Source organism: Alosa alosa, chromosome 20, assembly GCF_017589495.1.
Source record: "Alosa alosa isolate M-15738 ecotype Scorff River chromosome 20, AALO_Geno_1.1, whole genome shotgun sequence".
Classification (NCBI taxonomy): domain Eukaryota; kingdom Metazoa; phylum Chordata; class Actinopteri; order Clupeiformes; family Clupeidae; genus Alosa; species Alosa alosa.
The window spans coordinates 23,719,287-23,791,022 of record NC_063208.1 but is presented as its reverse complement, the minus strand read 5'-3'; the positions used below and the strand labels follow the sequence as shown (position 1 = coordinate 23,791,022).

The 71,736-nt window shown below is 41.2% G+C and overlaps 4 protein-coding genes across 7 annotated transcripts; 2 read left to right on the top strand and 2 right to left on the bottom strand.

Moving 5' to 3' along the window:
- Window positions 1-23,244: 23,244 nt before the first annotated feature.
- si:ch211-195b13.1 (STKc_SGK domain-containing protein) lies at window positions 23,245-36,642 on the top strand. Of its 2 annotated transcripts, none has more exons than XM_048230071.1 (13): window positions 23,245-23,461; window positions 30,759-30,834; window positions 31,925-32,000; window positions 32,114-32,157; window positions 32,271-32,328; window positions 32,439-32,522; window positions 32,763-32,894; window positions 33,027-33,139; window positions 33,293-33,416; window positions 33,526-33,621; window positions 33,779-33,934; window positions 34,060-34,149; window positions 34,466-36,642. In XM_048230071.1, the coding sequence occupies exons 1-13, from the start codon at window positions 23,428-23,430 to the stop codon at window positions 34,628-34,630; spliced, it is 1,248 nt and encodes a 415-aa protein (XP_048086028.1). In that variant the 5' UTR covers window positions 23,245-23,427; the 3' UTR covers window positions 34,631-36,642. The 2 variants fall into 2 exon arrangements, with proteins under 2 accessions (XP_048086028.1, XP_048086027.1); XM_048230070.1 differs by lacking the exon at window positions 23,245-23,461 and adding an exon at window positions 30,080-30,302.
- A 1,406-nt stretch (window positions 36,643-38,048) lies between these two features.
- On the top strand, window positions 38,049-57,284 carry eya3 (EYA transcriptional coactivator and phosphatase 3). Of its 3 annotated transcripts, none has more exons than XM_048229751.1 (19): window positions 38,049-38,144; window positions 43,341-43,467; window positions 43,567-43,613; window positions 44,110-44,222; window positions 44,680-44,763; window positions 44,882-44,951; window positions 45,333-45,439; window positions 46,375-46,512; window positions 46,823-46,914; window positions 47,386-47,569; window positions 47,839-47,960; window positions 48,310-48,393; window positions 48,853-48,942; window positions 49,040-49,098; window positions 50,588-50,748; window positions 51,630-51,744; window positions 53,454-53,575; window positions 54,382-54,482; window positions 55,460-57,284. In XM_048229751.1, the coding sequence occupies exons 2-19, from the start codon at window positions 43,435-43,437 to the stop codon at window positions 55,538-55,540; spliced, it is 1,803 nt and encodes a 600-aa protein (XP_048085708.1). In that variant the 5' UTR covers window positions 38,049-38,144; window positions 43,341-43,434; the 3' UTR covers window positions 55,541-57,284. The 3 variants fall into 3 exon arrangements, with proteins under 3 accessions (XP_048085708.1, XP_048085707.1, XP_048085709.1); XM_048229750.1 differs by having other exon boundaries at window positions 47,827-47,960; XM_048229752.1 differs by lacking the exon at window positions 46,375-46,512 and having other exon boundaries at window positions 47,827-47,960.
- A 1,861-nt stretch (window positions 57,285-59,145) lies between these two features.
- Window positions 59,146-64,358, bottom strand: LOC125285407 (XK-related protein 8-like). Its single transcript, XM_048229836.1, has 3 exons — window positions 63,799-64,358; window positions 63,091-63,287; window positions 59,146-60,308 (listed from the first exon to the last, which is right to left on the bottom strand). Exons 1-3 carry the CDS (start codon window positions 64,122-64,124, stop codon window positions 59,458-59,460), a joined length of 1,374 nt encoding a protein of 457 aa, XP_048085793.1. The 5' UTR covers window positions 64,125-64,358; the 3' UTR covers window positions 59,146-59,457.
- Window positions 64,359-64,756: 398 nt separating this feature from the next.
- Window positions 64,757-67,898, bottom strand: xkr8.3 (XK related 8, tandem duplicate 3). Its single transcript, XM_048229702.1, has 3 exons — window positions 67,296-67,898; window positions 66,667-66,854; window positions 64,757-66,225 (listed from the first exon to the last, which is right to left on the bottom strand). Exons 1-3 carry the CDS (start codon window positions 67,625-67,627, stop codon window positions 65,480-65,482), a joined length of 1,266 nt encoding a protein of 421 aa, XP_048085659.1. The 5' UTR covers window positions 67,628-67,898; the 3' UTR covers window positions 64,757-65,479.
- Window positions 67,899-71,736: the final 3,838 nt, after the last annotated feature.

Below are 71,736 nucleotides of genomic sequence, written 5' to 3'. Positions count from 1 at the left end.
CTCATCATTACCGATAAGTGCTCGCCTATATATTTGATCGCTTAACCGGGCAACCTACAAAAGCAACAATCACATAGCAGTGAAATTTGCTGACAGACACAACTCTGGTGGGTCCTCATCACCAAGGGCTGAGACTCAATACAGGTTGGAGGTCGCACCATCTGACCACGTGGTGCAGGGACAACAACCTCCCGCTGAACGCCAGCAAGACCAAAAGAGATTGTTGTTGACTTCGGAGAGGTCACACCCAACACCTGCCACTGACCATCGACGGTGCTGTGGTGGGAGAGAGCGAAAGCAGCACCCAAATTCCTGGGGGTGCACATCAGCCGAAGACCTCTCCTGGACCACCAACACTGCATCACTGGCTAAGAGAGCTCAGCGTCCGCCTGTACTTCCCTCTCGGAAACTCAGGCGAGCAAGTGCTCCACCAGCCATCATGACCACATTCTACCGAGGCACCATTGAGCATCCTCTCCAGCTGTATCGCTGTGTGGGGGCGGAAGCTGCACTGAATACAACAGGAAAGCCCTGCAAAGCATAGTGAACACAGCTGGAAGGATCGTGGTGGTGCTTCCCCTCCCTGAAGGACATTTACACCACCCACCTCACCAAAAAGCGACCAAAATTGTGAGAGTGATGCAAGTCACCCCCGCTCACAATCTGTTTGATCTACTGCCCTCTGGGAAGAGGTACAGAAGCTCGCGCCTCAAGCACTACCAGACTCACCAACAGCTTCATACACCAAGCTGTAAGGGATGCTGAACTCTCCTCCTCCTCCCCCCCTCCACCCTCAGCTACATAACATCCTGGACATTGGACCCACAATAGGCCGCCTGCACTACTCCACTTGCACACTTGAACACTTGCACACTTGTACACTTTACAACTTGGTGTTGTTGTCCTGAAAACACAACACTTCTGCTGCTCTTACATAACTTTGGGTAACCACTATGCCACTTTCTTCATTACTCAGGGTCAAACAGAACTACCCAAGCCTCTTATTGGCCTGGACTTTGCACTAGTTTTTTATTGACTGTCTATGCACAATTTCAACAAAATTTTGCTGCTCTTATTTTTTCATTATTATATGTGCCCTCTTATTTACTTATTTACTTACTTTTTGTTTACTTGAATGTTATGTTTGTCTGTGGACTTAAATTGGTAAAATATGTCTTGTCTTCACCGTGGGATAGTGAGAGAACGTAATTTCATCTCTTTGTATGTCTGGAACATGTGAAGAAATTGACAATAAAGCTGACTTTGACTTTGACTTTGACTTTGATCAGTAGTTTGTGCAAACCATTCTGACTCAAAGCAAAACCCAGGCTATTTTTCTCCCCCTTGTCTCCAAAGCCAGGAATTGATAGAGTGCCCAAGTTTATGTAAGAGCGAGGGTTGCAATCTCACAGGCGTCAGCTCTTTGCTGGATTGAGGGTGTGGGTTGGGATTAGAGGAGCATTAAATAAGAAAGGACAAATTAAGGCGGGCTCACTAATCAAGAGTTGTGAGAGGAGAGAAAAAAAACGAGAAAAGAAGTAAAAGAGAACGAAGGGATGAAGATGAGGAAGATGTATTGATGATGATCATGATGAGTTTCAAATCCAATTCTGGCTGATGTACGCACACATGCATGCGTGTCTGAGCTTTGCATCGGCTCGTTGTTATTCCCGGCACATCTGCCTGCGATGACGACACCACCTCAGTCGAGCCCTGGGCATATGCTGCGTGTGATAGGGATGATGTCATGATCGTGTGAGCTGCAGGGCGATGGTCGTGCTGTAAAGTAATCCCATGCATCTCACATGGCTGCCTAATGGAGAACGCAGCATCAACACAGTCCGCCCTGCACAAAAGACTTTGCCTCCTCCTCTAATGGAACAGATTAATTGGAGGCCTTGGTGTGCTTACGTAAGATGCTTGTTGTCATTTTTTCTTATTTTGGCATAAACAACAACACCTCCACCCCACCCACACCACACCACCACAGACAAGCTCCCATTTTTTGCCTATTCTCCAGCACACATACCTCCCCACACACATCCCCCACCCACCTCATCTCATCCTCCAGAATCTGGCACCCAGTCTTTCAAAGTGTTACACAAGCACTGGACTGGGGAATGAGCAGCGGTGTGGTGTGATGTGATATTGGGTAACGCCAGATTAAATGTCCCAGCAGCTCCAGTAGTGGAGCAGATATTGGCAATAATCTTTCAAAAGCGGATACAAGCATCACCAAAATTAGTATGTTTATTATTCTGAGGACATTCGTTTAAAACCTTCAAAATGGCAGTTGGAGTTTTTGCTGTGTCAACCATCACTGAGACCAGCTGAGAGGCCGCTTCCCTCCCCCTCCCTCAGCTGTTCCTATTGGTTTAAATATCTTATGATGTTTTTAATGATTTTTTTGGAGACGAAGAGAAACACCGCTGAAATATTAATCGGTCCGGAGAGAGCTCCAGGCTGGAGAAGCACTCCACCATTTACTCTGAAAATGGTCCTCTATTCCCAAACAGGGGAAGAAGGCTGTTTCTGTGTGGAAAAGGGTGGCATTTAAACTCATGATGAGTAATGACAGGGTTTGTCATTTAGGACAGGATGCTGAGGGTGAAGACATATACTCCCAGAACAAACAAGCATCAAGCATCACACTTTCTGGGAACTGTCAGGAAACATTTCCATCGGTCCTCCTCAGGGGGAATGCTATAAACACACACACACACACACACACACACACACACACAGATGAACGTACACACACACACACACACACACACACACACACACACACACACACAATAGGCGTGTGCAAAATTCCAGAATTAAATTGAAACTGGCTCTTAAATTCCAATTCAATTCTTGAATTTCACTTGCATTTCAATTGATGTAGCAAACAGGAAGCAGAATTGCAATTCGAACCCTGACACACACACACACAGATGTTCACATACACACACAAGCCACAACTGCCACCAGTACTTAGAGTGGTCCTATTTGTGGTCAACAAAGGGCCCATTCTTTGAAGCTGTGTAGGACAGCTTGTGTGTACCACACACAGAGTGCAGAGAGAGTGGGGGGTGTAAAGTGTGTGTGCCAAACATCCTCCACCTCAGGGGAAAGACCAATGGGCTAACGGCAGTAAATGTCAAGAGTGAAGAAGCAGAGGAGTGCCTGACACTGGAAAGCAACCATGTCGAACACTGCCCAGAAACACAGACAAAAACACAAGAACATAATTGGTGTGAAAAAAGTGTGTGTGTGTGTGTGTGTGTGTGTGTGTGTGTGTGTTTCATTGTTGTCTCTGTCTTCTCTTATCAGCAGCATTTCTCTATTGAGCATGTTTTTGCAGTAACCTACAGGATGTTTTTTAGCTGAACTGAATTGAATATAGAGAGTCCGAGAGAATGAGAAATAGAAAGAAAAGGAAGAAGGGAGAAGGAAAAAAGAGAAGAGATAGAAAGAACCTCTGAAACGGTGATACCCCTGGAATGAGATGTGCTATGCAGAAATACGCCTCTGTTCCAGCACACACTTTTCCCCTAGTAAATAATGCAGAGTGCTCAGAAACTACATCCACATGAACTGTCTCAACCCAGTGGCGCTCATCCTCTCTCCTTTTGTTTCATTCTTTACTCATGTCTTTCTTTCTTTCTTTCTTTCTTTCTTTCTCTCTTCCTCTTTCTACATGTCTCTACCTCCCTCTCCTTTTCAAACAATCTTTCGTCATTTCTCTCTCCCTCTTTCTATGGCTCTACCCCTCTCTCGACCCAGTCTCTATCCCTCATTCACCCCCTCTCTCTCTATCTCACCACTCTGTTCTTCTCTTGTTCTCTCTCTCCTGGCACAGGTATCTTTGTAGCAGTATGTCATAGATGATTAAAGTTGCATGTGAGGGCCTATGTTACCCACTGGTTACATTACAGAGTTATTTACCGTAACTTAGCTGAACTCATCATGAGTCCCTTGCCCTGGGGGTAGTCCTATATTTAGAGGCCTACACTAAACAAAGTTTAGTGTAGGCCTCTAAATATACGCTATGAATGATTTATCAAATTCACTGGAAGCAGTGACTGTATTGCCGCGCTGTGCAATCGGGAGACTGGAATGATTACAACATGTATTTTAAAAATACACTTCTACCTCACTAACAGTGACAGCATGCACTTGCCTGATGTCTTATTTGTTCTTATGGGGTCCAAAGGAAAGAGGAATAGCCATCACGGTGGAGCTGATGTTAGACTAACTTCAGTGGGTAACAGCGAGATAGGGTCCGACCTGTATCAATGACAGCGGCCCAGTATAGACTGTTTCAACCTGTTCCTAGAAAGTTGAAACATTTAAAACCAACACAGACCAACCAACGATACTTTGAAATGAAAATGAATCAGACTTTAGTTTGATGCCCTACAAATTGTTCATTAAATCTTGTTTTTAACATTTTTGTTTGTCCCCAAGTTAAAGGAAAATTGCGGTATTTAGCACTTTGAGTCCCTTTTCTGGTTTGTTTTGGATGAACTAGAGTGATGGACACTGAAATTTTGACGATTGGTCCTGTCTCAACTTTTCTGACTCGTTTTGAATCGCCTTTGACTACTCAGAGTGGCTGCCAACAGGCATGCTCAAACATGTCTTAAAACAACCCTTAACATTCGTTTTCAAAACTGTGCAACTCACCGAGTGGTTAGTGGTCAATTCAAATATATCGGCGCAATGTATGATTTCCAGCTGTCTTATTTGCTATTGTGGAACTATTTTTTCAGACACCTCACAACCGCGTATAAACTTCTGCTTAATATTTGAACCTGAAGCATAGATGGTGGCGCAGTAATATCAACCTGCAATGAGTCTTTCAACAGAACTCAATGGGATTTTACAAAATGCCAAATAAAACACGACAGAAACTGTATTTTGCTACACTACTTGTTTTGGAACATCAACGAACACCACTAACCACTCGGTGAGTTGCAGTTTTGAAAACGAACGTTAAGGGTTGTTTTAGGACATGTTTGAGTATGCCTGTTGCCAGCCACTCTGAGTAGTCAAAGGCGATTCAAAACGAGTCAGAAAAGTCGAGACAGGACCACTCATCAAAATTTCGGTGTCCACCACTGGAGTTCATCCAAAACAAACCAGAAAAGGGACTCAAAGTGCTAAATACCGGAATTTCCCTTTAACATTAGCTCAATGTTGTTTTCTGTGCCACCGGAAATGTCTTAGGAACGCACCTGTTTGTTTATTACATTACATTACATTTAGCAGACACTTCTTGACCAAAGTGACATATGTCAGCTATATTATATATATCAGCTATGCAGTTGAAAGGGTCTATACTGCTTCAGGAAAGGGCTGACTTAGACCAGATTGGGTTGGTTTCAGGCGGCTTCTCCGCTTCTCTGGGGTCCGTCGGAAGTTGTTGTGGAAGTGGGTGTGGGAAGAGTCAGCAGCGGATCCCCTAAACAGGACACGGCCGGAGCACCTGCTGAGGTCACAAGACTCTTTTTCCACTGCAGCCTTGTTTCTCTCCTCCCTCCCTCCCTCCCTCTCTTCCCCTTCTCTCTCTCTCTCTGTCTCTCTCTCTCTCTTTCCCTTGCTCCAGATCCTCTCCATATGGAAAGTTATGTAAGGCAGAGAGAGAGAGAGGCAAGCCATCATCACACACACAGGCTTAAAATACTGCCTGTTTTTTCCATTGAAAGTCAATCGTCAGACATTGATACACAGGAATTTACACATATGCAGAAATACAAACACATACATCACAAACAAACACATACTGCACACACACACACACACACACACACACACACACACACACACACACACACAGATGAACACACTTGAATTTCCCCTAGGGATCAATAAAGTATCTATCTATCTACTGTATCTATCACACACACATAAACTATCTCTCTCTTTCTCTCTCTCTCTCTCTCTCTCTCTCTCATACACACACACACACAGACACACACACACACACATACTCTGAATATCCAGACCCAGATACCAGACTCAGTAATACATTTAACTGCCAATGTTTCCATATGACCCATGACCTAGTGAGACATGATGATGGTGATAATGACGATTGATGATGATGACCAATGACTGATGATGGCCGATAACTGTGTGTTCACTGTGTGTTCACTAATTCATGGATGGGATAAATGCAGAGATCAAATTCCTTGTATACACAATACTTGGCCGAGAAACCTGATTTACATTTACATGATGATGATGATAACAGATTTACAGATACTAACAGTGTACATTACATTTCTTTCACTAAGTTTTCAGCAAATTGAAATTCTCCTGTCAGTACTCTAATGTCTCAAAAGGTTTGTAGCACAGCACTAAACTGTACCAGAGCCATATAGAAATATAAACTAAATGTTGTGTGCAGAAACAACTAGATATAACAACTGATTTAGGATCTTTTTGGTTTGGCCAGCTTCAAGCCTGATCACTTCCACAGAGTGCTTCTGTCTGGTGCAGGGTAGTGGCAGCAGTCGCTGCAGTAGACAGCAGGGGGTTTTCAAAGAGACTGGGGACCTTTGATGAGAGGATGTTCTCTCCTGATGGCAGCTTAGATTAAGAATTAGTGTCAGCGTCGGTCGGAGGCGAGAACACCACTGCATCTCAGAGAGGAGACGTAATGAGGCCTGGCCTGTCTTATCAGACAGAAGAGGGATCAAAAGTGATGCTGCACAGGGGGGAAGGATCACAAATACATACACCCAGCCCCACACACACACACACACACACACACACACACACACTCAGTCACTCACTCACACACTCACATGCACACTCTCTCTCTCACAAACACACACACACACACCAACCCTCCCCACGAGGAGCTTTTATTTCAAACAGAGGAGAAAAGGACATAGGGTGCTCTGCCCATCAAAGCCTCTCCACCCCTCCCCAACCTTCCCTTCTGCTTTCTCCTCCCTTGTGTCTAACTCTCTCCCCATCTCCCTGCCCACCCTCACCCTCTCTTCCTCTTAAATGAGACTCTTACGTAAGGAGTCTTTTTTCTCCCTACAAGTCAGATTCAGAAGTGAGATATCAGCCACCTCAAATGCACTTGGCCTGCAGATGCTCATAGACTTTCTCTTCTCTCAGTGGGAACTTTGACTTTTTTTTATTTATTGCAGCTATATTTCTCACCTTTTGGCACTTGCCTTGCCGACGACAGCATTTCTCCAAATAGCTTCCCATTATATTGCGAAAAAGGGTATAATTCTCTTATTTTATATCCACTAACGTGCCTGAGAGCAGGTCCACCCATGTGCCATACATCAGCGTTGGAGAGGATAGCAATTACCACATGCAGGTTGGCAAACTTCAGGCACAAAACAAATGTAATTCAGTACCCTGGGACTTTTGATTGTGATGAGAGAGGTAGATTTCATTTGGTGCAGACAGGTGACCTCTCGACTTTTTTCCGTCCCTCGTACAAATATACCTAAAATACTGTATGTCCATTTGAGAATGATTTTATAATGTAAATTGTGTTACATTAAAGAAACATTCTCAAATGGACATTTTCTCAAATGGACTTTTTCACATATGAAACATTTGTGTGAGAAAACATACCTGTATATTATACATTAATACATACATATTCATTTTCTTATATTTGTCTATGTTCTGCACAAAAACACTGTACATCATATAAAACAGTATATGAATATATAACAGCGATCTCTGTTACACTATTCAGTGTGTTATATTGGCACACGCTGGGTCATTGGCCCTCTCTCCTGATGACATTTGCGTAAATCCATATTTAACATTAATTACAGCACACATCCCAAGCTGACAGGAGGCACCTAAACAGAGTTACATAACCCAGTCCACTCTGAGAGCAGTCATTCACATCAAACTACAAGTGTCTGGACGAGGAGCCAGGACTGCGGTTTCAGAAACTGCTTGCACTCACAGCAACAAGCAATAGTGTTGCCACTTAACATACAACATACTGTACATAAACTCTCTAATATGTTCAGACTTGGCATATTTTTCACAGATGCTGGCGTCCGTTTTGCATTATAATCCTATATAGACCGTGTTTTCAAAAAAGTCCTCGGCTTCTTTTAAAATGTGATTGCGGTCACCCTTTTCTGCAGCTTAGACCTATTTTTAAAGTCGAGAAATGTTCAACTTCTAGTGAAAAAAATAATCATTTTAAAAGTCAAAAAAGCGGTCTGTACAACTTTTCTTGTCAGAAAAAGAAGCCAAGTCTGAGTGTACCCTAATGGGACTAATGTGACCACTAATGTCAACACCACAAGAGCATCATGGGAAATGGTGGTGAAGATGTGCATGCACCACATGGCCTTTAGAAGACAAGAAGAGGTGGAAGGAAGAGAGCGCAGCTGGAAGGCTGAGAGGACATGGTGTTCTCTTTGGACTTCAGGGGTTGACTCATGATGATGACAAATGACGGCTCCTCACTGAGACCAAAACACCAAAGTCAGTGTTCCAGTGCCACGGGACCTTTGACGAGTCATTCAGCTCTCTCGTAAATCACTGGACAGTTCTGGACTTTGATGCCATTAGCAAGATGAGGGATCACTTGAAACCCCTTCCTCGAAGTCTAGTTGGCAAAGACTGTTAGTTGGCAACCTTCATAACCCACAACCTTTTGCCTCATGACCTTATGACTTTTCTCACCTTTAGGGTGAGAAACACCATCCTGCATTATGACCATGATCATGCAAAAAAGCATGGAAGACAGCTGTGCTGGTCATGAGGATTGAGTTCCAGAATTGTGGCTATCATGCTCCTTAAAGGCATCTGGGAAATGAAGTTTACACCTTGCATAGCCTTGGTCGCACAAGCAACGGTTACTGCAACAGAACCCCACGGAACCACCTCGGCACCCTATCATGAGCTGGTGGCTCTGACCCTCATGTCTACTCACAGCCCCCAAGTAATTCCATACTGAAGCCTAAGAGGGAGAGAGAGAGAGAGAGAGAGAGAGAGAGAGAGAGAGAGAGAGGGAGAGAGAGAGGTACAGTACAGTGGGGAGTGGGCAGTGGCTAGGCTGGGTGGTGTGTGTGGTGTTGTGTAACCAACCTGTACCTCCCCCATAGCCAGCAGCCATTATGCCCTCTGGTCATTATGGCGTCATGGCAGTGGGATGATCTAGTATGGTGGAAGTGGTGGTGACATCGAAGAATGACATAGCCTGAATTATACTTCACCCCCCTAAGCCCCCCACCTCCAAACGCGCCCTTCGCTTTCTGTTGATTACCGAAACCATCGGGCAATCTGCTTTATTTCACCAAGCTATAATGACATGCTCCAAAAAGACATGGGGCCTATGAGCAGTTGTAGTGATGTAATTTTTAATGCCAGGGTATTAGATAGGCCTACATTAATTGAGTCTGCATCTGTGTCCGGATTTATCTAACTACAAAGAGCCCTGTGACACACAGTACTCTGCGCTTGCTGGAGGGGGCAAGGAGGGGCTATTTATAATGCAATATTTTTCCATGGGGGCGCTGACTGTCCTTCAGGTTGACCAGACTCGCCACGCCAGCCTGCAGGCCTGCAGAGCAGTCACCCTGTAGCTCAGCGACCTCGTTTACAGTAGGGTCATCCCTATGTTTCCAGGGTCTTATGTTCCCAAGGCCCTACGCTCCTAGGGTCCTATGTTCCCCAGTTAACATGATAGATAATAGGAACATGAAAAATGGTGTTCCTAGAGTCTATGTTCCCAAGGTCCTATGGACCCTGGGAATATAGGGCCCTGGGAACATAGAACCCTAAGAACATAGGGCCTTGGGAACATAGGACTCTGGGAACATAGGGCCCTGAGGAACACAGGGACCTAGGAACATATACCCTTGGAACATAGGGCCCTAGGAACATAGGACCTTGGGAACACATACCCTTGGAACATAGGGCCCTAGGAACATGGGACCTTGGGAACATAGGTATGCTCCCGTTTACACCCAGCTATAAAGCGGCTCAAGATTTCAAAGCAAGATGCGCTGACTAGGGGGAATGGGACAAAGCTACAGGCCACAGGCAAACACAACTCAAAAACCCTACAGGCCACAGGCAAACATGACTCAAGGGTAAAAAGGGCTTGCTCATTTGTTAAGCACTTGGAATTACCAGATGTGGAATCTTGCCTTGCCTCACCCACCACACACACATCCACCCACCCACACAAACACACACACACACACACACACACACACACACACACACACACACACACACACACACACACACACACACACACATGCCACACACACATGAGTCACCTGAGGAATAGTTAGTTCACCTTATCCACTGCTTCAGATGAACCATAGTTATGAAACAAGAGCTCTACTGTGAAAGCTTCTGCATAAAGCCTGCTCCCTAAGTAGATCATAAAGGCTCTTTAAGGTGAATGTTAAATCTGAATCAGCTGACCAAGTGACCAGGGGTCGGGGCAGTCTCTGTGGTGTGTGTATAAACTGTGGGGCTATCAGGAGTTGTCATAGATGCTAAGGCTAACAACACAGAGCACTGAGGGAATTAATGGGAGCTAAGGGGTGGCTTATAGGTTTCTGGGTCTGGACTTTCAAGGTGTGTATGTGTGTGTGTGTGTTTGTGTGTATGTGTGTGTTTGTATACCTGTCTGACTTTCTCACTCTCCCTGTTTGTCTGTAACCCCTAAATCGTCTGAATCGGAATAAAAATAACACATATAAACACCTTGATCGGAATAAAACTTTCAATTATATTTTTTTATATTCAGAATGAATACAAGGGTGAGGGGTGGTTTATTCTGCTCTTATTCCAAAACAGCCATGTACGGTCAATCGGGTTGCCTGCTGGAACTGTAACAGCTATTCCGATCAAAGATTCTAGAGTGCTTGTAAACCCATGATTGGAATAGAACATACCCCATGCAAACAGATAACACAACATTTGAATTCGGAATAGTTTAATCAGAAATACAAAAAAACTGTCCATGTAAAAGGGGGTTTGTGTGTGTGTGTGTGTGTGTATTCAAAGCAGCCTTTCCCAAAGCTGGCCAAGAAGGCACATGATGCAAGTCAGGTGTCATGTGGAAGCTGCCGTGGAATCACTGCCTGTGATATTCAGCATGGGCTTCACATGCTTTTCTCGTGTACATACAGTAGACCCATAATCCTATTATCTTACATGCATTGGAATGCATGCGTGATATGCACAGATAACATTCCATCTATGAACACAGCATCTCCAAAAGAGAGCTCACATCTCACAAATCAGTAATTCTACTCACACACTTTGGAAGTTTGGAGAGGCAATAAAGCACTCTATTTTGCAGGCAGTGAAGAGTGTGTAATTGACTAATAAGTACATGTGCCATGGGGTGCTTGCTCATCGCACCAGCATTGCATAACCATCTACCTACCCGAGCAGAGCATCACTCAGTCTCTTAACATGCAAAAAATGGCCTCCAGCTGGGACTAAAACACGTCTTCAAATCCCCACTGCGTTAAGATTATGACCTTGGACTTTATAAATAGACACACACAATGGATAAGAGCAATGGCATGGACACGTTATGTGGAGGTGGGTTAAACTATAGCACGGATGCTTGACCCATTTTTTTTTCTAGGAAGGATCCTCCAATTCACCAGACCTCGCTCACCTGAAGTTTTAGACACTTATAAGTAATAGCAGGACATGTCCATCAAGACTCTCAAAATTCAAAATAATACAAAACATCATATAGTACTTAAATAGAATAGAGATAACACAAGATTTTTGGGTAACACTTTATTTTAATGTGTCGTTGTTACAGTGTACTTACCTAATTAGGTACAGTGGTACAACCTGTGTAACAACATGTACTATCAGGTACTATCATTGTACTTGCATTATGTATTTGTGGGTACCTACATATAGTTGTTACATTGTAATACTGAGTGCTTTTACAAAACTTTGCCAATTTGCCTAAATTTTCATCAGAGGCTTGACCTGAGACCTGCTGGATGGGGTAAATCTGGTCATGATAGATTTGATATACAAAGACAATAAGGCCTTGACTGGAGCTAAGAATGGTTTGTCTATCAAATCTATCATGACCAGATTTACCCCATCCAGCAGGTTGACAAGATAGATGGGTAGATTTTTGACTCTACTTGATCCTAGTTATACAACAATACAACTACAATATGACACTCTTATCATGATTAAGATATGACATCCTGTTGTCTACTTTTCTTGTCTCTCTTATGCTAGTGTTTAAATAGGCACTACACTTTTGGATGGCTTGAACATGATCCTGTACTTAACCAATGTTAACCATCTTTGCTAGTGGCATCTATTGCATTTGTTGCAAAGACCTTAAAATCTCTGCTGCATGGAGATTATGAGTCTGCACTATAATTATACACACGTGTACTATATTAATAAAACATTATATCAGTGGAGGTGACTTTAGTGGCCTAGATACATGGCCAGCTTTTCGTTCTTACTCAGTTAATGACATGAAAATGACAAGATAGATTGACCACTACTCTGCAAAAAACTCTAAAAGATGGATTTTACTGACCCAAGAATATCACATGATCTTTTAGACAATATTATGTAATAATATTTAACACCAATTGAATATGTAATATAATGTAATTCATAATGTATTAAAAGATAACAGATAAGACACTAATTACATTCACCATTTTTATATTATCATTACTTCCTTTGGCCTATACACTTTGTTCTTGTAATGTTCTTTGTGTTCAAGATATCTCAAAAAGTCTTACAGTTCAAGTCTTGACACGGTCTTAAGGGGCCATATCAACTCATCCTATGACCACTCATTTGATGTATAGTGCCACCTAGTTACAAATGAAAAAGCAAAAATGAGGTGTTGTAATCGCAGGTATCTCAGCCTGACACGGTCAAAACTGCACAAAATGGAAGGTGTAGGATCATTATGACACCCTCTGAATGCATGCAAGTTTTGTGGAATTCCGTTCATGGGGGGCCACATAATAAATTAATTTATGTGTACATTTAGTGACTGTATGTGCACACACACACACACACACACACACACACACACACACACACACACACACACACACACACACACCACATTACCCCCACACATGTATTGTCAGCTGTCTCATCTCACCTGAGCAGTGGACAGGGACAAAGGAGGTCACCAAAGTGCCCAGTCACCAGGAAGACATCAGCCAATAGGTGCACAGGTTGGAAAGGAGTCAGCCAATCGGCCGGGACTGATCTCTGTGAGAGGTCGGTGCCATAAGCCGTGTGGTTAGCAGGCCTTGATTTAACAGTGCTCACTAATCTCTGTCTAAAGATGGCCCTTCCAGAGCTATCTATAGCATGTCCTAGACAGGGAACAGTCAACCCCATCTCTGGCCATGACCCACCTGAGACTTCTGCTACTCTGTCTCTTAGACAACTTTATTCCCACGCTGCTGAGACAGAAGATTAGGCTGACTACCTGCTCTTTTCTTCTACAATGGACTTCATTACAGAGCAGAAACTTAAAACAACTCTTTAGAAAGCAGCACTTTGTTATTTTTTTTATGGGCAACTAATTTTGGTCTTATTGTCAAATCAATTGTCAACACACCTGTTGTATTCATGTATGTCTGTGTACCTCTGTGGTCTGTACATCCTGTGGAAATATAATAAAAGTCTTCACATTAGGCCATTACCAACTATACATAGAAACCTATCACAGTTTACATTCTCTTGCACAGAGACATCCTAAATTCTATTTATTTCGATGTGTGTGTATGTTTCTATCTATCTATCTAGAAAAGGTCTGGAAAAGGTTCATTGACTTATGACTTATGACCAGCATGATCGTAACTAGCATTGAAATTAAACTTAAATTGGTGCATTTAAACTCTTACCAAATTGTTGAAGAAGTGCAGCAATCTTGTAAACAAAGGTTTTAAATGCAGGTATCTTGAAAAGACAAAGAGGTCCAGGGTGCTCAGGAAGTTCCAATCAAAAATTTGAAGGTGCTCTTTGGGTTCGGGAATCCAGTAGTAAAAAGAAAAAAGGGGGTCCAAGGCACTCTTCTTCAAAAATATAAAAAGCCTTTATTTAACTGGCTAATTCATCATAGAACGTTTAAAAACATAGGGAGAAGCAACCCACGCTACGCGTCACAAGCAGCCATTTTTCTATTTTAAATGCAGGTGTTTGCTCAATTCCTAAGAAATACACGTCCATGCCATATTAGCGTGTGTGCCCGGGTTTTAGGGATATTGGAAATGGGCTTTACTGTAATGTCCTCATGGTCAGATGGACATGCAGAGCAAATTCCATATTTACCAAAGGTCTGTATGGGTATTGCTGTGACATAGAGGCTTTCCTAGAGAAATTACTATCTTCACATTTACATTTAGCAACACCTAGCCATTTTCATTGTATGTGACCTGGGGTACAGAGAAGACATTTATTTTATTGTGTGCAATGAATGAGAATATCTTGACTTTAGTCATTTAGTTAGTTAGTTAGCACCTTGTTCAACCAGTTATGGTGAAAGAACTGAAACTTGAGAGGGGTCACTTGGAAACCAGGTTTCATTCAGTGTGTTCTGGACACAGGCACAGTGAATGACCACTGTTTAAAAAGGCAACAAAAGGCATCTGATTTAACCACTCCCCATACAAAGTGGCTGGCAGAACAATATATTCTAGAGCAAGTTCTTCTCGGCTGATTTGAAAGGTTCTTGGCTATGAAACTAGGATTTTTTTTAAACTAAATGATGACAAAACAGAGGTACTTTTGGTTGGACCAAAACTAAAGCGAGATATTGTTCTTAGTAATCTGGGGAACTTGGCACAACAGGTCAAACCAAAAGTAACAAGCCTCGGTGTCATCTTAGATGCAGAGTTAAGTTTTAAGCCCCATATCAGGAAAGTTACTCAGACAGCCTATTTCCACTTGAGAAACATTGCCAAAGTGCGGCCCTTTTTAGCTCAACAAGATGCAGAAAAACAAATTCACGCCTTTATCACTAGCAGGTTAGACTACTGCAATGCACTTTTCACTGGTCTTCCCAAAAAACATCTAAAGAAATTAGCACTCATAGAGAACTCTGCGGCTAGACTTTTAACTAAGACTAAGAAGAGAGAACACATCACCCCTGTATTGGCTGAACTGCACTGGCTCCCTATTTCCTATAGAATTGATTTTAAGGTTATGTTAATTACTTACAAAGCTCTGAATGGCATAGCACCTTCATATATCTCTGAGCTTTTAATATCTTATCAACCACAAAGGAAACTTAGATCATCCAATTCTAATCTTTTAATCATACCCAAAGTGCTCCACAAACAAAGTGGAGAAGCTGCTTTTATCCATTATGCCCCCAAACTATGGAACACCCTGCCTCTGTACATCAAGCATGTACATATTTTTAAAAAAGATCTGAAAACATACCTGTACAGGAAAGCTTTTAGTTAACTCATCTTATCCTGTAGACTACTTTTTCAGATTATTCTACATCTGCTGCTATTGAGGGGCGCAGCCAGCCAGAAGCAGATGGGCTCCCCCTATTAAGTCAGGTTCTGCTCAAGGTTTCTTCCTGGAATATGGGAGTTTTTCCTTGCCACAGTTGCCATATGGCGTGCTTGTGGGGGATAAGAGGGTTAAGGCTGCCAGTCTTACGACGACATGTCATTTTCTATATTTTTGATATGTTGCCGAGTGGATCATAAACGGCCCCTAGCAATGAAGAAAAGTGATTGATAATGACTGACTATTATTGTGTTACATGCTTCAAATGTAAAGCACTTTGAGCTGCATTCTGTGTATGAAAGGTGCTATACAAATAAAGCTTATTATTATTAGGAAATCAACTTTGACCATATCTGTTTTAAGAAAAACAATGGCTGTGTGGGCAGGCTTTTTTTTTCGTCCAGGAACCATGACTTAAAAATGCCCACCTAAAAGAAAACAAATTCCACAATTCTTTTGAATTGTTGAAAAGGACTGTTGTTTAAAGTAGTCAACTTCCTATTCCTGTAAGATGTGTGACTTGCTTGACTTCACTTCTCCAGGTTGTAAAATAATACAAAGGGTGTTTGTTTCGGTCACGGAGTCATCATTCCTCAGTGTTGACGTTAGGATAAAGCACACCTTTGCATACACTAAGGACTGTCTCAGGAAATTTTATCATTTTCACAATGGTTTGCACAACAATTTAATAAAGTAGCAGCATGCATAGTCTGAATACTTTGCTATGCTGAGTCAGTGTTTGGCAAACTCAACACAACAATGTGCTCTCTGCCATTTCCCCCCTCTAACTGGCACAGTCGTTGTAGAGCTGATTTAGTATCGGTGTTTTGACATTTTGCCAAAGCCAACATAAATGTTTGATCTACTTCTTGTCCATACTAAGCTCAAAGCTTAAAATATTGTGCCAGTGACTCTTGACCCTGCTATTTCTGTATAGGTTCTTTTGTCGCCATGTAACATGTTTTTACAGTTTTACTGTTTACACACGTTTTCAAAACTGTCTATTTTTCAAAACTCCACACACAAAACCAACAATTGCTCACACAAAATGCAAAATGCCTCAAAATCTCCAGCAAAATGACACAACATTCAAAATGTCATAAACACATCTTTAAAATCAAACAGTCGCCCCACATTACAAACACTTTTGTCATATGACATTTTGGATACATTATGTACACACTGTTGCTCAAAACCTAACGCTCTTCTGTCTCATAGGCTTTATGTATTTCCATACAAGAGTGAAAGTTATGGTATCTACAGAGAGAAGTTGAAATACACAGTAAAAATGCAAGCAGTGTTGAAACCAAAAATAGAGATTTTTCCCAAATAATTTGCTGTTGCGAATACAGTATTTTACAGCCAACAAGAACAAAGCAAAATACAGTACAATGACCACCAGATGTACATGGAGTTCTGAAAAAGCTGATTTTTCCTACAGTAAGACGGAAATGACTGACTATCAAATTACTTTGCTTTTTCCAAAGAAAAGAGTGTGTGTGTGTGTGTGTGTGTGTGTGTGTGTGTGTGTGTCACGGCCCACAGACTCAGGCCAGGGAGGTAGAGTTCAAACAAGATAAGTTTTATTTAAAAGAAAAACCAGGAAATGGGTTGTGACATTTTGGATACATCATGTAAACACTGTTGCTCAAATTTCAACCGTAAATCCTCTAGGAGCAGATTGAGAGGGTCCATACATAGAGTGTACAGTATGTCTACTCATAGGCCTATACTAAGGCAATGATTGGATGGTGTTCAGTAAAGTGAGTGTTTACACATGTGAAGAGAGAGAGTGAAGCACTGGTGAATAAGTGTGGCATTTTGATGGGTTGTGTTTGAAAAATGAAATCAAGTTACTTCCTGTTCGATTTTTGTGTGTTAAGTAGAAAGTTGTGTGTGGTGTGGTGCAAAATATTTTTTAGTCAATTGAAAACGGAGTTAAACACTGAGAATTAGTGTATGGTTTTGCAGATTTGGTGTGGGGTTATGATGTTTGGAAGACATGTTTAGAAAATTGTGTGACAAGCAAAGATTTAGTGTGTAAGCATTTGAAAAAAACTGTAACAGAAGAAGTCCCAAAACACAGAAGATCGACTTAAAGGAACCGTATGTAAGAAATGGTTTAGAAAATTTCAACTAGAAAATGTAATTTCGAGGAAATTACCAGTGGATGAAAATATAAACATACTGTATATTAACATAAAATGCAAAACAAACTTTTATTTGATAACAGTTGGCAGAAGTCATAGTTGATAACAACTGACAGTTGAAATGGCTGAACAGTTACATAGTTGAGTAGTTTAAATAGTTAAATTATTTATTAGTGAATTATTGTAGTGAGGACATTTATTTTGAAACAGTTGTGGGCAGAGGAAATAGTTGAACAGGATCTGTAGAGCCAGATTGTATGTTTAAAGCCTGAGACAGAGTATATAGTTTAAAAGTTAAATGTAGATAGTATAATGGATGTTGATAGACAGAAAGTTGAATGGATGTTGATAGGCAGATTGTTTAATGGATGTTGATGGGATAGTTTAATGGGTAGATGAGTGAATGGTTTGAAGAAGATGAATGGATAGAAAGTTGGATGGAATGTGCCTTATATCCTTGTAGAATGGAGATACACAAAGAGAGTTGGCCTAATTGAGCAGAAAACAGTTGATACAGGTGCAATCAGTTTAACTAGCTTTTTGATGGGACCTAGTTGAGCAGCTGGAAGTTGATACAGGTGCAAATCAAGTTAATTAGCCCATTATGATGTCATAGTCCCCATACAAAGTCTATGGGGAAAAATAAGCTTGTTTTTTATTAATATCTCAAAAAGTATAAAGTTTACAAAAGTGAAAAATACATTCCTCAAGTCTCCTTTTCAAGACCTACGTTACAAAGTTTGAACGAATGTTTCTACGTTAAACGGTTGAAGCTGAATTAGACGCAGAAATTTGGTGGGAAGAATAAGAAGAAGAAGAAGAAGAAGAAGACTTCGGATAACAGAACATAATTAATCATAAAATGGCCCTGATATGTCACTAGACATTAAGAAATCATGTTCATTTCAAATACTTAAATCATTGACAACAGTAATCTGGCCAGGATATTGTAATTTAAAAAGTGAAGTTGCAGCCCTCAACTGATGTTGATGTTGTGTTTTGGCCTGATGTGCCACCCTCTACCTATCTACTAATCACAAAGTCAGTAGTGTTTCGCCATCTGGGTTGGCAGCCTCGAGTCAGGAGGGAGGGGGAGGGGAGGGGATACACTGCTCTAAAGTAATTTGAAAGTGATTGCAGTACCAGTTTTGGCCACAATCTTACATATGGTTCCTTTAACTAGATCCAAATCCAGAGGTGACTCGAGCGGTCAGACCAGGAGGACGCTGGAACAGGCAAAGGGAATCCAGGAGGCGTAGTCCTTGTGAGTCAGGCTGGTGGATCGCACCTTGGTGTCATCTCTGACGAGGCCAGACAAAGACTGAGGGGAGACTGGGGTTTAAGTAGGGAGTGAGGCTGATTGGGAACAGGTGCAGGTCATTAGTAAACTGGGGAGTGTGAACGAGTGAGGGGAGCTTCAGGAGAGTGAGCAGTGGGTGTGGCTGGAACAGAACCTGGTGTGGGTGTTGTGTATGTATTCATAGGTCTATAGAAAAATGTATTGAGCTAATGGTAACTTGGGGAGACACAAAAATATAGTACAAAAAAAAGTTTTACTGTACATAAAGTCGACTTTTTGTAGAACATTCCTTTCAAAGTATTTGCATTGGTTCTGAACATTTCAACCGAAAATCCTCTTGGGCCAGATTGAAAGGGTCCATACCTACATATATACTATATCTATTCATACTGTAGGCCTATACTAAGGCAATGATTGGATGGTGTTCCATAAAGTAATGAGTGTTTACACATGTGAAGAGAGAGAGTGAAGCAATGGTGATTTAGTATGCCATGGCATTTTGATGGGTTGTGTTTGAAAAACGAAATCAAGTTACTTCCTGTTAGATTTTTGTGTGTTAAGTAGAAAATTGTGTGTGGTGTTTTGCAAAATGTGTTTTAGTAAATTGAAAACTGAGTCAAACATTGAGAATTAGTGTATGGTTTTGCAGATTTGGTGTGAGGTTATGATGTTTGGAAGACATGTTTAGAAAATTGTGTGACAAGCAAAGATTTAGTGTGTAAGCAGTTGAAAAAAACTGTAGTAGCCAAGGTTCATTTTGGCAAAAACCAACACAAACTGCTCTCAAACCTGGCAGTGAATACATAAACCAACCTCTAAGTTTACTGTGATAGCTTTGGATAAATATACCTGAAATAGAAAAAAAGCATCATGATAAAGGAAGGTTCCCTTTATAGGAACTAAAGGGCCATGGGCCTATCTCTGTTAAACAGAAGGCCACAATGGCTGGGAAACTGTTGCCATGCTTAATTCCCACGAGTCTAAAGACCTTTCATCCATCACATGGCTGCTGCGAGAGAGAAAGAGAGACTAAACGTGACTCTGTGACAGGTTTACACCAGGAGGAATGTCAGAGAGAGAGAGAGAGAAATAGAGAGAGAGAGTTAGAGTGAGAGAGCGAGAGAGAGAGAGAAAGAGAGAGAGAGAGAGAATGAGGAGGCCCCTACTGTAATGTGCTCGAGGAAGTGCTCCAAAATGCATGGAGTGACCTTTACTGGCAAATTCACTGACGGTTCCCCTTTCCTGGCCACTGTAGATACTGGTCCATAGAGAGCCCAGTCAAGTCATCTGGTTGCTTTGACTGAGTTCAATTATGTGAATGTGAAGTGTCAAGTTCATGTGTAATAAACTTGACATGACACATTGAAATATCTTAACTCAGTCAAAGCAACCCGATGACCTGACTGAGTTATGTCGAGTATGCTAATCTTTTTTGTACTTTGAAAACCAGGCTGAGGTGTCCATGATTATAGAAAGGCGCTTATATTATTGTACACTTTCATGAGATCCAACCAGGTTCACGGTTTAGATTATTGGCTGCAAATATTTGCAATAACACGTTCCAAGTTCGTTAGACCGCCAGGCTTTCAGTTGAATGGCTGAGTTGCACTAGTTCCTGATTGAGTGAGATGAGAAGGCTGATCAGAGGAGACAGAAAGGATTATCAGAAGCCTTTTTTCCTGCTCAACATGATGTCTGAACATCCTTATTAGAATAGATACAGAGATGGGGAATACCAAGAGAAGTACAAGGAAATCCAAGGTGTGTGTGTGTGTGTGTGTGTGTGTGTGTGTGTGTGTGTGTGTGTGTGTGTGTGTGTGTGTGTGTGTGTGTGTGTTGTGGATTGAGATCTGAACAGTCAGCACTGATTCAAAGCAGAACTGTGCACAATTACATCAGTCCCAGCCAATGGTCATTCAGAGTTCATGGTAGAATACTTCTGCAAGGCACTGATCACTGCTACTGTTTTTATGGGACTGGTTTAAAAATGATAGCACAGCGAGAGTATAAGCCCATTACAGTCCTAGCTGGCATCACAGTGAGTGTCGTTTATGTAATGCCAGTGCAGTTCCAATGAAATAGCCACAGAGACTATAAAGCCTGACCGGTCTAATGGCCTTCCCTAGAGGTGTTTAATAACGTGGATTTAATAGACTGCCGAGGTAATTACATTTTTTTCACAACGAGTCATTAACCCATCCTTATTCATTTTATTTCTTTATTTATTTGGAATTGTCATCACTTCCTGCCTGCATGGGGAGAGGCAGATAGCGAATGAGCACGGACTCTATTACTGCCAAGGCCATTAAAATAAAACAGCTTCATGGCCATGTGTCTGTTCACACAGCTACAGGAGAGCAATGACCACAGGGTTGGCCTTCACACCGTGAATGGGGAATCGATACAGCCATCATCGTCGTGGGTTTCTGTGCCATAGGATAGAGAGTCCAACACAGGACTGTCATATCTCTGACAAACTCAAGAACCCGTTTCTCTCAAACTCGAGTTTTTACTCAGTATAGCTAACAGAACTCAGCTCTGCCCTGTGTTACTTTATGTGACTTTAACTGACCTCTATTAGACCTGCTTTCACAAGAGAACAAACTCATTCAAATTTATTTGAATATGTGATGTGTGCTACTTTACTGCTCTACTGTGACAGTAGGTCAACAAACTCCATTCAAATGCCTTCCAGACATCATATCAGAGTCTTCAGTCAGAAATGTAAATCAAGAGATAGAAGAAGAGTACAGTCTTTGTGTACATCTAAAAAAACATTTCCCTGATCTTGCAGCAAAGAACATGGGAGTGTTTTTTTTCACTGGGAATTCGATAGAGCCATCGTCATGGCTTTCTGTGCAACGATGGAGAACCCCGCCCCGTGCAAGTGTGGTAATGTTACACCCTCAGAAAATATAGCTACAATGTGTCTCACGTGTTCTACATAAACTATCTCTCACGAAGTTACACTATCTCTTGGACACTTACTGTACTGTACCTCCCAAAGTGACCTACAACCTTTTTAAAATGTTTAAAATTGAATAAGACGTGTGTGCTGCTCTACCGCACCATAGCATTCAAATGCTTCTCAGACCCAGATCTGTTTCTACAACCATGTAGGAAGATCAGTCTTTAGATCAGAGATCAGATCTGTCTGTCGAAACTAAAGCTGACGGTACTCAAGGAGATGTTTTGAGCCACAATTGCGGGGAGACATTGCACATTCATTGGTATGGTAAACAGTTTTGTTCCATGAGATCTTTAATCATCAACGTGCAAACTGTCATGATCATCCAAAAAGAATACATAGAACCAGTTATGTGGTTGCCCAACAACAATGCTCAAAAAGTTGCCCCATGTATCATCACCTTTAGACATAATTAACTACATTTAGACAGCAAGTGGGCAGCCGTGGCCCACTGGTTAGCACTCTGGACTTGTAACCGGAGGGTTGCCGGTTCGAGCCCCGACCAGTGGGCTGCGGCTGAAATGCCCTTGAGCAAGGCACCTAACCCCTCACTGCTCCCCGAGTGCTGCTGTTGAAGCAGGCAGCTCACTGTGCCGGGATTAGTGTGTGTTTCACCTCACTGTGTGCTGTTTGTGTTTCACTAATTCACCGATTGGGTTAAATGCAGAGACCAAATTTCTCTCATGGGATCAAAAAAGTATATACTTATACATTAAATAGAGGTATGAAGAAATATGCCTGAATGAAAATCTACCTGGGAAATTAAAAGGAAACACAACTGAAAGGACCTGCATGTGACCTGCATATTCTACTGAAACTAGTCCTACAATGCAAACCAGTGTGGCAGGATACTTTGGTCTGAGGTGTAGTGTCTGTTTCATGAGCCTCCCCTCTCCTTCCAGTGAAGGAACAGTATGTGCCCTGTCACTGTTTTTCATCACGCATTTGTCTTGTGAGGTTATACCTTTCAAAAAAACAAAATGGAAATGAAGGAAATCATTAAAACGTGAGCGTGCTAAGTCACACCCTCCCCTCTGTGATTTCGGTATCCCGGTGACCAGGTCCAGAAGCCATACTCAGGAGAGCTCCCGTAACTCGACACCTGCCTCATTTGTGTCGATGCAGGGTGATTGGAAAACAGGTGAGGTGGAGGAGGAGAGGGGGTTGGGTGTGTGTGATGGTGGTGGTGGTGGTGGAGGGGGTGGTAATGGGCGGAGGCAGGGGTTTCAGGTGCGTCACAATTCCTGGGTATCCACTTTCACCTAGGCTATCGTTCCAGACTGTGGAGAGAGAGAGAGAGAGAGAGAGAGAGGGAAGTGTAATAGAGGAAATGATTTGCCAGTCTTTTAAGCTGCCAGGGATGCTCCTGCCGGGGAATTAGATCCGAAGACGCAGGCGAAAACATGGCCCACTGCTGAGAAACTACAACACAAGCAGCCTTCTCTGTGTCAGACTGACACCCCTGCAGACATAAGGGAATCTTTTAATCCAACAGATAAATGGCCATGAAGACCAGCAAGAAGTCTTTCATAGGTGAGAGCTTCAAATTCATTTGGTGGAAAAGTATGATATTCAACTGGGATCGGTGAAAATAAGTATCATATATTCACCTGGATATTTTGAGAGTATTTATGTCTGCTTTATTTATTTATTTATTTATTTATTTATTTATTTACTTATTTATTGGTCAGGCAGCAGGCTGGATTTTTGCTATCTCATTGTGCTTCTGCACTTCTCTCTTGGTAACACTTTCCTCTTCCTCTACCACTTTCTTAGTCTTCTTAATCTCTCTCTCTTTCTGTCTTCTCTTTCTCTCTATCTTTCTTTATTTTCTTTCTGCTCAGATGTTTCCCCTTTCTTGACCTCTCCCTGACTCTCTCTCTGTCTCTGCCTTGTCATGGCTTGATTCATCCCAGTGATTCAAAACTTAGCCGGTATCATCTGCAGCAGCAGATAAGATTAGGGAGGAAGACATCCAGTGTCCCACCTATCCATCACCATTAGACATTATCTAGCAGAGACAGGGTTATCCAACATGCAATGCTTTGTATCTTTCTCTGCACCTCTGAGTACTGATGAATTTGTTTTGACCATACTGGAACAGATGAATAACCTCTGAGCTGGCCATCACTTGTTGTGTACTCACACTGACTACTGGTGAAATTGAGGAGAACAAATGACAGGCCTGTTACAGAGAAACATTTTCTGCCTGACGAATTGATGGGCTTTTTGCTTGATTCTCCAGATGCACTGATGCACACTGAGCTCTCTTAGAGTCTGAGTCTTAGAGTCTGGTGCAGAAACAAGGAGTATGAACATCCATTCAAACAGGCACCCGCTACTAATAAAGGGTTTCATTTTCTGCTGAAATGTTCGGGGCATAGCATTACTATTGTGTACTAAAATATCACAGATAATTATTAATTGTAAGATTATGATAGACACTTACATTGCTTACAAAGTCCTCTCTCTGCATTGACATTTGTATTGTAACAAACTGAATGACCAAATCGCTGTGGCTGTGGTCACATTTTGTAGAGAAACTAGAACACATGTGGAATGGGTCCAAGGGGTGTAAACACTGTGGTGTTGTCAACTGCATTTAGCGTTCAACCGTGAGGTGGCTATGTTAAAAAAATGTTGTATCTTAAACATTCGGTAGGATGCAACAAAATTATTATTTTTTTGTATGTGAAGTGCTTACTATACAAGCTACATTTTCTCTTCATAAGTTGCTATTTCTGTAGTGCGGATTTTGACTGCATCATTGAATGTGGGGAAGCGTGAGCTTGCAACAGCTTGGCTGTCTGATTGCCTGAGACTGCGAGTCCGCACATCCAGGCCTCCCACGAGTCTCCCAGGTGCAGCCATCAAAGGCCGGCAGAGAGGCGATAGAAACGACTGCAGGTGTAGGATTAGAGGGAGGGAGTGAAGGAGAGAGGAAGAGCAAAGATGAAGAGAGGAAGAGCAAATGGAATGAGAGAGAGGGAGAGAGAGAGGGAGAGAGAGAGGGAGAGAGAGAGGACCAGTCATACAGTAAAGACAAAGGATCACCAGAGCACACAGAGGTTTAGATTGCTTATTTTTACATAAAAATCACAGACCACAGATAACAGAAGCACACAGAAGTTTAGGTTGATTTTTTTCCGTAAAAAATAACCAACCTAAACATCTATGTGCTTCTGTGATCCTTTCTTTTTTATTGCTCAAAAAGTGTCATTGACCCATTCCCCATACATCATCACCTTCAGTAAGAGAACAATAAAAGTCAGATTGCAAAGGATGGAGAGAACAAGATAATGATCATTCAGAAGCATCAACGAAAAACAGAGAAAATGGTCACTGTGTAATTGACACATACTACTATTCAAGTGCCTCTGTAGTCCTCGTAGTGAAAAGCACGGCTGTGAAAAATCAATGCGGTTTGTGTGAATGTGTGGGCGAGAGCTGAGGGAGCAGAGGAACGTCTGTGACTCAAGCCCAGTGGAGCCCCAATCCATCTCGCCAGATCTGCCTGCAGCAGCGAGGTGTGAGTTCCCCCACACTGGTGCCAAAGCCCCCCAGCAGGAAAGGAGACAAAGCTGAGGCAGAGAGGTGTGTGGGGAGAGCCAGTGACTCACTGCTACTGCCCACCCCTCTACTCACACACACACACGCACACACCCAAACCCAATCTGTCCACCAAAAGCAAACTGGAACCTGACCTGGCGACACATTGCCCATATGCAAAACCCACACACAGTCACCCATGGTCGAACTTGCTTCTCTCTCTCTCTACTCTACTGTGATGGCTTGCTGTCTCCACAGCTACACTCCATATATTGTTACTATAGTAACAAGAAAAAGGCACACATATATCATATAAAATATAAGATATATTTAACAAATATTGTGGCTTTTTGTGACTCTGTTACGGATTCTTTTTGGACTCTTTTTGGGATTCTGTTACGAAACGGAAGAAGTGTGTAGTCCGCACCACCTGTTCCGTTGGCATCTAATGGGCAATCGTTTTTATGGCAAGTGCTCTCTCTACACTACACATGCTATAAATACCCATTAACACTGTTATGTGTCTCCACTGGCATCAGCAGCAGGCAGACAGAGAGCTGAGCGAGGATCTGTCATAATGTGTGGCACACGGGGGTGCTGTAACTGTTGGTAGTAGCACAGCCTTGCCTATTACGAGGCCTGTGTCTGTAGGAAGGGAAGCAAGGGCTTTGCATTTTGTACTTGTAGAAAATGAAAAAGTGCTGTTTCATTTAAGTTGGACGTGTCAACTCTGGGGCTGTTTCTGTGTGAGTATGTTTTCACTGATGTTGGTGGGTGGTTATTGTCATTGTCATGTGGGTGACATTGCCATTGCAAAAGCAGTGGGTGAGCTGAGGCCGTGTTGTCTTTGAATCATTTGTTATACGCTGAAGACAAGTGAAAACCACCCTCTAAGCACACACACACACACACACACACAAATACAAACACAAACACACACACACACACCACTGTAGTGGAGTTTCCGTTCACCCCTAAATCACGAGTGGTATGCAAATTCAAAGTGAAACAAAAAAAGCTGCACTATGGAAAGTCCCGTGGTCTTTTTTGAAAAGCTTCCTTGTCTTAAGTGTCTATGGGGCTGTGTTTTTAAATACTGTTTCTAAATACTGAGTATCTGCAATTCCTACTGATGAAATAGTTGAGAAAAGTATTTTTCTTTTCTTTTTTTTGTACGGTGGCCTTCATTTTGTTGCTCTTAAAAAGTTTAATTTAAAAATACATTTACAAATTGAAAAAAGGTTAAATTAATCTATATTAGTTGTACAGCAAACGTCAGTCCCTAGATTTAGACCACATCAGTGGGTCTAACCCAAACCCTAGAGCCAGATCTGATTCTGACCGTTTCCAGGATGGCGTTGGTTCCTGGGGTGAGGATAAGTATCAGTGACTGACTGCTTGGCTTGCCATTTGTCCTGACCTTGACTGACAGATCTTGGCAGAAGCAATTCATTCACACAAAGGCCTGGCAGGATCTCAGCTGTCTGTTACTCTTTTTCTTACTCTCAATTGTCACAGAGTTCCTCGTCATGATGAATAGCAGTTGCTATGCTAACAAAATCAATGCCCATAAATAAAAACAAATAATAGCCCAATAACAATTTTACAGTGCATCCATGACTTTAATGAAAAAGAGTGCAATCATTTTAATGTGCATCCATAACTGTACAGATATGACTAAGGAGTACATTTATACAGGCTATAAATTAGACAATGAAATGAGTACATTTTCAAAAGTCCATTGAGTTCTTATTCCAGGAATGCACTGCATCAGTAATGTGAATGACTGATGTCGTAACACACCATGCATCATTACTAGTACTAAGAGATGCAGAATAATTCTGCCCCTTTTTTCAGTAACTGCATGGGGATATAGAGAGCCCTTTAAAGACTGTCATCCTATCCCCCTGGCTATGATGAAGCCACTAAGCGTAGGGACTAAGGGTGAAGAGCCAATAGATAGGAGCGATGGCTGGCTTAGCTTAGTGTTATGACACACTTATATAACTTAAAGGGTTAGTGGACCACATCTGTGCTGTGCTGTGCTGTATGGCTGAATGTGAGCCAAGCGAGGCATGATGTGATGCCACAGCAGCACTGCGCCCATAATTGCAGTTTACATAACTGTATGGAGGCCGCCTACCACACAACCTTGACCTGCTCAGATTCAATCAATGATAAGTAGACCGGCTTCATAGAAATGGGTGGTGGGTGGGTGGGCGTCTCTGACCTCAATGTATGGGGAAGGCATGCAGTGTTTGTTGGAGAATGAGTCAGGCTTCAAGTAAATTAAACACATATTGCATGAAGTCGTGCTTTAGGAAAGGGCAGAAATACCTGTAAACAAGAACTGCAGGGTTCTGTAGTAACATTGAAGTTCAAATTTAATTATGTCAGTCAAGAGAGCTTCTTGCTAATAACCTTAGGTGACTGCTGCTAAGCCTGGTGCTGCAGGCTACAATATACCTATGTTCAGTGCATTTGTGTTCTTATTTTAAACTATATAGCAAATATATAGCCTGGAAAATCCAGACCCTGGTAATCTAGAAAGATTAAGGGTCTGGCCACGAATAATGAAAATGGCCCAACTCGAGGGGTGGCACCAAGCATGCATTTGAAAATCTCACTGCATGCAATTGGATAGCACTACTACCAGTGTTCACTGACTGATTCGCTGCAGCTCTGTTGTCATCTGTTTAGCTCGCCTCATGGCCTGCCTATATCAGATACACCGATGTGATTGGTTCCTCGTGATGCAAGGGGTAAAAGTAATATGCATCATTACTCACAGGGATGGATTACTGCACAGGCCTACCGGGCCCAGGCCCAGGGGCCCAAGGGGTCAGGGGGCCCTGAAGCCCAAGCCTTTGCATGGAATCATTGCCTCAATATCAACAAATCAGGATGTAGGCTATGAATCTGATTGAATTTAGTATTGGCCATCTCCAAAATGCACCAGAATACAGGAAATCACATCAAACAAATTAAACATTTTCTGGGGGAGGACCCCCAACCCCCCCTCCCACATATATGACAATAAGTGGGGGGCAGTCCCGGCGTCATGGGGGGGCTTTGGGGGGCCAGGCCCGTCCTGGAAGTCATCTGTGCCCGCCCTGGACGAGGTTGGCTGCACCAACCAACCCCAATCCCATAGATTGATTTCGAACACTTATTAAATGTAGGCATATATTATACGTTTGTCAATCTAGCAAGTAGCAAATAAAACTTGTAAAATATGTATTATTCCGTAGCTAATCAATCAGGAACATTAGGTAAGCCCATCACCTACAGTAAATGGAGAGGAGGTTACGTGGCACAGTCTACTTCACTTCTGCACTAACCCCTGTCATCCGATGACAAATATGGCTTATCGGCTCGCAGGTAGGCTATATCTCATATCGTAGTTAGTAGAAGTAGGCCTAGTAGTTTCTGAGTTTGTTTGATAGCGTTAACCTTTACTGTTTTTTTCTTCTGACCTAGTCGGAGAACAGGGAGCTTGTTACCACTCCAGGGCCGAAGTTATCCGTAACTTCGGGGCTAACTCCCTAACACTCTATCTGAAAGTGGCATCTCAGTTATAACATGCATATCCCCTCTCGCTTTCTCTCTCTCCATCCCTGCGCACGGGGCTCTCTTAAATGAGCTGCACCATTTTACAACATTTGCATCTATATTTTCATATTAGAATGTTTTGTCAAGTGTAAGCTTAAACTACCGTGATCAATTTAAGTTCCCGTGCCCCCCCTGGAAAGGTGTAATGCCCGTCCGTGAATTTGTGTCTGCCACCGGGTCTGGTGGGGGGCCCTTAATAGGCCTACATCTGGGCCCAGGGGCCCGGAAGTTCATAATCCGCCCCTGATTACTCATTGCCAGAGTGTCTCGCAGAGACAATTCAAATTGTGCTTTTGAGAGAACTCTGGATTTCCAAGGTAGCAAATATAGGCTTAATTGTATATGCCCTTTATCAGCATAATGGCCCTAGAATGATGGTAGGGCCTAGCATATATGGGTTGGTTATACAGCTCTGGAAAAATTAAGAGACCACTTCACATTTTTCTTATTTCATCCTAAGGTTGCTGAGTGGCATTTGAATGAGTTGACGGTCATATTCAAAGAGACCACTGCAAATTGGAATATGACCATCAACTCATTTGAATGTCACTCAGCAATCGGATGCTATCAGAAAAATGTGCAGTGGTCTCTTAATTGTTTCCAGAGCTGTAGGCTAGGCTACATCACTCTGTATGCAGATTGATGTGGTGTGCCAGGTCAGTTGTAGGCCTATCCAATGATTAACGGCGATCTCAGAATGGAGTTAATCTGTTCATAGCCTACAGAGGAGAGCAGATTATGACCAGCTGCCTCTTCCACGGTATCTTTCCATTGATAGAAAAGTGTTGGGGGTAGGGAGGGGGGGTTAAACAATCGCCTTCGTTGACTGGTTGGCTCAGCTGCAAAGCTGGTGTCATTCCCGCCTCCTACCGGCAGGACTAGGAGTTGCGGAATTCCCGTAACGTCACGCTAAGGCAGTTGCCCCGGTTACAGGAGTGATGTCAGTGCCTCGGCTCCGAAACCACGTGCTCCGTATAAAATAACTGGTGCGCTCGAGCAGTGCGGGACAGTGGCGCTGAGCTGTACATCGGCACGCAGACCAAACCTGTCTGCAGCAAAACAACAAACACCTTGCATTTGGAGTATTCAGCAGTGCGCTACTCAAGAAATACATTCCAACTCGGATATATTCACTTCTTAACCATGGCTATGACAGAGGCTGGGTGCGATTTGACTTACTGCAAAATGCGTGGGATCATGTCAGTTCTGACTGGTAGGTTACCTAATTTACCTTAACATTAATGGAGAATGGCAAGAAAGGACTGTCAGATTTTTGTGTGAAGAACTAACGTTCGGCTATGCTCATTCTGAACAGATCGCTCACTAAAACCTAAGCAGCTTCTTTACCGATGAATTTGTTTTCGTTAACTTAGTTTGGGGTTTAACTTAATCAAGCCCACGTTATGTCTGATGTTTCCATACGCTTATAGTTAAACTCACCACAGGACTTTTTTTTTTTTTCTTAGGTTGTGATATGATATTGTATGTTGTTTTCACAAATATTGGAATCAATCCGGATTCATTGCATTATTTTTCCCAATGTAAGCCATATAGGCTACGCTTCAAATCCCCCTGAATTATTACAGTATTTAAGATTGGTAGCCTAGAGTTGGATGGTCGGTGACGTACTGGGTTTCCTACTGACGTATGCCTTCTTTTCCAATTGCAGCTTTTATCAAGGAGAGAAAAATGGGTCTGAACGACTTCATTCAGAAGCTTGTGTCCAATCCGCATATTTGTCAGCAGTAAGTATTCGTGTTTTCTTATTGTCAAAATCTCAGTTTGGCCACTTACGTGAACCGCGGCTGAAAATCATCGCGATCATTAACGCTCACTTTCCAAGTCTACTGTCAATATATATCTGTCAAAACATGCGTTAAAGAACAATTGGCCTCATACATTGGATTTTTTTCAATATCTTTCCAACTGAACTAAGGTCAGTGGAGCGCAGTGTACAGTTAGCTAATCCAATCGGAACCACGCAACCTGTCTCTTAATTTGGCCATGTCCATTCCATTAATAGCGTAATCTGGGTACAGTGTAGCAGAGCCAACAATTCTGTTCATGTCAGTCAAGTCTTGACCGTCGCTCCCGCTGGCTGCATAAGCACCTTTAGCAAATCTGCTATGTACCCTAGACAGGGATAACGTGGTAATGCAATTAAAGCGCACACCACACATTGCAACGTTTGGTTGTTCTGGCGGACTGCGCTCCTAAACATTGAGGTCGCTGTAGGATGCGCCGGGCTACCATGGGAAATTTCCACCACCTCATCTGCTGCGTCCAAATGCCACAGATTTGTAAATGGCTACTCACACAGATGGTCTCGGCGTTATACTGTTCCAGACTTGTGTGTCTGAATCACTGGTCTTACTGACAGTGACAAGCAGATGTGGGTACAAGACTACCAGATATTTCGATTTGTATCCAACATCTCCCTCATTATGCCGAATTTGTATAGCATTCTGAAAAAAAGAGAAAAAAAAACATCTATATATATAATAAGTGTAGCTCAAGATAAACGTCTTCATGTTATGACAGGTAGAAAGAACTGTCAAACATTACATGCAAAACAGAAACTCGTGGTACACAGTGTCAAGAAACAAACTAAAGCTATACTGCCATCTTATGGTAGAGAGTGTGACTGCACTGCTACAATGGCTGGAATTATGTGTTGTGAGTATTGCTCAGTCACGTGTACAGCTGTATGGTTGAGAATAGAGCCAGGTTTTTGAAAACAAACAATTGCAAATAAACAGTCATAGATATCAAACACACTGAATTATAATACTCTCCTTTCTTGTGTGTATCTCTCTCTCTCTCTCCCAACTACAGTGCTGCAGTTGAATCATTCCTAAAAATCGATGAGAACCAGAATGAGGCAATGGGAGGTGGGCTCAAGTCAAACTCGGTGAGTTTACGACCAGACAAGAATTCAATTAGTAGAACTGTCATATCTTAGTCATAGAATTAACAGCATAGATGTGCCAACTAAACACTGTCCTCTGTATATTTCCATTCCAGCTATGTCTGACTGGACCAAGAAGCTCTCTGGCAGAAGAGACTCAGTAAGTAGATTTTCCACTATTGACCCAATTCTCTCTCCCTCCATATGCAGTTTATATCCCTTTCTCAGAACACCCACTCATAACCCACTCTCTGCTTCCCCCTCCTTCCCCAGGATTAAGCCGTGTGACTTTGACTACCTGAAAATCATTGGCAAAGGAAGCTTTGGAAAGGTAAGCTCAAGACAATGAACAATGTGGCATTTACTGCCATCACTAAACAATCTGCTACACAGACCTGCCTCTGGTTGGAAGATGTTGACCTCTCTGTGTTCCTGTCTTAGGTCCTTTTGGCGAGGCACAAGGAGACTGCTCAGTACTATGCCGTAAAAGTCCTGCAGAAGAAGATCATCCTGAAGAAGAAAGAGGTAATACCCAGTTCCTGTCTTCAGACAGCAGGTGGTCCTAAGACTGAAAATGCTCTCACCAGAGTCAAACCTGGCTCAGAGTTCACTCTTTAACTCTTTACACCTTTAACTGATGTTGATGCTGATTTAAGCATCTCAATTGTATCAGTACAACCAGTTGCTATCAGTGCTGATGCGGAGTGGTTTGATACCTCAGTGGTTTGATATCAAGCTGACCTGATCTCCTCCTCTCGTCCCCAGCAAAAGCATATCATGGCGGAGAGGAGTGTGCTAATGAAGAACATCAAGCATCCATTCCTAGTGGGCCTGCACTTCTCTTTCCAGACCACAGACAAGCTCTACTTTGTGCTGGACTATGTCAATGGTGGGGAGGTGAGTGTCGTGTGTACCAGTCTTAAGGCCGTGGGAAGGAGAGTGAGAGAGAGAGCCTGAGAGAACATGTTGTTGTGTCAAAGTGGGGTTGGTGTTAAAGTTTTTTTTTGGCTTTCTTTCTCTGTTTTCTAGCTGTTCTACCACCTCCAACGCGAAAGAGTGTTCCTGGAGCCGCGTGCCCGGTTCTATGCTGCTGAGATTGCCAGTGCCCTTGGCTACCTCCACTCCCTGCACATTGTTTACAGGTTGGTGCGATAGCACCCCCAAGTGGCCAGATACCAGACATATTTCTCAGGGATTAAAAGGGATGACTTGATAGCCCTCTAGCCGAGGGGCTCTAGCCTGCTGGGAAAATCATTGAATGATGACTGACTGTGTGTTTGTGTGTCTTATCACAGAGATCTTAAGCCAGAGAACATCCTTCTAGACTCCCAGGGTCATATTGTCTTGACTGACTTTGGCCTCTGCAAGGAAGGGCTGGAAGCAGATGCAACAACAACCACATTCTGTGGAACTCCTGAGGTAAAATTCCACTTGAATCCCCGATCTCATAGCAGTCCATCCAGATGGAATTAGAATGAAGGTTAGTTGTAGTCTTTCTGTGCTAACTTTCACTTTGTTTTGAACACAGTACCTTGCACCAGAGGTTCTTCAGAAGCAAGCATACGACCGCACTGTGGACTGGTGGTGTCTGGGATCTGTCCTCTATGAGATGCTGTATGGACTGGTGAGTGAAGATGGCTTGTCATCTTAAGATTATCAGTCATTTATAGAAAATACATCCAAACACACTGTTGTTTATAATATTGATGGTGATAATGTCACTATGACTAAGTATTAGATTGTTGACAGAGATGATTTATTTGTCACTCTGTCTCTTTCAGCCTCCCTTTTACAGCCGCAACACTGCTGAGATGTACAACAACATCCTGCACAAGCCCCTGGTGCTCAAGCCCAACGTGTCCAATGCCGGCCGTGAACTACTGGAGGGCCTGTTGCATAAGGACCGCACCATGAGGCTGGGAGTCAAGGATGACTTTGTAAGTGCACTTACTCTGTCACACACAGTCTGCCCACAAACGCACACACACTCGCACACACATGCACACACACACATACAGTCAAGGGATGTAAATTCAAGGTGGTATTTTTCTTATGTCCATAGCTGGAACTCAAAACTCATGCCTTCTTCTCACCAATAAACTGGGACGACCTCATGGCCAGGAAGATCATCCCTCCATTCGTTCCCTCAGTGGTCAGTCAAATTAATCATTCATTAATGCACTTATACTGTTTATAGCATTGTGAAAATGTATCAACCAATCCATTATGTTAGAAGCATTTGTTGACCAATTAATATATAAAATATGAAAAGGAAAGAAGGAAACAGAGAATAAGAGAATTCAGTTTGTCAAAACTATAAAACAGTTACTAGTTAGTCACTAATAGTTAAAATACTATATAAAAAAACTATAAAACTATAAAATGTATACTGTATTCTGTAAATGGCATAGGTGTCTTCACGTCTGTCCAGTGACTAAATGTTAATGTTTTTTTTTTTGCTTCCACAGTCTGGGCCTACAGACCTGAGGCACTTTGACCCAGAGTTCACCCATCTGCCTGTGTCCTCGTCCCTGTGCAACGGTGACCAGCAGCATGTGACCGGCAGCATGCGTGAGGCCGCCGGTGCCTTCCCCGGCTTCTCCTACGGGCCTACCCACGACCACCTAATGTAGGTTGCAGCAAAGAACCCGGATCCCTCGGTGTCAGGCCTGAGTCTGTGCTGCCTCCCGTTCCTGTTCCTCCATTCTCGACTGGCAGGAGAAGCTGCAGGGGTCAGCAAATAAAAGTAATGGAGGCCATACGCATGACGATGGGTCAGATGTGTAACCATCACCTCTTCCCATAGCCTGTCAACGATGCCCGACTTCCTAAAAGGCAGTACTAAGTGGGACCATCCCGTCCTGGACTGGACACAAGAAATCTTTGCACGAGATAGGAGACGAGCGTGAGGACTGCGTCATTTAAAAAGAAAAGAAATATGATCTTTCGGCGTTGTCAACACATCCAATCGAATCCTTAGGACTAACAGGAAGTGTGCCAAGTTTGATATCATGGACACGTGGGCCGGCACCTCTGTTGTAACCATGGAAACACAGCTGCTCTCAGAGTGTGGGTTAGTGTGTGTTGAAGTGCCTGAATGTTTTTAGGCTGAAAAGCTTTGGAGGAAAACAACTGTGTTTAACACTGACTGCCCAAGTTTTTTATCCGATGGTTGACACTGGTGTCAGCTGTGTGCTATTTGTTGTTTAGTTTTGGCATATGATCAAGATTTTTACATGTTCATCATATATATATATTTTTTCACGATGGCACATCCTTTATGTTGTTACGGTATGCTTTTTTTTGGTTATGTTGATGCTTTATTGCACTCCAGGAAACAAGGGTCAAGAAAAGTACTGTATGTGTTTGTGGATGAATGGCGAGCAAAGGGTCGTATATGAATCAGACTGCACCATCTCAAATAGTTCATATCATTATACCATAATGAGTGAAACATTTTAACCTATTATCATCTGGTCTGAAATATTTAAATGAACTTATTTAATGTTCTGCATGAACCAGATAGTACATCAAAATCCTGCTCTTCCTAAACTGTTTCAGTTTTAATTCATTCAAAGAGTAGGCACTAATGATACCCATGTAGTGGTTTTTGCACCATGTTTTCCTTAAAAAAACACTCCACCAAGTCTGTTTGTTTTTTTCTAAGTCTTATAAGTCCACACATACATGTAGAATTTTCTCTTTTTAGGACTGAGTTACATAACAATTGAATACATTGCAATTGTAGTTGTATTAATATATCATATTAACATGATTATTTCAAAATATAAAATCCATGGAAAACCATGTCTTGTTTTGCCCTACTTATGCATTTGTACCCGACTACCGACCAGGTATTACCTTGGCATGTGACTTGCTTGTGAAATAGGAACAAAAACAATATTTTATCATCAACTAGAAATGGGGATGTAGATTATATTTTCTACCAGCAATAGTAGTACTCGAGTAACCAAATATTCTGTATTTTTATCAAACTTCTCAGAGTAGCTTACTACAATGAAAACCATTGATTGTACTGAAACCAGATACATCATTGTAGAAAACCTGTAAGTGGTCGTTTTTAAGAGAACTGTTAGATGTCTGTGTTTGCTGCTGTATGTGTCTGTGCACATAGGCCCTGTAGGCCTGGTTCTGACATGTGTGGACTGTAGATATACCCCTTTAGTTCACCTGCATGATGTTGGCAAGAAACCCTAATGCTGTGCAGCAAAAACAACTAGAACAAATATGAAGCATAAGATCAACAGACTTATCAAGCATTGGAGTGACATTTCACATTAAGTAAGAGAAAGTAATCAGGACTTTCTAACTTTAACATTGATTGCCCTAAAATGATTCTGAATTATTGATGTACATCTTAGACTTAGACACCTGTTGCATTTTGACCAACGTTCTCTTGGTTCTGTTCATTGGAAATTACATATAAAATGACAATACTGTTCTAGTTTATTTTTTTCCATATTTGGAAGTTATCCTGACTTTGTTTTACATATTTTTGTGTATATTTATTATGTCATGAATTGTACATTGAAAGATTATTGTATAAAATTTGTTGTTGAAATGAAAGTGATACATTTGAAATGAGACCTATTAAAGTCAAATAAATTTTTAGGAATTACATAAATATTTGAATATGTTCGTGAAGTCATTAAGTTGCATGCAGTAGATATTAACCTGGTAATTTTGAGACACTCAAAGAAATACACACAATCATGACCTTAGATACAGTATAAATCACAGATCTGAATGTTTCTAGCCAACATTTCTATCAAGATGATAGAAATGTTCACATTGATATTTTCATTAATGTTTATGTTTATGTTATTTGGTAGATACTTTTGCCCAAAGCGACTTACATGAACAGTAATATTACAGAATAGTCGTAAGTAGTTGAAAAGCCTACATTAGCCATAATAATAATAGTAATATTAGCAACAATATCAGTAATAATAGTAATAATAATAATAATAATAATATCAAATATCAACAATGAAAATAATGAGTTTGTATATTAACAAAAAACATAAACATACATACCATAACTCTAAGGGGATTAATTAATTAAGTGCAAGGTGAACATTTGAGCATTTGAACATTTCTTGAACGTCCCAAAACTATCACAAGAATGTAGAACATTTGGCAACTCATTCCTCCAACGAGGAACCAGTTGACACAGCAGACTATTAGAGGACCACAGTGGGCGAGAGGGGATGTAGAGCTGGATCATGCAAGGTGCACATCCAGATCCAATAGGCCACAGTGAGAGATTCACATTTAAGTCTGGAGTAAAGATGAGCCAAGCTGGATGTTAATCTGCCCTAATGTGACAACAGAGAAATATTATAATGTATTATTTTGGAAATGATTTAAAGGAAAGACTGTAGGCCTATTATTGTAATGTAACAAATGTTCCATATTAAATTACTGAAAAAAGAGTTTGAATGCATGTGTGTTGTTTTGTTTCAGGGTCCACAACTGAGAATGAGCTGAGAGGAGTAGCCTGTGTAATTTGTTGTTAGCCTCATGGCCTGTTGAATTTCCCTTGCCAGTCCAGAAGTACTGCTTGTCTATTATTCTGTTGCATAGTAAGGATTCCTTGCATTGAAAATATATAACTGATGCTTATGTTTATGCGTTATGGTTTGTATAATATTGTTTTATTTCCATTAGGCTGTTGATTAATTTGACATTATTGTTTATTAGTGATATTCTCCTTAATGTAATCTTACCATGTTATTGTTTTTATATTATTGATTGAATGGACATTGTTTATTATGCTTTTCCCCTCATTTTCATTGCTTATTTTATTAGGCTATTGATTGAATTGACATTGTTGTTTATTATTCTCCTTATTATAGTTTGACCAACATTCTAATCTGTTCCCTGTTAAATTTTAAATATTATATTGTTTTTGTATGTCGCTTTGGACAAAGGCGTCTGACAAATCCCATGTTTAGTTGGATAGATGGGATTTCTAGTTCAGTTTGTTGTGTTCCAGGAGTGAGAGTGTGCGCATGCGCAGTATTAACAGACCAAACTTCCTGCCAGATAGTGCTCCTAACAACACAGGAGCTGTGCGAATTAATAAGGAGCGTTGACATAGAAATCATATAATTTACCAACATGGTAAGCTTGTCTTTTATTTTTATATTTTTAAAGTTGCATTTTATATACAATAAATATTAAAATGCTGGAGCAATTGTGGCACCAACTCAGTTAGCTAACGTTAGCGAACGTAGCCTGACTTTCTAACTTAGCCAATGTGTGTGTTGGTTATAACTTAGCTAACGCTAACTAGCCATGGATATCGGTAACGTTAGTTCTTTAGCAGCTACTTCATCAGCCTCTATTCAACTGTTGTTCATTGTATACGAAGTTAATGCAACGTTCTGTAATTATGTACTTCGGGAATAGCTTTGTAATATTAAGTAAAAGCCCTGTTTGCATCAGTTTAGCTGTAAATGGGAAACTGACGGTATGCTTCCATTCAACATTGTTTGTAGCAAAGTATGGCTAGCTAGCTAACGTTAGTATCCAAACGTTAGCTATCGACACATTTCTGGCAAGTCAGCTAGCCGGGAAACCCGGCCTCTGCATTCTTTCACATGAATTCATGACCAGCATCACTGGTTAGTTATATGCTTACTAGTTGGACATGAGTGTAAGGCATGTGGCCCTTGTTGATGCTTTTTAACGTTAGAAGTCATCATGCGGGCCCGCTGTGTTTTACTTTCTGGCTGGCTAATCGACTAGCAAGTGTCCATTCCCAAGCGGGCTTCACCTTCAGTCCCCGTCCTTGACTCCACTCGCTTGTGTGGCCAACACTGGAGCGTACTTTCAGCTGGCAATGTGGCTACTCACTACTTTTGCTATTATAATGGGATATCGGCTTCCTCCTCTTATTTAACGTTTAAATATTGTCATTTGACATATCTAATCGTATTCTTTTAAACAGTTAGGCATCTTGTGAAGATGACCAGACGCTCAGAGACGTCAACTTACCCCCTACCTCTCACACATCGTTATGGTCATTCCGTCTGAAATCTAATGTTGTTACCGTCTCAGACTTACTTCAAACCATGAATGTGTCTCAAAACTAGGAGCTGTAAAATATTACTGTTAAACTCCTGTCTTCATATTTTTTCAGCCCTTGATATTTATTTAGTTATACAATCAGAAAATCACACCATCTAGGAAGCAATGTTCAGGGAATAAAGTATTTTTCATAGCCAGCCCAAACTTTGTAGGGCTGAAGACACATGTTCTCAGAATGAATAACCCATTGCAAATTTGTATAGCACACTCATTGATGTTCTTTAACCTCCTAGATTTGGAAAAAAAGGTGCAAGAAGAGTGACTTTGAGGGTTTTATAAAACCAATTGTACCCATTTGGTGTTAATCATTATATTTTCTTTAAACACTATGTTATCAGTATTGTGCCAATACTAGAGTTCTCCACTTACAATGAACATGAAAAATATTAAGGAAAAAACAAGGGAAGGTGACAAGTCATTGTCAAAGTAGTAAAATGGTATGTGCACAGCAAATTGGACAGTGTAAATGATACTCTATAGGAGTACATTTTACCCTTTTTGGGGGTTCAATAGGTCCAAGTGTCCAGTGTTCTCCCAACACGGGACACCAGAGTTAAAATATTAACACTGCTTTGACACTACTTTGAGTAACTTCAACACCTGTAATAGTAACTTCTGCAACACTGAAATAATAAAATTAAAACTCTGATTCAGTGTCTTTTCAGCACCTAATAAGGTAAGATGTACCACCAAAGATAATATTTATCACCAAAATATAAAGAAATACAGATTTTGAGAGTACAACTTACTCTTATGCAGAAATTATGCAACCCTGTTAGGTTTGTACGCTCACCAAAATAACATTTAACACCTATGACTACAAAACAATATTAACTCATGAAAAATTATTTTACACCAATAGATTTAGACAATTCAACTCACGGTTCAACATATTTTATTTTAAACCTGTCAAGACGGTGTCAAAAAGCATTACAATGTTTGGATACAATCCACAATCCAGTTTGAAACAACACAGCTGACATTCATAAAAAGCAATATACTAAAGGCATTACATTTGTTCCTCATTATTTAAAATAATTTCCATTTATGATTTGTAACAATCATGTCTAAACATCAGGAAGTTCTGGCAAAAATATAAAAACATGTATACATACTGGACTGGCGTAATTATCTGATTGTCTACTTCCGACAATTTCGAATGCCTCTGGGGTGTCTCAGCCCCTTCTGCGGCCAACAGACGACATGTGAATACATCATGCCAATCATGTGATGTGTTGTGAATACACTGTACCAATCATGTGTTGTGATCTCGCCCGCTTGAGCGAGGTTGGTGTTGTGAAGCCTTGCGCACGCGCAGTTCTGCCTGAAATAGATGCCCGATAAGTGCCCAAAATGGCTGGCTTCAGAAAAATTTTCCACTTCCATAAGTTGAGAAGAAATATCTTCTCCAAACCGTAGCTGGAAGTCCTGCAGCACCTACAATCATCACCATGACACAGACAAAACAAGAGTTAAGTCAAAACCAGGTCATTTGAAATAATAATACAGTGATCAAATGTTTTATATATATCATTTAATAGTTTAAAATGTTCTAATATACATGTCTACATTTATTGGCTGCTGTCAAAAATGCATCATTTCACGTCTTCGAATTCCTGATTCTTTGACTGGAAAAAAGAAAAATGTATAAATGTATTTTAATTGTAGATATTCATATAGTTTAGGACCTTACCTTGCTCCAGAAATCCTAATTAGAAGAGTCCATCCAGCTTCATCCAGTCCACCACTTCTTTTCCTTGATATACTTAAAAACGATGAAACCTTTGTGCAAACGGCAAATTAGACCAAAGATTGTTAAGGCGGTTACGAGTCTATACAGTTTCCTGAGTAATACACATCATTAGACATCCTATCTGCCAAATTGGCTGTATTCAGTCTTCTCATAGTCTTAATTAATCTTAATTAAAAATACTGTAATTTTTTATTTATAATAAAAGAAACCTCTTTTTAAAAGTTGCATATGCATCTGATGACAGAACTTTATAGAACTATATTCTTAGAATAGCCTACACTTAGAACTTACAAAAATATCCATATGCAGTTGTAAGCTACTCACGCTTAATTGATGAAACCCAGGAAAGCTTTCTGAAGTTGTCTCGATCTGATCTAAAAGGTAAATGAGTTCCATCTGGTTTCTGGGTCACTTCTCTCTCACGTTGTATCCTGAGTGGCGGAACAGCTTTTGTTTTTTTCTTGCCGTCATCCCTTTTTCTTCTCATAAAACTCTGACCAAGACATAGCTCCCAAGTTGCCCTTTGTCAATTTATAATCACATCTCAGTGTATGGTTGATATCATAGGTCGTCAATTAAGGAATTTCAGACAAAAAGTCAGTGAAGATTTTATAAATTGTGTTGGAATATTATTTTAATTTTGCCTGCTTTCTAGAGCCTACTATGTGAGTTGAAAAATAATCATTGATGTATGCTTGTATCTGACTTAGCTTACAAATTGATAACAAATGAGTGATAAGTGACACGAGTGACATGAGTTTGCTCTTGTACCAGATCAGTGCAAAACTCTTTTCCAAATATTTAGGGTCTAGCCTTAGATTGACAGCATTTTTGCTCTTGTACTTAACCAGATCGGTGCAAAACTGTTTTCCATTTAGCCTCATTCTTTTTGAGTTTACACTGGCTCAAACTGACTGTAATGGTTGCGTAACATAATACATTTTTCATTTGTTCTTGACGTTCTTTAATTATTTGTGCAGAACAATTTAGGCCTTTCAGCATCTGGTAATGCTTAAGTTGCATTTTTTACTATGTGACACTGCTTGACTGATTCATTTGTAAGCCTTCCATTACATTACATGTTACAGCAGGAGATGATATCATAAGAATTACAATACTTAACTTAATTTTCAAATTTGAATACAAGATCACTGCACAGGATTATGTCGAAAGTGTGGCGTATAGTCAAATTGTTCTTATGACCAAATTCCATGGAGGAGATGTGGTGCCAAAACTGATATTAAGCTCTAACCGACTTAATGAGAACAATAAACGTTGTGCTTCTGCAACATTAAAAATCAATCAGTGATAAAAGAAGGCCATTAGTCAATCAGTTCTAGCTGATTGAGGACAATCTGCAATGTTAATATGAGCTAATGCACTATTCTGAAGTGAGTGTAGTATTAAGTAAATGGAGGAGACCACAATATTTGCTCAGGCTAGAGTGAATATTGTTATAATTGTTCTTTGATAATTCATCTCAATGAAACAGAAACAGAATCAGAATCAGCCTAACTTACTTATCTAGTGGGGGACAAAGAAATTATATTAAATTCAGTATCAGATGTATCAGTAGATTTCACCATGGCTGAAAAGAATTTAATTACAGTTGTTGGGGGTCATAAACCATGTAGGAATAGGAACTGAAATTCCTATGACAATTGAAACACTTGCTGTTCCTAAATGTAGTTGAGAGCTTAATCTAGAGTATATCTTAGTCTTATTTTTGTTGTTCAAAAATGAATGTATGATTGCTTCTATGAGGATTCCCCATCAAGTTCCAGCAGAACCATTTAGGCTAAAAAACATCAGAAAGTACTATTAAGTCCCTCGCGTGTATGGTTGGCGTACCTATCCCTTAACGAGTGTCCAGTATTTGATCTTTTTCTTGTCAGGTGGTCTGACCCATTTTTTACCCTTTTTTTTAATTTATATGGCAGTTATATAAATGATCTTTGGCACGTTCTCGTTAACGCGCATACACACACAAACACACACACACATACACACACTCACTCTCTAAAAGCCTGAATGAAATCAGGTTAGATCTTATCCCCCTAGGCCTTTCTGTGATCTGACGGCTAACGAAACACCTCATGTCTCTGATATAATCCAAGAAGAATACACTGTGGATAGTTTTCACAGAATGTAGGTTAGATCACATGTAAGTGGACGCGGACAGTCGTAATCTCTGGTGAGAGTGGGGCACGCGGTGGTGTCCATTTACAGGTCGACCGCACGTGCAGCACCTGCCACTCGTGCTGTGGAAGTGCCCAAGGATTAAACTGACCACCCTGTCTATCACACCCCTCCGTCCGATCATCTGAGTGATAACGCACGGAGGATGGAGTGGGGTGGGAGAGAGAGACAAGGGTGGGGAGGATGCTGATGGCAGGGCACAGAGAGACTATATAAACCTGGATTCTGCTCATCCGATTTATGTGGCTGTTTTTCCGTTGTTGTGTTTGTCACAGGGCCCTCTGAGATACAGAGAGTGAGCGAGTGTGCCGAGAGTTGATCCCGACAGGCAGAAGGACCTGGTCCTTTTTCCCCTCTTCGCCTACAGACATGGACGAGTCACAGGACCTGGCTGAGCTACCGGTGAGTGGTGGAGCCTTAAGGACGTCTAAACTAGCATTCTGTAAAATGCTGATTCAATACAGTCATCACCCATTACAGCAGTGTGTTTTTATTTCACAGAAAAAGAAAGCTCGTCATGAACCAGGCATTGGTCAGGAGGGCCAACAGTAAGTACAAAACATTACGCAAGATGTTATTTTGTTTAGTTGTGTTAAGGCCCATCCACATCAGTAATGGATAAAAAACTGAACCTATGACAATAGTGTTGACACTGACCAACGATAAAAAAAGTTGATGAATGTGATGTCTAATTTGAATGGATTCTGATTGACTGTCAGCTTTCTGTTGTTCTCAAATCACTCAAAGTGATTACCAACGATATTGTTTTTCACATTGTTATCGTTATAGTATGCAGTGTGCCCCCCCATTATCATTATAGTTATCATTACTGCTGTGTAAATGTATGCTATCAGCTCTACATGCAAGTCAGTATTGCCCTCTGATATCCAAAGAATTCATCCATAAATGAATGTCCATATCGTTCAGGATGTTTTATCACTTCATTCTTTAAAGGGAGTTCACAATTGGTGTGTGTGTGTGTGGGGGCATTAATGTAATTAATGATTGAGTACAGAATAGTAATTATGTGTCTGTCTAATCTAGGGCTGTAGTAACTAACGAGGACACAGACTCCGCAGAGAGAAATGACTCAGCTGCTCTGGGGTCAGAGGTCAACACTCCTTACCCCCCTTCCTCTGTGCCTCATCTCGACGCAGGTAAGTCCGGCGGGGCACCACGAGGAACGCGGAGGGGAGGGTGGTGCTAACTAAGTGAGGAACTGTTAAGCTTGCACTGGTGACTAGGTACTGCATGATCTGTTTTCTATTTACCCTGTTAGTCTTTGGTACTATGAGCTCTGTGCACACTAGCTTACTTGAAGTCAGCAAACCAGTCTCCTGTTCGTTGACGTGGCTGTCAACAAGCACCTTAAAAATGAGAGCTTTTGTTGTACGAAAATGTAACAAATACAATGTACGCAAGTCTTAATGTCCATGGGTGGCTCTATGGAGCACTGCTATGTGCCACTCTACTTGGCTTCAAGTCGTTATAAAAGCGATTTTAGCTAGTGCATGCCAGTCTAAATATACTTTAAAATTCTTTTAGGGGGTTCTCTGCCCTAATTCTTTTTTTATTCAACATGCATCCCTTTCTCCCTTCTATTCTTATCTTTAGTTTCTGGGAGTAGTGAACAGTCAAGTCAAGACACAGGAACTGGAAACCAAACATGTGATACTGACAACTCCTATACCAACAATGGTATATTGTTTTTATCCTGTCCTGACTCTGTCTTCTATGCACATGTTGCCTTCACCCACCTGTTGTATCTTTAGACAAGAATCTCTGTATTTATCTGTTTAATGTCTTCTTTTCCCAGCTGTGATCTGCAAAGACCTTACTACAACTACAGGCACCGAATATACCTCACAGATCTACCAAGGAAGCAAGTAAGAATCCCTAGGTTGATGCAGTTATCAGCTGCAGTCAACATTTTTTCATTAACAATTGGCATCCAGTATTTAATGAAATAAATGTAATTTATCCTTTAACTGAGTTTTTTTTTTAATTGTTTTTATCTATTCATATTGAGGTGTTAGAGGAGATGGAAAAGTTTGTGTTGGGAGAACTTTTGCTATAACGCCAAAAACAGACCAGGAATGGAGAATGTTTTAATGTGGCTCTCTGTTTGTATGGCATGGTTTATGACCTACACGAAAACAGCCGTGTGGCGTGATGGTAGTAGCTGTCCTGCACCACAGTTATGTTTGGAGCATTAAATTGAACATGCTTGATATATCACTACCTCCCTCCCTTTGTCCTCCCTGCAGCCCTGCAGTCACCGCCTATGCTAGCCAAGGGGCCTTCTCCCTCACGCAGTCCTCTGTGTACAGCGCCTTTCCCCAGACCGGACAGACCTATGGCCTTCCACCTTTTGGTTCGTCACCCTTTTCACTCGTCCTCAACCGACTCGTCTTTTGCACGCGAATCAGGGCTCGACCACTAATGAAACACGCTGGCATTCAGCCTGTGCAAACGACAGCCCACGCTCCGTTCTCTGTTTGATCTTTTTAACCCGCAGGTTCTCCATCCTGCTCTCGGAGGGCCACCGCTTGCACTGCTTTGGTTTTGTCATTCCCAGCTCTGCATATCCTCATAGACTGCTAGACTAGTGTCTAAACAGTGGCACTTTCGATTACACAAGCAAACCAGACTTAGCAATTTGTTTTGTCATTGCAGTACATATACTCTGACCCTAGCAGCAGGACTAGGAATCTCTGTTCTCAGCTCAGCTTCAAGGAGGGTTGCTATTTAAAGGTGTAGTCCTTGATTATGGTTCCCTGCACTGTTCTAGATAATCAACACACAGCTTCAGGAGCACAGAAAGGAGGGTTGTAATTTGATTGGCTGTTGGGTTTGAATATCAACAAGAATTGAGGACTCTACCTTTAAACGTACAAAAGGGATCTGGGAAGATCTAGTGATGTCTCAGTCAGACAGCAATTTACTTTGCATCAGATTCAAGTGTGCCTTTTTCCGAGTGTCATTGAGTACTTAGCTAGGAGTATTAAATGTTAGAGAGACTACCATTTTGAACAGTCAGTTACAGCATTGATTGCTCGAACTATGCTTTTGGGAAAAGTCCCCGAGAGCTCGATCTTGGCTGAAACCACTCAGACCGCCACCCCCCACAGTTCTGTGGGTGGAAGTCCTCTTTTCCCTCCTTTTCTGCTGACTCACATGTTTCACATGTTATACCTGTTAAACGCTTCTCCCCACTGCTTCCTTTCTCTCTGTGCCTCCTGATCCATTTCCTTTCCTCCCTCTCTCCCTCTTTCTCTCTCTCTATCTCTCTATCTCTGCCACTTCTAGGTGCCATGTGGCCTGGCATTAAAACAGAGACAGGGTTACCCGAGGCGCCCTCTGTTGGCCAACCTGGGTTTCTCAGCTTCAGCACCGCATATACCTCTACCCAGCCTGGCCAAGCACACTACTCCTATCCCAGCCAAGGCAAGCCACCTGCTGCTGCACCCCCACCCCCCCCCCCATGGTCCCCCTCTCTCCTTACTCACACAGGCTGTGCTTCACTCTGCTGTACTTAATAGCTGTGAAACGAGACTGAGACCAGCCTAAGCAATGTCTGAATGGTGGATTTGTAAAGCATATTTACTTTGCCATGTCTGGCGGCGAGCTTTCTTGTATTTTCGTAGAAAGCGTTTCATTCTTTTAGCAAAACGTGCTCAGTAATCAGCTCTTCCATGCCGCCTGTCTGCTTTCCGGGTTTATGAGTTGTGGTTAATCACTAGGTTTCCCCATTCAGGGTCCTGTTTCACTACATCCAGTGTGTACACCAACATCCCCACGGCTAATGTCACCGCGACAACCACAGCTGCAGCACCTGGCAACACCCAGGTGAGCACCAGCGGATAGGTATTAACCTGGGCAGGTGGCACGGGCCGAGTTTGGTACGGGCCGAGTTTGGTACGGGTCGAGTTCTGGCGTTGGTTGGTTTGGCCATTTGGGTGGGGGCATTTGGCGTGGTTGAGAGATTGAGTGATTTTTCAAACTGGGAGACTTAGAATGGTCAGACGAGGACTACAAAAAGATGAAGAAGCAGAATTGTTGCCAGAAATTGTATGATTTTTGTCAAACATTTAACAGTAAATAAATAGATTATTACCACAGATCTAAAATAATTTATTTATACAAACCAACTTAATGCCATAGAAACACATTTATGTCAATCCAAAAGTTCTCTGGATATCAAATCCATGGCCTAAGTGTTGCTAAAGCTTTGGTCTGCCAGTTGAGAACTACAGGAACATCCCCACAGGTGACCCACTATTGACCTGTCCCCTTTCACCTGTTTATCCTCCACTCCAGGAATTCACGTCCTACAACTCCCTGAACCAGATTCAGTTTCCCCAGTACTATGTCCCTCCAACCAGCTACCTGCCCTCTGGGCTGCCCAGCACCGATGGAGATGTCTCAGGTGTGGTGGCCGCCGCCGCATATCCAGGTGCGAAGGACGAGAATGCTGTGCCTGCTGGCCTTCCCAATACCACAGGTAGCTTAACCCCAGCCACTTTTTCAGTGGAAACTTTCATTGATTTTCTCTTTTCGTTTTGGACTGGAAGTTCAAGTGGCCAAATAGAAGTCACTTAAATATTGTACCAGTAATAGTTCTATAATTTCTGTCCGTTTCAACAATGTATCTGAACCTTTATCCAGAAAATATGCTGACTGTGTTTATGACTGCTTTAGATATTACTATCGCCAAGTATGTAATAATTCTATAATTTCATATTAAACACAAACACACAGATCCATCCCCAGGTGTGGCCCTCCCCACTGGTGCTCGGGAGCAGGATGACGCCTCACGAAGGAATCCGCCTGGCAAATCCAAAGGAAAGGCCAAGAAGGCCGAAAACTCTCAGTCCATAGACAACGACCTAGAGGTAGCTATTTTGTCCCCCATCTTTGTTCAGATTTTGTCCTTTGCCCTATGCCATTTTTTTTTTTCTGAAAGACCACTTCTGCTTTGCTGTAATACACTACTGTATGCTAGCAAAGATAACTGTGGACATTAAGTACTTTTGTAGCTTTGCTGATAACGCAGGGTTCTATCAGGCTCATGGTCTCATTTAGTGCACAAAATGAGATCAAATGTGCTCCATGTTTACTGTTTGTCAATATGGGTTCTAAAATGTTTTCTGAGTAATTGTGAATGTCTTTCACAGTGATGCTGACTCTGTAGTTTGTGGAGATGCACAGTTCTTAATTGTTCACCTTTTCTCCCCTTCTCAGCGTATCTTCCTCTGGGATCTGGACGAGACCATCATCATTTTCCACTCTCTGCTCACCGGCACATTTGCGCAGAAGTTTGGCAAGGTGACACTCACTGCATTAAATTGTTTTGCATTCAGTAAAGGAGAGCAGCTTTGCTCAAACTTTGTGTAACATTGCAAATACAGTAATTATGGTGTGTTAGCCGCATCGTTTATAAACCGCGATACAATGTTTTAGGCAAATAAGAAAAGAAAAATACTGTGTTTTATTGACCACACCTGTGTATTAACCGCAGTACCAAACAGCCCAATGAATCAGAATCTGATTTAGATTGTGCTTGAATCGGTAGAAATAAATATGAAAGTTGCAGGCATGTTTATGTAAAGTTGCACAACAATTCACATACAGAAAAATAAAGGGAGACTCTCCCAGTGGACTACGTGGCCACTGTAATAAGGACTCAAATGATTGAGTTACATGTGCTATGATCTGTCTCTTTTCATTTGGACTGCCATATTGAACTTTCTACTTGTTTTGCTTCCTCCTTTGTGTCTTGACCAGGACCCAGCCACTGTGCTCAATCTGGGTCTGCAGATGGAGGAGCTGATCTTCGAGCTGGCAGACACCCACCTGTTCTTCAACGACCTGGAGGTAATCCTCTCAGTTGTACACCACGGCAGCGTTGGGCTTTGGTGGCCCCTGGCTCTGTGTCTTAAATCCCTAATCTCATGTTCTCTCCCTCTTCCAGGAGTGCGATCAGGTTCACGTCGAGGACGTCGCCTCTGACGACAATGGCCAAGACCTGAGGTAGGTTTCACACAGCACAAGTTCAAATGGCTACGCGATCCCCATTCACAACGTTCCAACAAACGCCCGCTATAGTGTTGTAAGCGGTTTAAGGTTGGGCTGTGGGGTGCAGAATTTTTTGTGAAATAGTGGACATTGTCACCACCCAAACATTCCTAACACACTGATCCATCCAACAGCTGGTATTGACTTCAATGCATTTGACCTGAAATGTACTTCAGTGCTAATATATCCAGTGCTACTTGTGGATTGCAGTATTTAGTTGCTTCCCCCCTCTTAAAGTTAGAATGTTTAATATAGATTTTTTTTTTGTTATTGGAAATCAAATACATTTTACAGATTTGGTACTATAAGTCCTAGAATAGATTTCAAACTGATTTTTTCCTGAAGTTTCTCAGTCAAGTCCAGAGGTTAGGTCTACCCTCAAATAGGAGAATCCAAGTGATAAACTGGATGGGGCTTTAACATAACAGTGTTTTACCTGCCTGTAATGCAGATTTTTTGTTCTACAAAATATTAAATGCAACAATATGCAGCTGTAGATCTGGTTTCATGTCTCAAGCAAAGATAATTTTACTTAGTTCAGTGGTTCTGAAACTTTTCACAATGAGTACCACCTCAGAAAACAATTGGCTCTATTACCACCATTATGACTGGCAATAAAATACAATAGTGTAGGCCAATTTAACATATTGTATATTGTACATACTGTTTTGCGTCGTTTGCTGCTGGCAGGTGCCATAGAAGCTTCACTAGTCACTTCTGCTGGGCTCATTGTCACCAACTTCAGTTTCTGCTCGACATATTCACCTCACTTTTCTTTCTAATACTTCCTGTTCGGAGCCATGATTGCATGAATGCTTTTGATCCATCATGTTTGCTTCCTTTTTCTTTACTTCCTTTGATCACAGCTTGTCTTGTCAACCACTTGCTAATGCTCCATACAGTTATACTAGCCTAGTAGGCCTATTGACTCCTACTGGCTGTTTTCATTGAAATTAGTGATCTTCAGTAATCGCGTGATTAAGGATTTTGAATTAAATATATTTTGATATAATTTGAAGTGATTGTCATCTTTTATAAAAAAAAATCTTTAGACTCCTGGACCACTAGAAGTACCACTAGAAGTCCGTGTACCACCAGTGGTACCCGCACCACAGTTTGAGAACAACTGGTTTAGTTTATCACATATGTCATGTATAAGATCAGGCCTGTTTGAAAACCTGTTTATTCCAGCTTCAGAAAGTAAAAGTCCTACCATGTGTATCATCCATTCACTAAAGCAACTGATTAGCATAACTCCTGGTAGATGAGTTAATTATCTCCTATTTTCAGGAGATATCCTAAATATCTCCTGTTTTAAGTGCACAAATACATGCCTTTGTACTTTTTGAAACCGGGCTTCCCCACCTCTGCTCTGATGAAATGTCATGGTGTGAGTGAGTGATCAAATGTACTGTTTATTGTCTCGTTGTCGTGGCTCCCTCAGCAACTACAACTTTTCCACTGACGGCTTCACGGGTCCCAGTGGGGGAGGTGGGTCGGGCCCCACGGCCGCAGTTCAGGGAGGTGTGGAGTGGATGCGCAAGCTGGCCTTCCGCTACCGCCGTCTCAAGGAGATCTACAACGCCTACAAAGGCAACGCAGGAGGTGAGCAGCTCCAAGAGAGTGTAAAACCCAATACACTGAATACATAAGAGAGTCGGTATCATTTATTTATTTATTTATTTTTTAATTTTTGAAGTATTAATGCATTAATTAGACATTATTTAGTGTATTTTGTAATATGTCACATCCATAAAAGGTTTGTGTTAAATTTAATGCAGACTTTAAAACTTCACACAATGTTCATAACAGAGACTGTGTAAAGTCTGTAAAAGCCAAGAGTGTAATGAACAAGAGTAAAGGCATTAAAGGCATTTTTAAAATCATATCCCTAGAGTGTAGCACTGCAGCTCTCATTTAAATGATGGAGTGATTTTAGTATACACCTCACATGCACAAAGAGTTGAACCTTTATTCTGGTGAGTCTAATGAGAGGAAAACAAATGCAGACAAACTTTTTCAAGCTCCATAATTCTTTGCCTACTTATTTGGGACTTTCAGGAAAACATCTGGAGGTATACTGGTTAGTTGCTCTGTAAACAGAATGTCTTTGAAGTTGTGACCTCAGCTCCTCAACAAAACTATCATGTAGAATCTTGTCTCTGTAGAAAATGACCTTTTCCAGAAAGTACTGTGGATGCATTCTTGGATTTTCCCAGTGGATGCATTCTTGGATTTTCCCTCTGGTTTTCCCCTGTAACACCAGTTGGGAGTCTAGTTAAATTTCATTGCGTTACCTTTTTAGGTTCAAAAAATTATTTTACCTCACCATCAAATTGCTTAACAACTTTTACAACAACTTGTAAAAGACCTCAGTCATGTGCCTCAGTGAACCTGAATGGGTGTCAGGTGTAGTCTCAGCGCCATCTAACGTGTATTTGGGGAACTGCGTGTGTAAACCGCTCGTCCTCTCCTTCCTGCCCCAGGTCTGTTGAGCCCCATGAAGAGGGATCTGCTCCTGAGGCTGCGGACGGAGATCGAGACGGTGACGGACTCCTGGCTCAGCATCGCGCTCAAGTCCCTACTGCTCATCCAGTCCAGGTGGGAAACCCCAAATTCTTGCACCTACCCATACACCCCGGATGTGAGGCTTTGCAAGTGTGGCTTTGAACACTGGCAGGATTTACCCATTTTGAAACTCAACAGTCAAACAAATACTCCCCTTCCGTTCACCGTATTTCATCTTCCAAAGCACACATGCAGTGGTGCTGCTGTCTTGGTATTAGCACACGATTTAGAGGCCTGTGACTGGAGTTTTTGGGGTCTGCATTTGGAAGTAATGGTTGTGCATTTGGAAGTAATGTTCTGTCATGTTCATGCATGTTGTCCCTTTATATAAGGGGTGGATCCTGTTAACTTCTTCGACATTGTGAAATGCATCTCTAAAAGAGCAGTGAAAAGCAAGTTTTTTCTCTCTCACATGTGTGGTATTATTAATTAATAATCAAAAATAATATTAAAACAAATAATAGCACAAAGGATGCTCTGAATTAGCGCAAAGGAACTCATCATATTTAAACATTCTCCACATTCTCCAGGTCTGAAATGTTAGACTAAAGACCTTAATGTTGGTATCAAGAGCTCACGTCTCTAATTAATTTGTGTGGATGTAGGTACTGCAGTATGTCCTTTTTTGTATAACTGCCAGCAGTGTTGTGAGTAATGCATTAAAAAAGTAATGTAATTACAGTAATGCATTGCTTTTTGCTGTAATACAGTAATGTAAGGCATTACCAATACAATTTCAGTGATATTTTACTCGGTACAATTTTCAGTAACTGAAGTTACTTTGCTTTTTAATCCAAAATTGAGAAATGCTCAATTGGCACCAGAGAAGATTATCCAAGAATTAAAAAAGTCATCTATGCTGGTCCTGGAATTTGATTGCCTTGTTTAGATGACTGTAGAAAGGGAATTTGAGTTATCTCTGCCATTCATGCAACAGATCTAACATGGTTAGGCTATACTTCTCATTTCAAGCAGTGAAAATAACTAAAATGTTGTTTTTACAGACAAAGATCGTAGCCATTATTCTTAAACTATTTGCATTAAGTCTACACCACTGTAAGTGGAAGGAAAGGCAACCAGGAATGATGAGAACCATTTAAAGTCAACATACAATTTCACTATGGCTATATTTTACTATATTAAGTTGTGAGTGACCTTTGGCCTTTGGGGCCTACATCGTCCCATGAGCCATAACTGCAACCATTATATTGTTCTTTTGTTAGCCTTAAACCTAGCTCAGTCATTATTCCATACCACATCACCTCCTGCTGTGTAATGAGCTGCATTGAACACATGAAGATCTATTGAGAACACCAAATCCATATTTCCTGTTATTTTGGTGAAAGTAATGTAAACGTAGTGTAATGCCTTACAATTCAAAGACAATAATATCGTAATGTAACAAATTACTTTGAGATGACAGTAACAAGTAATAAATAATGCATTACGCTTTTGAAGTAACTTGCCCAACACTGACTGACAGTACTGTCTTAAAACGAATGTGTTGAAAACAACACAACTTGCATTGTTTTTAACACATCTCTGTGTCCAGATGGGGACAACACAGTTTGTGTTTCCTTTTTTTATTTGTTACACAATATATATTGAAAATAACACAACTTACTTTGAGAACAACACAACTTGCATTGTTTTTTAACAAATCTCTGTGTCCAGATAGGGACAACACATTCGTTTTAAGAGTGCAATGCTGTACTTTCATCTATAACACTTTGTGATCTCAGGGGGAGATGTATGAACGTGCTGGTCACCACCACCCAGCTTGTTCCTGCGCTGGCTAAAGTGCTACTCTACGGGCTCGGAGAGGTGTTCCCCATCGAGAACATCTACAGTGCTACAAAAATAGGTAAGGCTGACACACAGGCACTTATTTAAGCAATAAGCCCCGAGAGGCCGTAGGGTATACTGATTTTACAATAGCTAAGGGGCGTTGTTAGTCACGACGCGCTAGCAGAGTGCCTAAAACCCCCCTTAGCTGTTGTAAAATCAGTGTAACCTACGGACTCGTGGCTTATTGCTTTTCTAAAACTGTTACTATAAATACCTGGCAAAGTTTCATAAAGTAAGGGACAGCAACGAGAAATGTAACGATTTATTCATAGATAATCATTCTTCCGCCAAGAAATATATTTCCTCTATCTGAATGGTTGCCAAGCAACATCGAGACGCAGCTACTTTAAGTTATGGTAGCGCAGTAATATAGAACGAAATGCGGTCAAGGTGTATGTTTGTGCTGGATTTTGTAGCGGCATCGAACGCGATTCAGCCAATCACAATCAACGACCGGAACTATCAGTTTTAGAATTTACTGTTAACAATAAAAAGTAGCTGGTTATTCTCTTTTTGACACAGAAGGACCTGTGAAGGATCACCTGTTTACAATGTCATGAGAAACAAAGATTTCATTAAGTTTTACAAAAAGAGTAATTGGATTCAGTTTAATTAAATGTAAGAATGTCAAGGTGGAACAAGTTTTGGATAAATTACAGGAATGTTTATGAAAAGAGACCATTCATACAAAATTCATTGTAACACACTACACACTAAAGGCTGAAATTAAATGTTATTAAGTGTGCAAACTGTCGTCTTCTGTATTGTTCTCTTTTGAAAAAAAAAAAGGAATGTAAGTAATGGCTGCGCTCTTCCTCACAGGGAAAGAGAGCTGCTTTGAGCGCATAGTCTCCCGGTTCGGGAAGAAGGTGACGTATGTGGTGATCGGGGATGGCCGCGATGAGGAATTTGCGGCGAAACAGGTACTCCACTATGACACGCATTTTGAAATGCCCAGACCACCACTGTCCATGTGTGTACAGCATGGCTCGACATGGCACACTACACTTCATGTCCTCTTTTCTTTGATCTCACTCTCTGTGTTAGCCACGGTTAACCATTTCCAGCAACATGTGCATAAGTAGTTCCTTTATACAGACCTCAGCTTTCACAGCTTGGCAGTCATGTGAACATAAAGCACTTGCAGGCATATCTCATAATGCCACTGTACACGTTATGTGCACTCCTGTTGGACTTCACTATCTTAACAATGGTCTACTCACATTATGAATATTTTCTGTGACTAAAACTAATTAGCATTTTTGTATTAAGACTTAGACATTTTAAAAAAAAAAAAAAAAAAAAAGCCTGCCAAAAGGAACACTTGTTGGATAAGATATTTCACCCATTACTCAAATTTTAATACACTGACTACTGGCAGCCATGTGCGGGCGGTCACTCAAGTGCTTTGGAGTCCTGTGATTCATGTAAAGCACTTGGAGACATGTCTCATGATAGCACTCTACACTAAATGTGTGCTCACTCGTTTTTGACCTCAACCTGTTAACCATTGAATTGTTCCTCTTTTTAAAAAAAAAAATGTCTTGCGTCTCACTGTTGAGAGAGATCCCACTTGTCATGCATCATTAATGCAGAAGTTATTGAATGACCTTCTGTATTATCCATACAACTGCTTTGACAAAAGCTAAATGAATAGACCTTCACTGCCCATTCATGTCCATGATGGATAATGTTTTGTGGCATGTTTCCCAGCTAGTGGTTTGCCTCATGGACAGGTTGCCTCTTGAGCAAAATATCAAGCCACAGCAGAATGTGGTATAGTTGGCTTAGGCTATGTGTAACACTTATATCACATTAGAAATCATGATGTTCCAATTGGTTAATTTTATCAGCTGTTCAATAATTGTTTGTTTGTTTGTTTGTTTGTGTGTGTGTACAGCACAACATGCCCTTCTGGCGTGTGTCAGCGCATGGAGACCTGGTGTCCCTGCACCAGGCCCTGGAGCTGGACTTCCTGTAGAGGACGGCGGAGGAGGAAACAGACATGGGCCAGAGAGACGGACACAGAAGCATAGTATTGTGAGATGGTGGGGAGGTGTTCGCCTATACAACTATATTCCCAGTCTCTCTCTCTCTCTCTCACACACACACACACACACACACACACACACACACACACACACACACACACACACACACACACACATATACAAGATACCAACACGCACACACACAGTTAGTATGTACAAAATGACTGCTGCCACTATGGATTTGAAAGGACCTTGGTGTGCTTGGTGATGTCATTGGGAACCAAACTGGAGCACTGGACGACTGGATCAACTGCCATTGGACGCCTCTTGCTCCTCATTCTCCCTCTATGGCAGCTATCCTCCTCCTCCTCCTTCTTCTCCTCCTCTGGAAGGAGCTGCCTCCTGGGATTCCCCCAGTCAAGGGAAGGCAGCACACATGGTGAAAGGAACAGGACATCTTCTGTTTCACTTTTAATCTTCTCTTTTCCACCTCTGATCATACCCAGTGGAGTCTACACACACACACACACACACACACACACACACACACACACACACACACACACTCACTCGAGTGCCGCCGGGGATTGTTGGTCTAGCTGTCGCATTCTCACCAAAGGAATGACCAAAGGTCTGCACTGGCATGGACTGGGGTTTTTTTTTTTTTTTTAATGTTTTTTTTTTTTTTTTTTTCAAGTCTATTTTTCTGTAGTACCGTAGTTGCAGTCACTCATGTCATGACTACATTTTCTGGCAGTCTTTTTTATTTTACCATTCATTCCAGAGCTTGAAAAAAAAAAAAAAAATTCTCATTCAACATGTAACTTACTGAAGCTGTGCAAGGAGTGGTTTTGAAATGGACACTGCCTGTACAGGTTTTGTTTCCTTGGGACAAACAGGGTTCCCTTTTGTACCAAAAGTCTCCTTAAACCCCAGTCAGCAAATCCTCCTTCCTCCATTGCGCTGAAGCCATTTTTGGTGTGGTGTTGGCCTTGCATTCCCTCCCTGTTCAGTAAGAATGCTTTTTAATAAGACAAGCAGCAGGGGAGCTGGTCTGTTTTTATTGGGACATGGCAAGCCCAAGCCCAGCTGATTTATTTGAAAAGGGCTTGACTGAGAGGAGTCAACTGAACAATGAACAGGTTTCACCTGCTGTTTGTGTAACCGGTCCAAAATGGTGAAAAGGAAACTGTGACCTTTTTCTCCTTTCTCTTTAAATCGCTTTATAGTAGCAGTGACAACCCCCCACCTCCCTAGCCGCTAAACCCAAATGTAGGAGTTGTTGTGAGAATGCACAAGGGTCATTGACTGACATCAATAGATGTTCCCTGAATGCCTCAACCTGTTACAACACAGTCATACACACCACATAGAAATGTTAAGCAAGTGGAGGGAGTCAGGAAAAACAAAAAAAAGCTCATCATGATGTGTTGTTTTTGTGTCTCATGTTACATGTTTGGGAGAAGAAAATGGGAGAAAAACTAATCAGATAGTGCAATATGTTTCTGGTCAGTGGTAGTGTTTATTTTTCTGTTTCAAGTGACGTTGTTGTTGTTTTTTTTTTGGAGTGTTTGTGAGCTGAGGCTGACGATGGGGGAGATTCGGTAGATGTGAAAGACTTCGTCAGCGAGAGATTATGACTGAACAATTCTGAGCCTGAAGTCAATGGAGCATTGTTTTTGTTTTGTTTTTTTACTTACATGCAGCTTGACAATTAAGAATGTGTACTCTCTGTTTGTTTGTTTGATTTTGTTTGTTTACTGGGTGTGTGTCTGTATATATTTATATTGTGCCTTTTTGAACCCATATCTATGACATGCATCATCTTAAAGGGATTTATTGAAAACTGTGTTAAACCTATTTTACTTTTGTGTATGAATTTTGAGTTGAAGTGTTCTGACCCCCACTCCCCCTTTCTTTTTTGTTGGACTTGTATGCCTTTTATACCATTTCTATTATATGTATGTATATTCTATTCATACAGGAACAACACTGCACAGGAACCATCATGTTTAAAGAGGTTGTTTGAAGCCTACACACACCATCCTGCTGATTGTAAAACCTGTTCACTCTCAAAACTGTCCACTCTTTTTGGGTCCGCATTCTGTTGAAGACGTACTGCAGCGTGCTTTTAATGCACAGACAATCACTAACGGTACTCAAGGACGCAGCTGACCGTTCCCATTGTTCTGGTCAAAGGGGTGTTTGAGGTATGCTGTTATAGTTGACGCTGTAGGCTTTCTTCTGTCCAAATGAGCCCCTTTGCAAATGCTGATCTACAGCATCACGAACATGACTCTTATCTTCTGTTAATAATAATAATAATAATAATAATAATTAATCTTTGCATTGACTTTGGCATTATATAGTACATACGTATATGAACAGTTTTAGGTATAAGTTATGTAACATTACAAAACCTGGTAAATGCAATGAATGCCATTTTCTTGATGGGTGATATGAACATTTACAGCTTCTGTAGGCCTGTCTACCTATACGATACACAACCTGCAACCTCTTGGGGGGAAAACACCTTGTTGAAACACCTCTCTCTTTGAAGAGATTAAAAAAGCAGCTTGGAATCATTTTGCATTATGGAAAAGTGATTTGGAATACCAGTGCTCAGACTGACCATTGGAATTTTGCTTAAATGTGCATCATGTTATGCATTGTTACTTTGTATGTTAACAGCAGAACGTTATGAAGGCACATTGCTTATTTGGACATATTGACTGTGTGGGAAGTGATGATTCCCATATCGTATGTACAGTGAGACATTTTGTTTTTAAATAACCTCTTTCAACTTGTTTTCGTTGTTTGATTTTCATTCTCTCTGATTGGACCGGAATACTGTTCAAGGGCCAACAAGGTTTTCCTGTGTACTTGGATGATGGCGCGCCTGTCAGTGTAAATTAAACCTAAATAATGGTCAGCATGGCTTGTGATTTGTATTATTATTATTTTACTGTAGTGATCACCTACACTGGAACTATTACGCTGTGCTTACTCTATGCTTACTACTTAGACACAACGCATGAAGTGGTCAGCTGAGTTGTCGGGCACCGGGAAAACTTGTTACATTCATAAATGGAGCTCGTTAGCATGTCGGCCTCTGTCCCTGTGTTGTCTAGACTTGAAGAGGTGTGGTACTTATTTAAAGCTTAGCTCGACACAGAACACCTATAACATACAGAGAGCCTGGGTTTGAGGGGAAGAGTTTCGCAAACATGTTGGATCACAGAAAGGAAATGGATACATAGAGCTATATGGCCTTGATGGAGGTTTGCCCTCTGAGAGCCTTTCTATTTTCAATGGTTTAGTGTGGGATTGAATTTGTAGGTAAGTAGGTAACTCATGTATGATTACAGTGGTTTGTAGTAGTATTATACTCTATGTACTGAATTTAATAGTCATGAGTGAATCACTTACCAGCTCCAGCAAACAGCTTTATTTCAACACAGGAATGTGAGCTCTGAAAACTTTTGCTAATTGTATTGTAAGATCATGAAGATCTAAAAGCCGACGGTGACGGCCTTTGGGAACCCTGTATATAGCCTTCTACCCCAAACCAAACACACCTCACGTTCACAGTATATAAAAATTAAAGCATTTATTAAAATATATTAGAAGTTTTAATTTAAAAATCTAACAATATGTACAAAGTAATGCAAGTGTTGGTGACTTACTAGCACCTGTTTCTTTTGCTGATCCCTGTAGTAAAGTAAACAGCTTGAAAAAATAAACCATTATGATTTTGTAAACATTGTCAAATTAGAATTTCTCAAAAGCTGTATAAATTAATTTACAGTGCAAAAGAAGAAACCTGTATTTGAAACCCACATTATAGTGGAATGTGTCTGATATGTCTTAAAGCTTTTAAAGAACAACACATCATTCAGTGCTATGATTAAAAATTAGCAGCCAGCTTCTGCATCCTCTTCTGAGCCCCAGTCAAAGGCTTCGGTGGAGGTGAAGGTGGAGGTGATGGCGCATTAAATGGGGCAAAATCCACCACGTCCATACCCGGCTTCTCTTCCCCAGGGCACGGCGGTGATGGCGCCTTAAATCGGGCAAAATCCACCATGTCCATACCCGGCTTCTCTTCCCGAAGGCACGCTGGCGCCGGCGGCAGCATATCTTCGGACTCTTCCATGGTTGACTTCTCTTTGGCTGACTTCTTATTTGGATGGCATAGTTTGTAGTATAGAATTTTTACTATGGTTCCAACTATATAGGATGAACCTGCACAAATGAACACAGCCCATGCTGGCATGCCAAACACGGAAGGCTGAACACAGTCCCACCACCACAGCCCCAGCAGGACAAAACTGTCCACTGCTATGAAGAAATGATACATGATACTCCTTGTTATGATGAAATGACAGATGATCCTCCTTCCCCTGGAGTCGTCCTTGGACACATTGAACGAGCAAAAGTACCAAATGAGAGCTACGGTGCCCCGATAGAGCCATTCCCCTGCTGGGGTGTCCATGAAGTCTGTTTTCTGACGCCAGGCCCATAGGAAAAAGGTCAGCCAAAGGAGGAAGAAGTGGACTGCGATCATCCCAACGGGCAGGGTGGAGGCAGCGAGGGCCACTGCTGCCAGACGCGGGGCGATCAGGAAGAAGTTCCACAGGAAGTACACTAGAGATGGGATCCAGGTCATCTTGGCCTTGTCCTTGCTGAAGGAGCGCATGACGCGGTGGTACATGACCACACTGAAGGCAATTGCGGCGAAGGAACCCAAAGTCTTTAGACCTGCAGGGAAGGAAGCAGGAACTTGTGAGTTGTGGTGCACAACACTCAGTGTTGGGAGTAATGCATTAAAAAAAAACATCAAAAAGTGTTTTTTGCTGTAATACAGTAATGTAAGGCATTACCAATACAATTTCAGTAATATTTTACTCGGTACAATTCTCAGTAACTGAAGTTACTTTGCTTTTTAATCCAAAATTGAGAAATGCTCAATTGGCACCAGAGAAGATTATCCAAGAATTTAAAAAGTCATCTATGCTGGTCCTGGAATTTGATTGCCTTGTTTAGATGACTGTAGAAAGGTAATTTGAGTTATCTCTGCCATTCATGCAACAGATCTAACATGGTTAGGCTATACTTCTCATTTCAAGCAGTGAGAATAACTAAAATGTTGCTTTTACAGACAAAGATCGTAGCCATTATTCTTGAACTATTTGCATTAAGTCTACACCACTGTAAGTGGAAGGAAAGGCAACCAGGAATGATGAGAACCATTTAAAGTCAACATACAAATTCACTATGGCTATATTTTACTATATTAAGTTGTGAGTGACCTTTGGCCTTTGGGGCCTACATCGCCCCCATGAGCCATAACTGCAACCATTATATTGTTCTTTTGTTAGCCTTAAACCTAGCTCAGTCATTATGCCATACCACATCACCTCCTGCTGTGTAATGAGCTGCATTGAACACATGAAGATCTATTGAGAACACCAAATCCATATTTCCTGTTATTTTGGTGAAAGTAATGTAAACGTAGTGTAATGCCTTACAATTCAAAGACAGTAATATTGTAATGTAACAAATTACTTTGAGATGACAGTAACAAGTAATAAATAATGCATTACGCTTTTGAAGTAACTTGCCCAACACTGACAACACTGAAACACTTCATTTAGCAAATGCGACCCACAGTACAGATGAACTGTAGCCTACATTTTACTTGTATACAGCAAGGAGGCCTATGTCTGCTCCCTGGTCTTGGATGTTTCCATGTAAGATGATATTTCTATGTATTTGTTTAAAAATGCACATGGAGGAGTTAGCTTATGAACTCTTAAGAGAATGTCAGTCTTCAAGACAACTGAACAGTGCGTGTATGTAAGTGCAAAAGCCAGTGTCAGGTGTCAGATGGACCAGACCTGATGTCTCTGACTAGAGGAATACAGAGGGTATGAAGCAGAGGGGAAGGCCTTGGCGTAGAAATAGTAAGTGGATAGAACAATTTCCTGTTTTCTATGAGAAAAAGTTGTCTTTGACACAAAGGAGACTTTTGTATGATGATATTTTAGAGGGACCAGTAAGACTGGTTTAAAAGACTGGATTTGGGGGTTTGTGTAGGGCTTGGTACTGCCCTGTAGACCATAAACAGTGTTGGGAAGTAACAGAATACATGTACCGATACTCTGGATTATGTATTTAAAATACAACATATGAATAACTGATTATTGGTTCTTGTTTCTTAACAGTGTTCTGCAAAAAGGCATGTAACTCCCCTTGTGTTGTTGAAATTAATTCATTTAAAATTAATTTGTTTAGCCTATGTGCAGACAAGCATCTCTGTTGTAAGTTCTTTGACACAAGGGCGTTAACAGTGTTTCATAGCGCATATACTGTATAAAACCTGTCATGACCACACAATGTATTCCTGTTCATCATGCACTTAGTTCTTTAAGCGCTTCTTATTATGATTTGTATAATATTGTTTTATTTCCATTAGGCTGTTGCTTAATTTGACATAATTGTTTATTATTGATATTCTCCTGTAGTCTTACCATGTTATTGTTTTTATATTATTGATTGAATGGACATTATTGTTTATTATTGCTTTCTTCCCCTCATTTTCATTGCTTATTTTATTAGGCTATTGATTGAATTGACATTGTTGTTTATTATTGCTATTCTCCTTATTATAGTTTGACCAACATTCTAATCTGTTCCCTGTTAAATTTTAAATATTATATTGTTTTTGTATTTGTATTTCGCTTTAGACAAAGGTGTCTGCCAAATCCCATAACCATAACCATAACCATAAAACCATCCTCAATGTAAAGCAGGTTGTGGGTTGTTGTTGACACTATGGGTCAACTTTATATAACCTCACTGTTTTATCCACTGTTAACAAAATATTATACAATGTAATCCAAAGTATTCAAAATATGTTAATCACTTTGAGTAATCTATTGGAATATGTTATGTTATATTCTGTAGTGGAATACATGTTACAAGTAACCTTCCCAACACAGGTCACAGGACTAAAGAAAAAGGTAGAAGGCAAAGTGTTTCAGGTATTTCAGGTATATCATAAGTCATGGGAATCAGCATTGTCATTCTCTGCTTGTCACCTCGCATAAGTCATTATTATATTATCCATTTTGCATACGGTCATAGAAAATGAGCTATGTGAAATACCAGTACATGCCTAAGGCATGCAGTGTCTCATCCGGTGTTTCTCACAACTCCAGATTGCACCAGCTTTCTGGTACCATCATATAATCAATTAACTGTGTTCATTTCTCAATACTTTCTGTTTATATTAATACATTTACATAATTTACAGAGATATATTGAAATGAAAGCTGATGATGAACACCTTGTTTTTAATTAAGCATTATTTGTTTGACAACATTTTCTGCACCTTTTCAACAGACAAAGTTGCACAACTTCTGACCTTGACATCAGTGGCTTGACGATTCCAGATGTTTAATAAAAGCACACTCTCAAAATCTGTGAGTTAATGTCTTCTGAGGTCCCTGGATAGTTAATATGTGCCCTGTAATTTTACCTGTGACCCATTCCACATCTTCTCTATGTGCGATGATAGCCATCATTAGTGTCAGTTGTGGAGCGCTCTCGGAGAATGTCTCGATGAGGCGCAGCAAGCTGAGGTCATGGGTCAGGAAGACAGCGATGCCTTGCTTCTGTCCATCTCTTTGTGCACTGGTCAGGCTACGCAGAGAGATCTCCATCACGCTTGCAAACCTGCGGCAGACACCATGAGACAAGGCCACAAAGGTAAGCAGGAATATAATGCTGAATGTTGCTAAGTTAAAAGAATATCCAGTCCACCTACTAATGAATGAAGTGATAGTGAAAATAAGTGAAGTGAAAATATCTATATAAGTAGGCCCTGTTTGAACTTATATTTATCAGTAATGACGTTGTCTTATTCACATAATCAGCAACAATATAGATGTCATTTTTCACATCAAACAATACAGAGGGAAGTAATAAATACAGCAATACAACATGAATTGGACACCAAAATGTTTGTGTGGTTGCAGTCACACTTCAGCTGGTAAAGTATGTACTGTAAATAGAAACTAACTGCTTTCCTGTAAATGGGGGGACAAAACCCTCAATGCACTGCCAACACATGTGGTAACAAAACCCCCTCTTTGCAATGCCAACCACTAAATCCTATCAAATGACAGTTTCAAAGTCAGTGGTTATCTGAATGCAAGACATTCACAGAACTTTAACGGTCACCAACCTGAGGAAGACTCCCAGTTGACACACATGGAGTACACCAAGTAGTGTTCTATTATGAAAGTACTTTTCCAGGTAAATATATTTGGCAAGCTCTTTCTTCTCTTCTTCAGAGCTATAGTTATACCAAAGCCAGCTGAATGCCTGCAGCAGCACAGACGATCCCACTAACAGGAAGATTAGCACTCCCATACTGACGTATGCCTCCTCCTGATAAAAAGTCACAACTGCCCAAATGTCAAGTATCAAGTCTAAGAGGAAGAATATAAGACCTACGATGTTCAACCCAAAGTCTGAAAAAGGATAGAGGAATGGGATGCCGTCATCCATTTTTCCTTGAGTGTTGCAATTTCTCTTCTTATTCAAACACACAACCCAGGGTTGTAAGCATTCTTCCTGAAGGGTTAAAAAAAGAGAGAAAAATAAAAAAACACTCGAGCCAGGGCTAAGATATGTTTAAACAGAGCAGAGACTGACTTCCTCTTGCCCCAAAATAAAACAGCCAAAGGGAAAAAACTGGTAACATTTCCATGGTGGTATTCCCAGGGTGTGAACAACTGAAGGACAAACCCGAAAAAGAAAGTACAACTCAAAGAATCTCGACAAGGTGTCTCCGCCTCCCTTTATGACATAATGCAGCCGTTTCCTAAAACATTTTTGGCTCAGCCAATCACAGGCCATCATGGTACACCACACACACTAACATGACAGCAAAGATTCTTCAATCCACTCTGACGACACCTTGTGCAAAGTTCATGAATGTGGTCACATGCTCTCACGTACAGTCCTGCTTCTGCATTGAATCGCAACCAGAACACCACATATGATTATGAACTCATGGGCAGCAAGAGAATACAGTCATGTGTGGACAGCTGATCCACAGCTTGACCCAAACCACACAACCAGTGTGATACATCATACTCTCCTATTAACACTATATTTTTACACACTGTAAAGAAAAAACTCTGCCCACCTGTTTATGGCTTGAGAGTTTATTTTTTTCCAAGCTCCAGGAAGTCATGCACACACTGAACGACAGTAATCACACTGTTGGAGTGCACCACAACACTTTCTCATGCAGCATAAATTCACCTAAAACACTTTGCAAATGTGGACAATCTTGTGTGGTCGGTGGTTGATTAAAAAAAAATAAAACAAAACATTTCAACGGAGATGTTTAAGAATGACAGCATTGTCATAACCTGTGTTTCCACACATAAGGTGCCAACATTTATAATAGCTATATCTAAAAACAACTATTAAAAGTACAATTCTCTTTATGTGTCAGAGAACTATGAGTGAGGTATGTTTATTCTCCACTAAAAGCATGAAAAATATAGTTTAATAACATTCACATTTCTGATGAGCACAAAATACGCAGCCTGCTTTTTAAATATTTCACCACACTATTAAATTTAAAAAAACAGTTTTGTATAAAATATGTTTAAGGATAGCTTAGAGGAATATTACTTTTTTCACCTTTGAGCATAAACAAGACAACATACTTCATGATATTTACTAATTAATTTGATTCTTTTCACTGGCACCAAGTGCAATCATAAGAGACAAAACTGTATTTGATCGTGCACTTCAAAGTGGTAGGAAAACACAGCATGCAGAACAGCATCAATGGCATGTAACAACAAGACAAACATTCAAAAAATACATCGTAACATCCATCTAAACTATGTTTTGCCTTCACGTCTGTTGATCTGACCCATCTCGGATGTGTCAACACCGGCAGTGTAAAAAATTCTGGCGTGTCTGGCCATTCTCTTGTTATGCGGCTCAGAAGGAGTATCTGTCTGTGTGGACATGGCCATACAGGACACAGACATAGATCCATCTGGCTCCAGCTTCCCGCCCCTCTTGTCCTGGGGTCTCCACAGCTTAGGATGGAAGTAGCAGTAGTATAGAGTCTTCAACAGCAGCCCCAGAGTGTAGCAGACGGGAATGACCAGGACCATGATGATGGCGTACGACTGGGTCAGTTCTGTGTCCCTGTAGTACCACCACGTGACCAGCAGGATGGCACCGTCCGCTATCATGAAGGAGTGGTAGATGATACTCCTGACCCTGGTGGACCCCTCCGCCACATTGAACCAGCTGAAGTACCAGATGAGTCCTATGGTGGCCCGGTAGAGCCGCTCTCCGGCCGGGCTGTCCATGAAGTCGGTCCCCTGGCGCCAGGCCCAGAGGACCAGTGTGGGCCAGACCAGCAGGAAGTGGAGGGCAATGTAGTGGGACAGGACGGAGGTGAAAAGGGCCACGCAAGCTACGCGGGGCGCGATCAGCAGCAGATTCCACAGGAAGTAGATCACCGATGACGCCCAGGCTTGCTTGGCCTTGTCGGGGAGGAAGGAACGCAGGGAACGGTGGTAGTCCACCACCATCCAGGCAATAGATGTCGTAGAGGCAACCACACTCACACCTGAGGGGCGAAAACAATTCATTACTTATAATTAAGGAGGCCCATCTCTGATAGACCCTGAATCTTCTATCGATTGCCTACACAGTAGGCCTACACTCACTGTAGCATAACAATGCCATCTAATAGCGCAACTTTTTTATTTTGTGGTCTATGCAATGCTTCCTTCCTCTCAGTTTTGTTCCTGTTCAAGACAAAAGGCCATACATGTATTTGACTGATGCAGACCTGCAAGATAATTTACAGTTCCAATTGGTCCCTCTCAACAGCCCACTTTAACACGTCACATAGTCATTTGTGAAATGTCCTGGTATGCTGGCCATTTCAAAAATGACTCAACTAAGTCTTAGTGTTACACCCTTAAACGTATGTGGCCAATTTCCCATAAAGGGATTAAGTCTGGTCCTAGACTTATGAACAGGAATGGGCTAGAGGCACACTTACACTGGATGGTCCTGGCCTGGTTAGTGAAGAGCATGATGTAGGCCATTAGGGTCAGTTGAGGTGCACTCTCACAAAAGGTCTCGATGAGCCGCAGCATGCTGAGGTCGTGGACCAAGTACACGGCATACTCCGAGCCCTGCTGGCCTCTCCACCACACGCGGAAGCCCTGCCAAATGGCAGTAAGATGCCTAAGAATAGATCATTGACGACAGAAATATTTGAAAATTAGCTACAGGGAACTCTTTATTATCACACTCCACCCATATAAGTCAATTATAAATCATCAGCACAGACTGTTTCCAGGTCAGTTGACACTTTTTTCGTTGTCCTGATCTGTTCATCTAAACTCCCAAATCTGTGGCACAACACTATACGAGTCATGACAATCAGGTGTAAAGATTGAAGTACTTGCTCAAATACAAGAGGAGACAGCGTTGTGAATCGGGATACGAATAGCCATCTATCTGCTGTGCTGTACACGATGTGCTAACAGCAATACAGTTTGGTGCATTGTGTTGTCATTGTGTTAACTTTACACTTCAGAGCTCAATAACATAGTAGTTACCGCCAAACTGCGGTTTAGAGAGCTAAATACAGGCTTACGTTCTGTTTAAAAGAAAAGTTTTTACCTGAAGAAGAATCCAAGTTGCAAAACGTGCAGACAACACGAGACCTTCACACGCCTCTGGCCGCAAAACAAAAAATTCTCTGGTGCTGTTTTCACCTCGAAGTTTTCTAAATCTCTGTCGTATTTGAACCAAAACCAGCTAAACATCTGGATGACCACAGACGACAGAACCATGAGACCAACTAACACTCCGAACCAAATGAACTCTCCATGGCAGTAGAACTCTTTGGCAACCCACATATCGGAACCGACATCGAACACATAGGCGCAGACACCAATCACACTGAAAAGAAAATCCAGCCATGAATATTTTGAGAAGGGAGAACAGTCCATGGTGGAATAACGGTTCCGTGCTACGTAAACTTGTAGTCATTCATCACTTCATAGCGGTGCTTCCCAGCTAGCTAGCTACTACCTTGATTCACTGGCATAGTTTTCACGCGCTTTTCTCAAACTTGTCTCCAGTCGCTAAATAATTCTCCTTATTCTCTCTTATCCTAACAACGTTTTACCAGTATATCCAAGAAATACATTTTTAGCGGGGATAAGTGGCACCCCTGCTTCTTCCACATGCCTCGCCTCTCAAAGTTGGCCACAAAACTGTTTCCGAAACAACTTTCCAAAGAGTGCTAGCCACACCCACCTATACACGTGATTGGCTGTACTTTCTGATGAACAGTTTTGGCTATTTGACTAGACTTCCCTAAACATAATTAAACAATGTAATAACATGTAAACAATTAAGTGATTCCTTTAACAATGTCACCAAAACCTGCATAGGCAATAACGAAAAGATAGCCTACAAAAATGTGACCTTCACTTAGCCTATGCGCTGCCACTGATGTGACAGGTCAATGCCAGAATGTTGAATGGCTATCCTATGGTTTAATGGTTGATAGGCTACAATCACAACAGCGAAATTAGTGCTTTGGAGTAAAGTGTCTCCCATTTGACATAGGCCTACAATAACAGCTTAAACATTTGAAATACTATAATTGAGGCAAAATGTTCGGAGCAACTCGTGGTCGGTCTGTGCATGGGTCTGTGAAGCAACCTTGAGTTTTAGGAAGGCGCAATATAAATGTAACTTATTATTTATTTATTTATCTTATTATGAAGTAGCGTAGGTGTGTCGAGTATAGTGTATAGTGTAGTGTTGATAACTTTCGTTATGTCCCGTTGCTGATGGGCAGATTGGCTGGGCATATTCAGTATACTACTTCCGGTATGACGCACTTCCTGTGCCATGTGTCTCAGGTGCTGAAAGATCTAACTCCTAATCAGCAGCATGGATTTGCATTGCCTACTTTTGATTCCATTCAAGGCTGTAGCTAGAATCAACATTGTCACATTAATACATATTCATGAACAGAATTCAGTTCAGTTTATTGTCATTATAGAGCAGAGTCAGTACAACGAAATTGCAGTGTTGATCATGGCAGTAGCTAGGCCTACTTTCCGGTGGATGTCTTTGTACCAATGCGCTTTGCTGGCTGGTCAGCGACAGTGCAGTTGCCATACCACAATTTCATGTAGGATGCGCAGCAGTAGAAATTTGCAAGATGTGTTTGTGACAGCTGGGCTCTTTTCCGCCTCCGAGGCGTTGTTCGGCTTTCTTGATCAGAAAGGAGGTCTTTTGGAGACCAGACATGTCAGGTCTTCGGCGATGTGGACACCAAAGAAATTGAAACATGTCACCCGCTCAACTTCTGCATCATTGCGCCCCACCTCTTTTTATATTTGAGGAGGCACACAAGATTCATTGGTAGGGCGAGGGCGGTGCTTGAGGGGAGACCTGAATAAGTTCTCCCCCCTGCTCTTTACTGCACTTAGACATTAGAAGCAAGGCACACATAACACAGTAGTGGGGTGTGTTAGTGATGGGCAAATGAAGCTTTGGTGAACCACTGAACCACAGCAGTGTGAACCTAGCAACACTAGCTGAAAAGCAAAAAGATGGCCGGCACACATACATTTTTCAACATAAAAGTCCTTAGCAAACCAATATTTTTGGTTACATATACTGGTTTGGGTAAGGACTTTTATGTTGAAAAAAAATCTACGTAACAGCCATATTGGATTTTTTCATTAGTGTTGCTAGCTTCACACTGCTGTGGTTTGTGGTTCACCAAAGCTTATCAATTTGCCCATCACTAGGGTGTGTGGATGAGCTGGCCCGGATAACAACTGGTATCAGTGGCAGGGGAGGGCGGCAGTGGAGTGGTTCTAGCATCAGGTGCCTCTGGACGCGCCCCATCGGAAGCCCCGCCCATCGAATGCAGATAAGCCAATAGCAGCCGCATGTGGAAATGGCTTAAACTCCATAGAGTTGCAGTAAGTTGTGAATTTGATCGGGTTTATGATATTTTATAGAGATGCAAGTTGAAAACAATTGCAAAACAATATGCATGGGATTAATGCAACCCTGATACAATGTTTTCTTTCAGTCTTGTATGTAAATTATGCTAAACCAAAATCCCTCCTCCCAGCTCACCCCTAAGTGGATTTCTGCCTGCATGAAAACATTTACTGACACAAGACATGGACATCATCATAGGTTATCCATGAATAAATCAGCCTATCATATTTTGTGTTGTTTTTTCTCAGAAATGCTAACACCCAGGACCAACTGTAAAAGTTGTCCTATAAATCTGTGCTTGGCAGCACCATCATGCCTCTTCTTCACTTCGGAGAATCTGGGACCTGAGGAGATTTGTGTGTGCCACACGAGTCTGAATCAAAAATCTATTTCTCAACTTAAAAGTGATTCTTTAGGGGTGCTTTAATGATTTTCATGATGGCTCAAAATGTTGTCTGTTCACTCATGCTTATGTAATGAGTTTTTCTTTTTATTATAAGTTACAATTACTTTTATTTACAATATATACAATGTAGGGGTGTGAATCTCTCATGTAAAAGACGATACGATTCGCATCTAGATACATGGACACGATTAGATACAAGAAAAGATACATGTTCATAAAAAACGATTCAGTACGATTCGATGCGATGCGATTCGATGCAATTTGATGCAGTTCAAGAATGGAAAGCATTCTGAAAGATTTTTTATCATTTGCTCAAGGTGCACATTAATTTTATATTATCAGTTATCATGGTCATGGTTGTCAATTAGGCAAAAAAATGTGTGAATATGATTATCTAAACTGAGGTTTGTTTCATATACTGTATTGAAATGAAAAAAGAATAGTCTACATTTCAGTCAAACACAGCAGCCAAATACAACATTTTTTTTTTTTAGACTTTATAGAGTTATATCTGATTGTTTTCATGGAGCTGTAGCCTTGTTGAGGTAAGACAATACCGAAATAAAATAAAACAGTGCTTAAGACACTCTTGGCCTTTTCTCATATAGCCTACAAGAATAAAATAGGCCTACATATCAATGAACTCTCTGGGTTTATTTTGTTCCAACGGTAGACCTAATGCAGAAACCTAATGCCACAAGTCTGAGTGAATATGAACAAAATAATTGGCTAATAATTTGTGCATCGTTTTAGCAAGGTCCAAATTATTATTTAACATTAAGGAAATCCCTTCATCAAACGTAAGGCTGTCGTTTCTGTTTAGTGTTTAATTTCACGCTGGATTTTGAAAAACAAAAAACTGTAAAACAAACGACCGAGTGCGAGTTGTCACGTGCTTAAGTTGCAGTAGATGTATGGGTAATGAGATCATTTGACAACTTTGGGCAATGAATGTAGCCAAAAACGAACTGCATTACCCACAATTCCGTGCCACGTATAGTTTCAAAACCGGACGTGGGATAAACGCGCTGCTTGGAACGAAATGAGAGTCTGAGCGAGCAGAAAAGGTTGTGAACCGATTCGTAACAAGTAAATCGATATAACGACCGGTTCATTTCAGTTTTATTCCGATACGGGTCTTCACGTATCGATGTAGCCGTATCTTACACGTTAAAAACGGATACCGATATGTATCAGTTAATCTTTACACCCCTAAATGGTATTAAAGTTCCCATGTTTTTTTTCTGCAACAGAATTGCAACAGATGAAGAAATAATTATGTGTCGATCTGCAAGTCATTGCATATAAAGAAGACAATGATTTTACTCAAGACAACTTTCAACAACTGTTATATTTACATTTCAATTACTAATACATCAGAAAACTTTGACAACATTTGGGAAAGATTCTTTAAAAATTATTTTACAGTTTTTTCTGATTGCTTAAGCACATTGTTTGTAACTATGGCTTTTTTTGCAAAACTCTACACACAAATAGGAAAACCTTTCACCCAATCAGCAAAACATTGTAGTTCTCTTGCAAAAGCCAACACACCTTGCTTAACTCTTCACACCTTCGTAAAAATGGTGTTTTCGTATCAAACAGTAAACACAAGCCATCACAAAAACACACTGATGGTATGAATAAAAAACACATCTGGCTTTTGCTTTCTCTGTG

Excerpts from the sequence above, each read along its gene's own strand:
- si:ch211-195b13.1 (XM_048230070.1), top strand. The coding sequence starts at position 30,233 with ATGGCTATGACAGAGGCTGGGTGCGATTTGACTTACTGCAAAATGCGT. Across the intron at positions 32,158-32,270 it reads TCTCTGGCAGAAGAGACTCA|GATTAAGCCGTGTGACTTTG; the intron begins GTAAGTAGATTT and ends CTCCTTCCCCAG. Across the intron at positions 32,523-32,762 it reads TCATCCTGAAGAAGAAAGAG|CAAAAGCATATCATGGCGGA; the intron begins GTAATACCCAGT and ends TCTCGTCCCCAG.
- eya3 (XM_048229750.1), top strand. The coding sequence starts at position 43,435 with ATGGACGAGTCACAGGACCTGGCTGAGCTACCG. Across the intron at positions 44,764-44,881 it reads CAACTCCTATACCAACAATG|CTGTGATCTGCAAAGACCTT; the intron begins GTATATTGTTTT and ends TTCTTTTCCCAG. Across the intron at positions 48,943-49,039 it reads TGTTCTTCAACGACCTGGAG|GAGTGCGATCAGGTTCACGT; the intron begins GTAATCCTCTCA and ends TCCCTCTTCCAG.
- LOC125285407 (XM_048229836.1), bottom strand. The coding sequence starts at position 64,124 with ATGGATGACGGCATCCCATTCCTCTATCCTTTTTCAGACTTTGGGTTG. Across the intron at positions 63,288-63,798 it reads CAACTGGGAGTCTTCCTCAG|GTTTGCAAGCGTGATGGAGA; the intron begins GTTGGTGACCGT and ends TGTCTGCCGCAG. Across the intron at positions 60,309-63,090 it reads AGATGTGGAATGGGTCACAG|GTCTAAAGACTTTGGGTTCC; the intron begins GTAAAATTACAG and ends CCTTCCCTGCAG.
- xkr8.3 (XM_048229702.1), bottom strand. The coding sequence starts at position 67,627 with ATGGACTGTTCTCCCTTCTCAAAATATTCATGGCTGGATTTTCTTTTC. Across the intron at positions 66,855-67,295 it reads CAACTTGGATTCTTCTTCAG|GCATCTTACTGCCATTTGGC; the intron begins GTAAAAACTTTT and ends ATCTATTCTTAG. Across the intron at positions 66,226-66,666 it reads CCAGGCCAGGACCATCCAGT|GTGTGAGTGTGGTTGCCTCT; the intron begins GTAAGTGTGCCT and ends TTCGCCCCTCAG.